The 72089-nt window shown below is 44.7% G+C and overlaps 1 protein-coding gene and 1 long non-coding RNA gene across 6 annotated transcripts; one reads left to right on the plus strand and one right to left on the minus strand.

Annotated features, from left to right (window-relative positions):
• Nucleotides 1-27495: 27495 nt before the first annotated feature.
• Nucleotides 27496-31653, plus strand: LOC124651414. 5 transcript variants are annotated; one of them, XR_006987399.1, is made up of 4 exons: nt 27496-27556; nt 28433-29566; nt 29711-31082; nt 31560-31653. It is a non-coding gene; the product is annotated as an uncharacterized LOC124651414 (long non-coding RNA). The 5 variants fall into 5 exon arrangements; XR_006987400.1 differs by having other exon boundaries at nt 29711-29770; nt 30937-31647; XR_006987397.1 differs by having other exon boundaries at nt 28433-28519; nt 28709-29566; nt 29711-31647.
• A 31969-nt stretch (nt 31654-63622) lies between these two features.
• Nucleotides 63623-68625, minus strand: LOC124652817 (T-complex protein 1 subunit eta). Its single transcript, XM_047191861.1, has 14 exons — nt 68540-68625; nt 68187-68444; nt 67257-67382; nt 66955-67158; nt 66640-66809; nt 66422-66557; nt 66226-66342; nt 65985-66104; nt 65797-65895; nt 65632-65721; nt 64610-64691; nt 64415-64503; nt 64244-64318; nt 63623-63733 (listed from the first exon to the last, which is right to left on the minus strand). Exons 1-14 carry the CDS (start codon nt 68552-68554, stop codon nt 63641-63643), a joined length of 1674 nt encoding a protein of 557 aa, XP_047047817.1. The 5' UTR covers nt 68555-68625; the 3' UTR covers nt 63623-63640.
• Nucleotides 68626-72089: the final 3464 nt, after the last annotated feature.

Below are 72089 nucleotides of genomic sequence, written 5' to 3' on the forward strand. Positions count from 1 at the left end.
TTACACAACACACATGTATTAATATTTCCGGTCAATACAATTATAGCATGGAGTGTAAATATATATCATGAACACTAAGATATAATAATAACTAATTTAATATTGCCTCTCGGGCATATCTCCAACAGTCTTCCACTTGCACTAGAGTCAATAATCTAGTTTACATTTGTAAAGATATAACACCTTGGCTTTCTGGTGCTTATCATGTTTTGCTCACGGGAGAGATTTCAGTCAACGAATCTGACACACTCAGAAACGTATGTATTTTGCAATTCATTTGCGTCATCACGCATCACTCATTTTCCAAATGAGTAGGCATTAAACATATATGTTCAGTCTTCTGGTGGAACCTTAATTCTGCGGTCTGAAATATGTCACTAATATTGTCACACACAATATAGCTTCAAAGTTCTGACACTATCGGAACTACACCAAGTTCTCAAAGAACTTCTCAACTTAACATCCTCAGTCATTGTCAAAACAATGACATACTCTGCTTTCGTTTATAGAATCCGTCACAATATTTAGAACTCATCTAAATCTAGCATAGACTTCTTCTAGCTCATTGTGCTACCTTTTAATCAACACTTAGCCTAATTGAGATTTTATATGTGACCAAACTAATATCGTTGCAACACCTTACATCGATTTGTTTGTCATTACCCCATATAAAACTATATATATCCTTGGTTCTTCTAAAGCACTCAGGGATATTCTTCATCGTTGTCCAATTATCATCACATGAATCATTCTGGTATATGCTCCTAACTCTTTAGAGCACAGGACATCTGATTTTGTACATATTATTCGTGATCTAAAATCACTCATGCGTTTTTACTCATCAAGTGTCAAATACACTCAAATCTTGTTAAACCTTCACATGGAAAAGAACACCATCTTAATATTTTTTATATTGAACTATTTCAATATTCATTCTATGTACTTTAACTTAAACTTATTATGTGTTTCAATCTATCTTCATAGATCTTGACACTAAATATGTTTCAGTTCATATCCTTTCATTTGAAGTTAATTCTCAATGAAACCTTTTTAATCAATTATATAATTACATTATTTATAATCAACGACATGTCATCTACATAAAGTATTACAAATATGTCTCAGCGCTCCCACTTAATTTCTTGCAAATGCAAGCCTCTTCATCGTTTCTGATGAAATCATAACTCTTTGATCATTTCATCCGGTGAAGATTCCAACTCCGTGATACTCACTTCATCCAGTGAAGTTTGTATACCTTTTTAGTATTCTACGGACTATCAAAACTCTCAGTTGTATCTTGTACAAGGTAGTCAGAATCCCAATCCTACTACCGGAATCCTACGATTTGACGATCTTACATCACCGTATCGATCCAAATCCCACTATGAATCCCAATCGCGTAGAATCCATGTTGAGTCCCGATCCGAATCATAAAATCCTTTAGAATAGTGTAGAATCTCGATCCCTTTTATGGATTTTTCCGGTTCTACTATCTCATTATTTTTCCCATCCGCAAAACCATACAAGGATACTACTTAAACATCCCAAGCCCTTTTCACTTGCTTTACTACCCTTTATTTACCTATAGAATCTCAAATGATCTATTGCTAGAACATTATTTCTAGAAAATTAATGTATTATAATTTTTCTCTCCATTATACTATTACACAAACTTTCTTTGTGATAAAAATATTTTCTCAGAGAAAGTATGGTAGGATCCCAGATTCTACGATTCGATAGTACGACTCGATTCTGCCTGACGAAAGTCGATCCGACTCCGAATCCCGACTCTGACTACCTTGATCTTGTATACAGCTTTTAATACACACTTCTGTTAAGTAATGTATTTTTCCATCCTACTAGCATATCTCATAAAAGAAATATGTAGCGATTACTAGAAAAATCCACATAGACTATAAGCATCGCTACGGAAGATCTAATCTTATCATAGTCAACTCTTTGAACTTTATCATAAACAACTTTTCGACAAGTCGAGCTTCTTCAAGCATATTCCATCCAAGTCCATCAAATTTATAGATCCATTTACTTTCAAAAAGTATTCACCTATCTTGGATTTCATGGCGCTTAGCCATTTTAACGGAGTCAGGGCCCATCATAACTTCTTTGTATGTAGTTGGTTTATCATTGTTCAAAATCAATCCTTTGTCCACAAATCATTTATTTGATCACAAAAGTAAACCATATCTACAAGATTCAATAGGTACTTTGATCTCCATGACTATAACACTTTGTAGACATGAGAGCCATGATCGTCGTGGCCGCTTCCGGAACCATTTCCGATGTTGCGCTACTTTGATCATCATGCTCAGGTTCATAAACCTTATCAAGTTCCATTGTCCTCCACTCAAATACTTCGCTAGAAACAATTTCTTGGAAATAAGTAAGAAACATCGACAAACACTTTTGTCTTTGTCTCCATAGTGGAAAGAATTCTCAATCAATTCTCTGAGATAAACAACAAAGACATTCATCCGATTTTGGTTGTAAACATATTTACATATGCTATGCATACCAAAATTTAAGAAAGGACTATTAGGGTTTATACCCATGCCATAACTCGTATGGTGTCATTTCAACGGATTATGATGATGCTCTATTTAGTGTAAAAGCGGTAGTCTCTAAAGCATAATCCACAAAAATATAATGGCGTTATATTATTAACCCAACAAGGTTTGGATACGTCTCTCGGATACTCCATCATCACTATGATACTCCAAGAAACGTGAGTTGTAGAACAATTTCATAACTCTCTTAGATGTTCGCTAAAACTCGTAATTCAAATATTTCCACCATGATCCAATCATAGATATTTGACTTTTCTATTACGATGATTTCTACTTCATGCTGAAATTTATTTGAATCCATTCAAATGTTTCAAACTTCTTCCATATCGAATAAATATATCCTTATATATACACTCAATTCATTGTTGGAAGTTTTCATGAAGTAGAAGAATCTCCCGCACACAACTATGCCCAGTGAACCACATCATGTATGTTTCCACTAAGTTAGTTTCCCATTCAACTCTTGGCCTATGAGCGGTATTTCAGTCATTCCCTTTAGAAGAGATTTGCAAGTGCCAAACGATTCAAAAATCAAATGACTCAAAAAATCCATTTGCATGGAGTTCCTTCATGCATTCCTTTCTAACATGACCTAAATGGCGGTTCCACTAATAAGTGGAATTCAAATCATTTGCCTTACGGCATATTAACATCAGTGTTATGTATGTGTGTTTCACCATTAAGATTTATAATAACTTATCCATCGTACATGGAGTAAGGTCATAATTTGAACAACTCATTGTTTTCATTTGACCAGAGCAAAATAACAATTATTAAGTTCTTTATTGTAAATCCTAAGGGCTAGGTAGAATTCCAATGACAAACATAATAACACTTTATTATGTTCCAGACGTGCATTATTACAATATTCCTTATCAGTCACTTAGGCCATTGTATTCTTGTATTGCGTTGTGTTGTATGACATCTCATACCAACCAATACGGTACGTATACCCAAGAATTTCATTATGTGACCAAACAAGGAATACATCCATAACATGTATATCATCTATATACACCTGAGCTAGACTTTCTAGTCTTTTCTTTCTTTCTGCTAAAATCTTTTGTAGTTTCTCTTTTAGCTTTCCTCATTCTCAGAAAACACTTCAACATCAATAAATTCTAGGTTTGTTGGTCAAACACCGATAACCTTGAGGTTCTTACCTTGAAGTTGATCATCACATGACAAGTGTTCCGGATTTCTTTATTAGTAACCTTTTAATGTGATGAAAAATTTCACTCATTATTTTTATCCATCAAATCATGACGACTTTCCGAGACCATGTCTGTACATGCTAGGCTCATAAAGTTTAACCTTAGTATTCGCATGTGCAAATCTGGCTTGCACCCGTTGTATGTACACGTAGAATCTATAACACCCGATCATCACGTGATGCTTCGAAACGACGAGTCTTAGCAACGGTGCATACTAAGGACGATCACTTCACGGATATGCGAATATCATTAGTGCCCAACTAGTTGGAGGATTGGGACGCCTAGCATCTTCAACCTTCATACATTCCCATAAAACTTATGAGTTTATGTAGTCTCACCAGATAATATTCTATCACCTTGCAATAAGGTCTTAGATATCACATATATCTCATACCTTGCTTATTTCTGAAAACAAAATTTCCAGCTCCTTACTTTTCAAACGGATTTGAACTTCAAGTTTCACGGAGACAAGATGATTTTAGGTACTAATTGAAACCATTGCTCTTTGAATCAGCAATATGAGGTTTACTAAAAGTTTACAATAGGATTTAATCATTTCTTGATTCTTTAACAATACGGTACCAGTCCGTAAAGTTGCTTATCAGACTTAACAATGTTTCTATCTCAATTACAAGACTAGTGCTTGGTAGATAACGGATGCCAATTGTACAAATTAATTCAAAATACTATTCAGACTATGTTCATGATAATTAGTTCATGTTTTAATCTAATTACTAATGAACTCCCACTTAATACAACATCCCTCATAGTTGTTTAGTGGTACACGATTCATATCCATTACACCAAAACCGATCATCGCGTGAGATGATGTAGCTTCAATGGTGAACATCAACATGTTGATCATATCATCCATATGACTCGTGTTCAACCTTTCGGTTTCCTGTGTTCCGAGGCCACGTCTGTACATGCTAGGCTCTTAAAGCAAATCCAAGTATTTCCGCGTGTGCAACATGGCTTACACCCGTTGTATGTGAACGTAGAATCTATCACATCCGATCATCACGAGATGCTTCAAAACAACGAACTGTAGCAACGTTGCATACGAGGGGAGAACGCTTTATTATCTTGATATTAATGTGAGGGATCATCTTATAATGCTACCGTCGCGATCTAAGCAAAATAAGATGCATAAAGGATTAACATCACATGCAATTCATATGTGATATCATATGGCCCTTTAGTCTTTGCGCCTTTGATCTTCATCTCCAAAGCACGGACATGATCTCCATCATCAACGGGCATGATCTCCATCATTGTCGGCATAGCGTCAAGGTCCATGGCGCCGTCTTCATGGTTGTTCACCACATGTAGCAACTATTACAACTACTTTGAAATAATACTACAACATGAAATATAAAGACAACCATAAGGCTCTCGCCGGTTGCCACAATACAATAATGATCATATCATACATATTCATCATCACATCATGGCCATATCACATCACCAAACCCTGCAAAAACAAGTTAGACGCCTCTAATTTGGTTTGCATATTTTACGTGGTTTAGGGTTTTCGAGAAGATCCAATCTACCTACGAACATGAACCACAACGGTGATACTAGTGTTGTCAATAGAAAGAGTAGATTGAATCTTCACTATGTTGAGAGAGACAGACATCCGCAAAGCCACTTATGCAATACTAGTTGCATGTTGAGCGTGGAGCAAGTCTCATGAACGCGGTCATATAAAGTTAGCCCGGGCCGCTTCATCCCACCATCCCGCAAGATGCAAAGTACACCAACTAAAAACAACAAAAGCATCAACTCCCACAAAACCATTGTGTTCTACTCGTGCAACCAATCTGTGCATAGACACGGCTCTGATACCACTAATGGGATTCGTAGCATAGAAAACAAAAAAAATTCCTACCGCAAGAACGAATAACAAGCCAAGATCCAATCTAGAAGATGGTAGCAACAAGAAGATCATGAGACTAACCCTCGAAGATTTCCAAAGCCTACGAGATTAGATCTCGCTGTTGCTGTAGTCGATCACTTGCCGCTTTCAAAAGAGCGTAGAAGATCTTGACGGTGCCACAGTTGGGCAGCACCTCCGTACTCGGTCACACGTTCGGTGTTGATGACTGATACGTCCAATTTGCATCACTATTTTATATTATAATTTGCTGTTATTCATTGATATATTTCACATTGGGACACAATACTTATGTTATTTCATCTATTTTGCATGTTTCATGATTATTTGGAGATTGAGCACCGGAGCCGAGATTCTGCCTGGAAAAAGCACCGTCGGGATGCGATATTTTGGAAGATCAAGCTGTGGAAGGAATTTTTACGGAAAATCCTATTTTTCCGGATGACGGAGGAAGCCGGAAGGGGGAGCCGGGTGGACCCAGGGGTGGGCCCACACCATAGGGTGGCGCGGCCCAAGACCCGGCCGCGCCACCATGTGGTGTGGGGCCCCCTCGGCCTCTTTCGCCTCCTTTTCTTCGCGAAACCCTTCGTCCCGAAGACCTAAGCCACGAGAGGAATCCTCACGAAGGGTTACGGCCGCCTCTGCGGGGCGGAGAACACCGGAGAGAAAAGAGCTCTCCGGCGGGCAGGAATCCGCCGGGGAAATTCCCTCCCGGAGGGGGAAATCGACGCCATCGTCACCGCCATCGAGCTGGACATCATCTCCATCACCATCATCATCATCATCTTCATCATCATCACCGCCATCTCCTCCGCAGCACCTCGTCACCGCTGTAGCAATTTGGGTTTGATCTTGATTGTTTGATAGGGGAAACTCTCCCGGTACTGATTTCTACTTGTTGTTTATGCTATTGAGTGAAACCATTGAACCAAGGTCTATGTTCAGATTGTTATTTATCATCATATCACCTCTGATCATGTTCCATATGATGTCTCGTGAGTAGATCGTTTAGTTCTTGAGGACATGGGTGAAGTCTAAATGTTAGTAGTGAACTATGGTTGAGTAATATTCAATGTTATGATATTTAAGTTGTGGTGTTATTCTTCTAGTGGTGTCGTGTGAACGTCGACTACACGACACTTCACCATTTATGGGCCTAGGGGAATGCATCTTGTACTCGTTTGCCAATTGCGGGGTTGCCGGAGTGACGAAACCTAAACCCCCGTTGGTATATCGATGCGAGGAGGGATCGCGAGGATCTCGAGTTTAAGGCTGTGGTTAGATTTATCTTAATTACTTTCTTGTAGTTGCGGATGCTTGCAAGGGGTATAATCACAAGTATGTATTAGTCCTAGGAAGGGCGGTACATTAGCACAGGTTCACCCACACAACACTTATCAAAACAATGAAGATTAATCAGCTGTATGTAGCGAAAGCACTAGACTAAAATCCCGTGAGTCCTCGAGAACGCTTGGTCATTATAAGTAAACAAACCGGCTTGTCCTTTGTGCTAAAAAGGATTGGGCCACTCGCTGCAATTATTTCTCTCGCATTTTACTTACTTGTACTTTATTCATCTGTTACATCAAAACCCCCTGAATACTTGTCTGTGAGCATTTACAGTGAAACCTTCATCGAAACTGCTTGTCAACACCTTCTACTCCTCGTTGGGATCGACATTCTTACTTATCGAAGATACTACGATACACCCCCTATACTTGTGGGTCATCAAGACTATTTTACGGCGCCGTTGCCGGGAGTGAAGCGCTATTGGTAAGTGGAATTGGTAAGGAAAACCTTTACTGTTTGTGCTGACTTTATTTCGCATGCTGCTATAAGTCATTATGGAGAGATCTTCTCTTCAATTTCTATTTGGGAAATCTACTACTACCGCAACGGTAGTGGATGAGGCGCCAGGTGAGGAAGTAATACCATATAAAATACCTACGAAAATTATTGAACATGTTATGGATAACCGCTATGAAGGGGATGGAACTGTCCATCCAGGTGATCATTTACTATTTTTTGCATGAATTATGCGGGTTATTCAAATGTGCAGGTATTGCTATGAATGAAGTTAGGAAGAAACTATTCTCTATATCGTCTGTCACGGTAAAGCGGCGCATTGGTATAAATTGTCGAAGAATGGTGATTCTCTTGATTGGGAGGACATTGTGCCTTTATTCTATTCCAAATTTTATCCTCCAAGTGAAATTCACAAAGATCGGAACCGCATATATAATTTCTGGCCTCATGATGGAGAGAGTATTGCCCAAGCTTGGGGAGATTGAAGTCTTTAATGCTCAAATGCCCCATTCATGAGCTTCCTGGTAATGTTATTATTGATAATTTCTATGCAAGACTTTCTTTTCAAGACAAGACCTTGTTGGATACTTCTTGTTCGGATCATTTACACGCAATAAAGAAGAGTTTAAAAGGGACCTTCTTGATCGGATCCAAGAAAATACCGAAGGTTGGGAGAACGACAAAGATAGAGAATCGGGTATAATTTATGATTATAAATGCATTGAAGCTTTTATGGATACTGATACATTTCGTAATATGAGTGCTACATATGGCCTTGATTCTCAAGTTGCTGCAAACCTTTATAAAGCTTTTGCTTCTCATTATGAATTGCCTAAGAAGAATTTTGATAAGTATCATGAACCGTACAAAGATAAAATTAATTCATCTATTAATAAGTGTGTTGTAATTGAAACTGCTGATCGTGTTATTCCTGAAGCTTATATTGAAAAAACTCCTTTTCCTGCTAAAATGAAAGAGTACTCGTTATAAATAGTGCGGTTCATAAAAGTGAAAAGAAACCCGGAGAACTCTGAAGAACAAATAAAAGTCGAACCTGCTGTTGCAATAGTTAAAGACCTTGTGACTGAAAATGTTGAGGATGGTCATATTATTTTCTGTGAAGATGCTTCTAATATTGTTTCACATCCTAATAAACCCAAACAAGCTAGTGTTCCTATGCTATCTGTTAAAATTGGTGATCATTGCTATTATGGTTTATGTGATATTGGTGCAAGTGTTAGTGCTATACCTTATGAGCTTTACACGGAGATTATGCACGAAATTGATTCTTGTGAACTTGAAGATATTGATGTGGTTATTCAGCTGGCTAATAGAGAAACTATTTCTCCAATTGGTATTGTTCGAGATGTCGAAGTTCTATGTGGTAAGATTAAATATCCTGCTGACTTTTTGGTACTTGGTTCTGCTGGCTAGTGATTATTGTCCTATCATTTTTGGTAGACCTTTTCTAAATACTTGTGGAGCTATTATAGATTGCAAGAAAGAGAAAATTTTGACTAAATTTGCTGGTGAATCTTATGAGTTTAACTTCTCTAAATTTACTAAAACTCCTTATAAAGCTGATTTGCCTAGTAATGATTTTAAAATGGAGCGAGTGTGCATCTATTGTTCTTGTTCCTAATAATCCTTTGCGAGCAACATTTGGAGGATAGCGAGAGTGAAATTTTTAGGAAAGAAAGAGAGGAGCTTGAGGAGATTTTTCTTCGCCAACCTATTCTCAAGCATGATTTACCGGTGGAAGACTTGGGTACAACACCGCCACCAAAGGAAGATCCTGTTTTTTATTTAAAGCCTTTGCTCGATAATCTTAAATATGCTCATATTGATGATAAGAAAATATATCCTGTTATTATTAGTTCTAAACTTTCGGAGTTTGAAGAAGAAAGATTATTGCAAATATTGAAGAAACACCGAGGTGCTATTGGCTATACTCTTGATGACTTGAAGGGGATTTCTCCCTCTATTTGCCAACACGCCATTAATATGGAAGATGATGCGAAGCCTTGTTGTTGAACCTCGGCGTCGTCTAATTTCCAAGATGAAGGATGTGGTAAGAAATGAGGTATTACGACTTCTTGAAGCTGGTATTATATATCCTATTGCTGATAGTAGATGGGTTAGTCCTGTGCATTGTGTTCCTAAGAAAGGAGGAATGATCGTTGTGCCTAATGATAATGATGAGCTCATACCTCAAAGAGTAGTTGTAGGGTATAGAATGTGCATTGATTATCGAAAAGTTAATAAAGTTACTAAGAAAGATCATTACCCTTTACCATTTATTGATCAAATGCTAGAAAGGTTATCTAAAAATACTCAGCTTTTGCTTTCTTGATGGTTATTCGGGTTTTCACAAATTGCTCGTTAAAGCTAAAGATCAAGAGAAAACCACTTTTACTTGTCCCTATGGAACTTATGCTTATAGGCGTATGCCTTTTGGTTTATGTAATGCTCCTGCTACTTTTCAAAGATGCATGTCTGCTATTTTTCATGGCTTTTGTGAGAGTATTGTGGAAGTATTCATGGATGATTTTTCCGTTTACGGGAATTCTTTTGATAGTTGCTTGCGAAACCTTGATAAAGTTTTGCAGAGATGTGAAGAAACTAACCTTGTTCTTAATTGGGAGAAATGCCACTTTATGGTTAATGAAGGAATTGTATTGGGACATAAAATTTCGAGAGAGGTATTGAAGTTGATAGAGCTAAAGTTGAAGCTATTGAGAAGATGCCCTATCCGAGGGATGTTAAAGGTATTCGTAGTGTTCTTGGTCATGCTTTGGGTTTTATAGGAGATTTATTAAAGATTTCTCCAAGATTTCAAAGCCTCTTACTAATCTTCTTCAAAAAGATGTACCTTTTGTTTTTGATGATGATTGTAAGGAAGCTTTTGAAACTCTAAAGAAAGCCTTAACAAGCTGCTCCTATAGTTGAACCTCCCGATTGGAATTTACCTTTTGAAATTATGTGTGATGCTAGTGATTTTGCTTGTAGGCGCTGTTCTTGGACAGCGAGTAGATAAAAAATTAAATGTTATTCATTATGCTAGCAAGACTCTTGATGCTGCTCAAAGAAATTATGCTACTACTGAAAAAGAATTGTTGGCTGTAGTCTTTGCTTGTGATAAATTTAGATCTTATATTGTTGATTCAAAAGTTACAATTCATATTGATCATGCTTGCAATTAGATACCTTATGACAAAGAAAGATGCTAAGCCGAGGCTTATTAGATGGGTACTTCTTTTGCAAGAATTTGATTTACATATTGTAGATAGGAAAGGTGCTGATAATCCTGTTGCTCGATAATTTGTCTAGATTGGAAAATATTGCCTATGATCCTGTTCTCGTTAATGATAGTTTTCCAAATGAACAATTGGCTGTAATAAAGGTGAGCTCGCGAGACAGGTCCTTGGTATGCTGATTATGCTAACTTTATTGTTTCCAAGTACTTGCCTCCAACCTTTTCAGCTCAGCGAGAGGAGGAAATTCTTTTATGACTTGAGGCATTATTTCGGGATGACCCATACTTATATAAAGAAGGAGTGGATGGTATTATGCGAAGGTGTGTTCCCGAATATGAACAACAAGAGATATTGAGTAAATGTCATGGCGAGTGCTTATGGAGGACATCACGCCGGAGATAGAACCGCGCAAAAGGTTCTACAATCAGGTTTTTATTGGCCAACTCTCTTCAAAGATGCAAGGAAGTTTATTTTATCTTGTGATGAATGTCAAAGGGTTGGTAATATCTCCAGACGCAATGAAATGCCTATGAATTATACTCTTGTTATTGAACCGTTTGATTGTTGGGGATTTGACTTCATGGGACCTTTTCCCTCTTCCAAAGGTAACACTCATATACTTGTTGCTGTTGATTACGTTACTAAATGGGTGGAAGCCATACCTACAAAAAGTGCTGATGGTGAGACCTCTTTAAAAATGCTTTTAGATATTATTTTTCCTAGATTTGGAGTACCTAGATATATTATGATTGATGGAGGTTCTCATTTTATTCATGGAGGTTTTAGAAAAACTCTTGCTAAGTATGGTATTAATCATAGAATTGCTTCCGCTTATCACCCTCAAAGTAGTGGTCAAGTAGAACTATCAAATAGAGAAATTAAATCTATCTTGCAGAAAACCGTTAGTAAATCTAGAAAGAATTGGGCTAGTAAATTGAAAGACGCACTATGGGCTTATAGAACTGCTTATAAAAACCCCATGGGAATGTCACCTTATAAAATGGTTTACGGAAAAGCTTGTCATTTACCTTTAGAACTAGAACACAAAGCTTATCGGGCTGTTAGAGAATTAAATAAAGATCCTAAAATTGCCGGTGATAAGAGGTTGCTACAATTAAGTTCTCTAGATGAATGGAGAAGTGAAGCTTATGAAAATGCTAAACTCTTTAAGGAAAAAGTTAAAAAATGGCATGATAGAAGGATCATCAAAAGAGAGTTTAATATTGGGGATAAAGTCCTATTGTATCGGTCTCGTCTCAGATTCTTTGCAGGGAAATTACTCTCGAAATGGGAAGGACCATATGTTGTTGAGGAGGTGTATCGTTCGGGAGCAATTAAAATTAGCTCTCTCCAAGGCAATGCTACGCAAGTGGTGAATGGACAAAGACTCAAGCATTATATCTCGGGTGATTCTTATAATGTTGATGTTGATATTATTCGAGTGGAAACACCGGAGGCTTTCATCAAGGGACAAATTGACAGTCCGCCAGAACTCGACTTTGAATAGGTAACATGATCGGTAATGAAAAGTTCGCGATTTACTTTCCGAACATTATTTTTGTTGTTTTTGGAAAATATGAAAAATTACGAGTTCGAAACGGAGTGGAAAGGACGAACGAGGGCGTGCCACCATAGGCCGGCGCGGCCCGACTCGGGCCCGCGCCGACCTATGGTCCAGCCGCCTCGTCGCCCCTTTCCGACTCCGGTTCGATCCGGTACTTTCCGTTTGTTCGAAAATTTTTACTATAAAATCCCCCGGACCCCCGGAGGTCCGTATATCGTTTTCTCGACGTGTTTTGTTTCAAGTCTGTTTCGCCGGGATCCGTTTTCGGTTTAGAGGCACCATGGTCTCCAAGAACAAGGGCAAGGGGCTTTCGGAGGAAGAAGTGAAGGAGGTGCCATCAAGACAAGATCGGCAAGCCGGAGGGAGCAAGCAAATCTTGGTGGGATCCGTTGACACTCAACGTTCTTTTTCTCATAACTTGCGGGGACCTCTACCACCCGCTCTTAGCCTCGACTCCTTCCCCATGATGGAAGAAGTTCTACGGATTATCGATGAGTTTTGTGATCAATATCGGGCTCTAAGAAGAGAGGTGGAGATACTCCAGGAGGAGAATTGCCGTCTCCGAAGAATGATTGAATACCACTCGATTCGCATCACAAGGTCGTCATCGCCAACCTCAGATAACAATGAATCTCTTCGAATCTTAGTGCAGAATTGTCAAGCTGAGAAACTGAAGTTGAAGGAGTTTATTAAGAAGCGCAGGAATTCATCACCACCATCGCCAAAGGAGTAATCCATCATCGGTATTGGCATCCCCTTGGTTTGTTCCAAGCTTGGGGGAGTGTCGCGGTATCACATTATCATTACCTTTTACTTTTTACTATCAAGTAGTGTCATATCATGAGTAGGGAAGTTATCGTATGAGATGGGTTGCAGTATGGAAGTATCTCTCCTTTAGTTTGTCTATGTATCCCTTGGTGTGAGTTATCGTTATGGAATATTAATGAGAAGTCTTATCATTTACATATTGCACATCTTATTTTAGTTTGCAATTTCTGCTATATGATTGATCTTGATTTTAGTATTGGTACCACTTTGGGAGCATTGAGTTAATATATTTGGTTTTGGCAAACTTAGCAATGGTCAATAGCAACAACACTTTGAGTTTTAGAAGAATAGAGGAAGTACATGTAGAAGATATTATTATCTTTCTTATCAGTTCTTAGCTTAGTATTCTAAAGTTAAAACTATTTGTGCTTACAAGTAAGATGCATGATTGTTTCTATCACATGTATATTTGTTTGTTTCACCTCAACTCTTATGCTTGCTAATTAACCTTGCTAGCCAAAGACCTGTACTGAGAGGGAATACTTCTCGTGCATCCAAACCTGAACCCAAACCTATGCCATTTGTGTCCACCATACCTACCTACTGCATGGTATTGTTTGCCATTCCAAGTAAATACTTCATGTGCTACCTTTAAACAATTCAAAACTTATTACTTCTTATTTGTGTCAATGTTTTATAGCTCATGAGGAAGTATGTGGTGTTTTATCTTTCGGTCTTGTTAGGCAGCCTCCACTAATGGACTAGTGGCTTCATCCACTTATCCTATAATTTTGCAATAAGAGTCGGCAACGGGGTTCCCGACCCCAATTAATCAACTTTCATTAATAATCCTCTTCACATGTTTTGCCCCGATTCATCGAGTAAGCAACTTAATTTTGCAATAGACACTCCTCCATGGTATGAGATTGTTGGAAGGCACCCGAGGATTCGGTTAGCCATGGCTTGTGTAAGCAAAGGTTGGGGGGAGTGTCACCCTTAAATAAACTAAAATACATGTGTAAACAAAAGAGAAGAGGGATGATCTACCTTGCTGGTAGAGATAACGTCCTTCATGGGAGCCGCTCTTTGGAGGTTTGTTTGGCAAGGGGGTTAGAGTACCCGCTACCGATCGTTGACAACAACAAACACCTCTCAAAACTTTACTTTTATTCTCTTTATATGATTTCAAAACTGAAAAAGCTCTAGCACATGATTTAATCTCTCGCTTCCCTCTGCGAAGGGCCTGTCTTTTACTTTATGTTGAGTCAGTAAACCTAATTCCCTCCATCTCAAGCAAGCATTTGAGTTGTTGTGATTAAACTATTATATTGTGATTTGCTTCATCATGTTTTTACTCTTTCTTGTTTAGTACAAGTTTTACCTGAGTGAATATAGCTTTGAAAGTCATCAATTATTAATATGATTGAGTATGCAAGTTTACCATAAGCTTTAATATGAGAGCACTGCTCAATAGATGAATATAATTTGTTAAATGTTCTCTGACCAAGAACAAAGTTTGCCATCACCAATTATGATTCCTTATGCACCTTTATTTGTGACTACCTTATACTTGTTTCAAGATTGAGTTATATGAGGAAGTTGTTTACTATAATGTCTTGTGTGAATGAATATGATGCTTCTTGTCCGTATTTTATTTATCGACTCTTCACTCCATAAACATGTGGACCTGTTACAGAGTTCAGTTTCGCTTGGGGACAAGCGAAGTCTAAGCTTGGGGGGGGGGGGGTTGATACGTCCAATTTGCATCACTATTTTATATCATAATTTGCTGTTATTCATTGATATATTTCACATTGGGACACAATACTTATGTTATTTCATCTATTTTGCATGTTTCATGATTATTTGGAGATTGAGCACCGGAGCCGAGATTCTGCTGGAAAAAGCACCGTCGGGATGCGATATTTCGGAAGATCAACTCGTGGAAGGAATTTTTACGAGAAAATCCTATTTTTCCGGATGACGGAGGAAGCCGAAGGGGGAGCCAGGTGGACCCGGGGTGGGCCCACACCATAGGGTGGCGCGGCCCAAGACTCCGGCCGCGCCACCATGTGGTGTGGGGCCCCCTCGGCCTCTTTCGCCTCCTTTTCTTCGCGAAACCCTTCGTCCCGAAGACCTAAGCCACGAGAGGAATCCTCACGAAGGGTTACGGCCCGCCTCGCGGGGCGGAGAACACCGAGAGAGAAAGAGCTCTCCGGCAGGCGGGAATCTGCCGGGGAAATTCCCTCCCGGAGGGGGAAATCGACGCCATCGTCACCGCCATCGAGCTGGACATCATCTCCATCACCATCATCATCATCTTCATCATCATCACCGCCATCTCCTCCGCAGCACCTCGTCACCGCTGTAGCAATTTGGGTTTGATCTTGATTGTTTGATAGGGGAAACTCTCCCGTACCGATTTCTACTTGTTGTTTATGCTATTGAGTGAAACCATTGAACCAAGGTCTATGTTCAGATTGTTATTTATCATCATATCACCTCCGATCATGTTCCATATGATGTCTCGTGAGTAGATCGTTTAGTTCTTGAGGACATGGGTGAAGTCTAAATGTTAGTAGTGAACTATGGTTGAGTAATATTCAATGTTATGATATTTAAGTTGTGGTGTTATTCTTCTAGTGGTGTCGTGTGAACGTCGACTACACGACACTTCACCATTTATGGGCCTAGGGGAATGCATCTTGTACTCGTTTGCCAATTGCGGGGTTGCCGGAGTGACAGAAACCTAAACCCCCGTTGGTATATCGATGCGGGAGGGATCGCAGGATCTCGCAGTTTAAGGCTGTGGTTAGATTTATCTTAATTACTTTCTTGTAGTTGCGGATGCTTGCAAGGGGTATAATCACAAGTATGTATTAGTCCTAGGAAGGGCGGTACATTAGCACAGGTTCACCCACACAACACTTATCAAAACAATGAAGATTAATCAGTCTGTATGTAGCGAAAGCACTAGACTAAAATCCCGTGAGTCCTCGAGAACGCTTGGTCATTATAAGTAAACAAACCGGCTTGTCCTTTGTGCTAAAAAGGATTGGGCCACTCGCTGCAATTATTTCTCTCGCATTTTACTTACTTGTACTTTATTCATCTGTTACATCAAAACCCCCTGAATACTTGTCTGTGAGCATTTACAGTGAAACCTTCATCGAAACTGCTTGTCAACACCTTCTGCTCCTTGTTGGGATCGACATTCTTACTTATCGAAGATACTACGATACACCCCCTATACTTGTGGGTCATCAATGACGACGTCCTTCTCCCCGTTCCAGCGGGCAGCGGAAGTAGTAGATCCTCCTCGGAATCCTGCCAGCACGACGGCGTGGTGATGGTGGTGGTGGAGATCTCCGGCAACGCTTCGCCGTAAGCACTGCGGGAGAAGGAGGAGGGAGCAGCTAGGATTTGGGAGAGAGGGAGGGCTATGGGGCGCTGGCCAGGGGGGGCCCTTTGGTGGTGTGGCCAAGGGTATATCCAGCCCCCTCCCTCTCCTCCTCTTTATATAGGTGGAATCCCTAGGGTTTGCCCAAAGTGTTCGAATAAGACCCCAATTCAAAAACTTTCATATGGACGAAACCTAGAGGGACAGGGGCTCTCCCTTTCCCCCCTTGCTTGGCCGGCCAAGGTGGTGGAGTCCACCATGGACTCCACTCTCCCACTTGGTTGGCTGGTTAGGGTTGGTGGAGTCCAACCAAGACTCCACCTTCCACGGTGATTTCTTCCGGAAGGTTCTAGAACATTATAGCGCCTTCCATAAATGCACCGGATCATTTCCAAACTTGGAAAGTGACTTCCTATATATGAATCTTATTCTCCGGGCCATTTCGGACCTCCTCGTGATGTCCTGGATCCCATCCGAGGCTCCGAACAAAATTCGAACTCCATTCCATATTCCATATCTGACATAGGCATACCCAATGGGCCTGCCGAAGAAGGTACCCGGGGTTTACTGAAGGCCCATCACCCGAAGAATAAGAAGATTCAGAAGCCCAAGATACTATTAAGGAAAACTAGAGTTATAATGGGAGTCATTGTTTGTAATCTTGCGGGATGGGTTGGAAACCCTCCCGGACTCTGTAAACGTGTGTATTACGAATCCCTCGGCTCCGCCTCCTATATAAGGGGCAGTCGAGGGACAAAGAGAGAATCGAAATTACTGTCAACACAACCCTAGTTTCATATTCGTCGAGTACTTTTCGGCTGAAACCTTCGAGATCTACTTGCCCTCTACATCTAACTAAACCCTAGTCTACAATCCGTAGGCATTGACAAGTTAATCCCTTGTCAATATCTACTTAAAACGACATCAAACCTTAAGTGTGTCACCCTACGGTTCGTGAACTATGTAGACATGGTCGAGACTCCTCTCTGACCAATAACCAATAGCGGGATCTGGAGATCCATAATGGCTCCCACATATTCAACGATAACTTAGTGATCGATTGAACCATTTACATACGATACTGATTCCCTTTGTCACATGATATTTTCCTTGTCCGAGGTTCGATCATCGGTATCTCCATACCTTGTTCAACCTTGTTACCGACAAGTACTCTTTACTCGTACCGTGGTATGTCATCCCTTGTGACCTAGTCACATGCTTGCAAGCTAATCAGACGTCATTCTATCGAGAGGGTCCAGAGTATATCTATCCGTCATCGGGATGGACAAATCCCACTCTTGATCCATATGCCTCAACTCACACTTTCCGAATACTTAATCCCATCTTTATAACCACCCATTTACGCAGTGGCGTTTGATGTAATCAAAGTACCCTTTCGGCATAAGTGATTTACATGATCCCATGGTCGAAGGACTAGGTAACTATGTATCGAAAGCTTATAGCAATTTGAACTTAATGACTTGATCTTATGCTACGCTTACTATGGGTGTGTCCATCACATCATTCACCTAATGATATGATCTTGTTATTAATAACATCCTATGTTCATGATTAGGAAACCATGATCATCTATTAATCAACAAGCTAGTTAAATGAGAGGCTTACTAGGGACTCTGGTTGTTTACACAACACACATGTATTAATGTTTCCGGTCAATACAATTATAGCATGGAGTGTAAACATATATCATGAACACTAAGATATAACAATAACTAATTTATTATTGCCTCTCGGGCATATCTCCAACAATTTTGTGCCCGGCGTCCCTGGTAGAGACTTTGTGGATGCATGCATGCAGCCCCTAGTCCCCACATGCCATTCTCTTTTTTCCCACACTTTCTCTCACCTAATTTTTCCACATGGGGTGGTCCCCTCTATTAAAAGGCATGCATTCGGACGCTGTTTAAGGGACACGGCTGGGAAAGGTCTCTTTTTTGTACATATTTTTTGTCTCCTTTTGTCCGACGTTGTCCCTAAATGCGTCCCAAATCATCGTGCCGGACGTTTTTTTAGGGACGTGACTGAAGATGCTCTAAGGGCATCACCAGCGGGCCGACCCATCCAGTCCAGGTGTGTCCGATTTAGTCCGCGCGAATGGATGGATAGCCTGCGCACGCTTCAGCGGGGCGACGCAAACTGACCGACTCAGACGGACTGACCCATTCGTGCCCCAAATCTAGGTCACTGATGCGTCGGGCCGGAGAGCAAGCGCGTCCTCTCTTATCCTCCCTTTGTCCTACCCGGTCCCTCCTGCCAGTGGGACGAATCCAACTTTTCATGTGCCCCAAACCCTTGCCCGCCTTCTTCGCCGCCACCCCAGGCAGCGCCGTCGTCTACGCTTTCGGTTGACGCTGGCGTCAGCGGTTCCCAGCGGACATGGTGGCTGCGGTTGCCCATGGTAGCTGGCGGTTGCCAGGCAGACTATGCCGCCGACGCATCTTGTCTGGCAGGCAGCTGATGGCGTGTATTTCACACGTTCGTTGGGAACCCCAAGAGGAAGGTATGATGCGCACAGCAGCAAGTTTTCCCTCAGAAAGAAACCAAGGTTTATCGAACCAGGAGGAGCCAAGAAGCACGTTGAAGGTTGATGGCGGCGGGATGTAGTGCGGCGCAACACCGGGGATTCCGGCGCCAACGTGGAACCCGCACAACACAACCAAAGTACTTTGCCCCAACGAAACAAAGTGAGGTTGTCAATCTCACCGGCTTGCTGTAACAAAGGATTAACCGTATTGTGTGGAAGATGATTGTTTGCGAGAGAAAACAAGAAAACAAGTATTGCAACAGATTTGTATTTCAAGTATTAAAGAATGGACCGGGGTCCACAGTTCACTAGAGGTGTCTCTCCCATAAGATAAAAGCATGTTGGGTGAACAAATTACAGTCGGGCAATTGACAAATAGAGAGGGCATAACAATGCACATACATGTCATGATAAGTATAGTGAGATTTAATTGGGCATTACGACAAAGTACATAGACCGCCATCCAACCGCATCTATGCCTAAAAAGTCCACCTTCGGGTTATCGTCCGAACCCCTTCCAGTATTAAGTTGCTAAACAACAGACAATTGCATTAAGTATGGTGCGTAATGTAATCAATAACTACATCCTCGGACATAGCATCAATGTTTTATCCCTAGTGGCAACAGCACAACACAACCTTAGGGGTTTCTGTCACTCCCCGTGTGTCAATGCGAGCATGAACCCACTATCGAGCATAAATACTCCCTCTTGGAGTTACTAGCATCAACTTGGCTAGAGCCTCTACTAATAACGGAGAGCATGCAAGATCATAAACAACACATAGGTAATAACTTGATAATTAACATAACATGGTATTCTATATCCATCGGATCCCGACAAACACAACATATAGCATTACAGATAGATGATCTTGATCATGTTAGGCAGCTCACAAGATCCAACAATGAAGCACAATGAGGAGAAGACAACCATCTAGCTACTGCTATGGACCCATAGTCCAGGGGTGAACTACTCACTCATCACTCCGGAGGCGACCATGGCGGTGTAGAGTCCTCCCAGGAGATGAATCCCCTCTCCGGCAGGGTGCCGGATGAGATCTCCGGAATCCCCCGAGATGGGATTGGCGGCGGCGGCGTCTCCGGAAGGTTTTCCGTATCGTGGTTTTTCGCATCGTGGGTTTCGTGACGGAGGCTTTAAGTAGGCGGAAGGGCGAGTCGGAGGGCCGACGAGGGGCCCACACCACAGGGCGGCGCGGGCCCCTCCTTGGCCGCGCCGCCTTGTGGTGTCGCCACCTCGTGGCCCCACTTCGTATGCTCTTCGGTCTTCCGGAAGGTTCGTGGAAAAATAGGCCCTCGGGTCTTGATTTCGTCCAATTCCGAGAATATTTCGTTACTAGGATTTCTGAAACCAAAAACAGCGTAAAACAAAGAATCGGCACTTCGGCATCTTGTTAATAGGTTAGTTCCGTAAAATGCACGAATATGACATAAAGTGTGCATAAAACATGTAGGTATCATCAATAATATGGCATGGAACATAAGAAATTATCGATACGTCGGAGACGTATCAAGCATCCCCAAGCTTAGTTCTGCTCGTCCCGAGCAGGTAAAACGATAACAAAGATAATTTCTGAAGTGACATGCCATCATAACCTTGATCATACTATTTGTAAACATATGTAATGAATGCAGCGATCATAACAATGGTAATGACATGAGTAAACAACTGAATCATAAAGCAAAGACTTTTCATGAATAGTACTTCAAGACAAGCATCAATAAGTCTTGCATAAGAGTTAACTCATAAAGCAATAAATCAAAGTAAAGGTATTGAAGCAACACAAAGGAAGATTAAGTTTCAGCGGTTGCTTTCAACTTGTAACATGTATATCTCATGGATAATTGTCAACATAGAGTAATATAACAAGTACAATATGCAAGTATGTAGGAATCAATGCATAGTTCACACAAGTGTTTGCTTCATGAGGTGGAGAGAGATAGGTGAACTGACTCAACATAAAAGTAAAAAGAGTGGTCCTTCAAAGAGGAAAGCATCGATTGCTATATTTGTGCTAGAGCTTTTATTTTGAAAACATGAAACAATTTTGTCAACGGTAGTAATAAAGCATATGAGTTATGAAAATTATATCTTACAAGTTGCAAGCCTCATGCATAGTATACTAATAGTGCCCGCACCTTGTCCTAATTAGCTTGGACTACCGGATCATCGCAATACACATGTTTTAACCAAGTGTCACAACGGGGTACCTCCATGCCGCCTGTACAAAGGTCTAAGGAGAAAGCTCGCATTTTGGATTTCTCGCTTTTGATTATTCTCAACTTAAACATCCATACCGGGACAACATGGACAACAGATAATGGACTCCTCTTTAATTCATAAGCATGTGGCAACAATTAGTGTTCTCATATGAGATTGAGGATATATGTCCAAAACTGAAACTTCCACCATGATTCATGGCTTTAGTTAGCGGCCCAATGTTCTTCTCTAACAATATGTATGCTCCAACCATTAAGGTGGTAGATCTCTCTTACTTCGGACAAGACGGACATGCATAGCAACTCACATGATATTCAACAAAGAATAGTTGATGGCGTCCCCGTAAGCATGATTATCGCACAACAAGCAACTTAATAAGAGATAAAGTGCATAAGTACATATTCAATACCACAATAGTTTTTAAGCTATTTGTCCCATGAGCTATATATTGCAAAGGTGAATGATGGAATTTTAAAGGTAGCACTCAAGCAATTTACTTTGGAATGGCGGATAAATACCATGTAGTAGGTAGGTATGGTGGACACAAATGGCATAGTGGTTGGCTCAAGGATTTTGGATGCATGAGAAGTATTCCCTCTCGATACAAGGTTTAGGCTAGCAAGGTTATTTGAAACAAACACAAGGATGAACGGTGCAGCAAAGCTCACATAAAAGACATATTGTAAACATTATAAGACTCTACACCGTCTTCCTTGTTGTTCAAAACTCAATACTAGATATTATCTAGACTCTAGAGAAACCAAATATGCAAACCAAATTAGCAAGCTCTAAGTGTTTCTTCATTAATGGGTGCAAAGTATATGATGCAAGAGCTTAAACATGAGCACAACAATTGCCAAGTATCAAATTATCCAAGACATTTTAGAATTACTACATGTAGCATTTTCCAATTCCAACCATATAATAATTTAACGAAGAAGAAACTTCGCCATGAATACTATGAGTAGAGCCTAAGGACATACTTGTCCATATGCTACAGCGGAGCGTGTCTCTCTCCCATAAAGTGAATGCTAAGATCCATTTTATTCAAACAAAACAAAAACAAAAACAAACCGACGCTCCAAGCAAAGTGCATAAGATGTGACGGAATAAAAATATAGTTTTAGGGGAGGAACCTGATAATGTTGTCGATGAAGAAGGGGATGCCTTGGGCATCCCCAAGCTTAGATGCTTGAGTCTTCTTAGAATATGCAGGGGTGAACCACCGGGGCATCCCCAAGCTTAGAGCTTTCACTCTCCTTGATCATATTGCATCATACTCCTCTCTTGATCCTTGAAAACTTCCTCCACACCAAACTCGAAACAACTCATTAGAGGGTTAGTGCACAATAAAAATTAACATGTTCAGAGGTGACACAATCATTCTTAACACTTCTGGACATTGCATAAAGCTACTGGACATTAATGGATCAAAGAAATTCATCCAACATAGCGAAAGAGGCAATGCGAAATAAAAGGCAGAATCTGTCAAAACAGAACAGTCCGTAAAGATGGATTTTATTAGGCCACCAGACTTGCTCAAATGAAAATTCTCAAATTGAATGAAAGTTGCGTACATATCTGAGGATCATGCACGTAAATTGGCTTAATTTTCTGGGCTACCTACAGGGAGGTAGACCCAGATTCGTGACAGCAAAGAAATCTGGAACTGCGCAGTAATCCAAATCAAGTACTTACTTTACTATCAAAGACTTTACTTGGCACAACAAAACTCAAAACTAAGATAAGGAGAGGTTGCTACAGTAGTAAACAACTTCCAAGACTCAAATATAAAACAAAAATACTGTAGTAAAAACATGGGTTGTCTCCCATAAGCGCTTTTCTTTAACGCCTTTCGGCTAGGCGCAGAAAGTGTATATCAAGTAACATCAAGAGATGAAGCATCAACATCATAATTTGTTCTAATAATAGAATCATAAGGTAACTTCATTCTCTTTCTACGGAAGTGTTCCATACCTTTCTTGAGAGGAAATTGATATTTAATATTACCTTCCTTCATATCAATAGTAGCACCAACGGTTCGAAGAAAAGGTCTTCCCAATATAATGGGGCAAGATGCATTGCATTCAATATCCAAGACAACAAAATCAACGAGGACAAGGTTATTGTTAACCATAATATGAACATTATCAATTCTCCCCAAAGGTTTCTTTTTAGCATTATCAGCGAGATTAACATCCAAATAACAATTTTTCAATGGTGGCAAGTCAAGCATATCATAGACTTTCTTAGGCATAACAGAAATACTTGCACCAAGATCACATAAAGCATTACAATCAAGGCCAACAAGAACCGAGCTCTTGTTTGCCGCTGCAAGCATGGCGCATGACCATTTTCTGTTGACGAAGCGTAGAGGTGGGTCGTCGGTGAAGCGCAAGGCCAACAAGAACCGAGATCGAGTCGGTGGACACATCGGCCTTATTCGAGACTATTTCCATCATACCAATCCGATTTACTCGCTGGTATCGGATGTCCAGGAAGTTGTTTCTGGATATTCTTCATTGCGTGAGGACATATGATGATTACTTCAGTGCCAAACTCGATTGCACCGGTAAGGTTTGCTTTTCCTCGTACCAAAAATGTTCGGCAGTCATTCGCCAGCTTGCATATGGAGTACCTGGTGAACCTGTTAACGAGTACTTGTGCATGAGCGGGTCCATATGCATTGAGGCCATGTACAGGTTTTGCAGCGATGTTATTGCGTTGTTTGACAAAGTTTATCTGAGAGAGCAGACCACCGAAGACACCGCTCGCCTCTTGTCTATCAACGAAAAGAGGGGGTTTACTGGTATGTTGGGAAGCATAGATTGCATGCATTGGAAGTGGAAGAACTGTCCTTTGGTTGGCATGGAATGTTCAAAGGGCATAAAGAGGGGTACAAGGTAATATTGGAGGCAGTTGCGTTGTAAGATCTCTAGATTTAGCACTTCTTCTTTGGCATGCATGGCAGGGTCCAACAATGATATCAACGTCCTACAGCGCTCCTCGGTGTTTGCTAGGCTTGCAGAAGGCAATGCTTCTCAAATTTACTATGAGATCAATTGTCGTTCTTATGACAATGGTTATTATCTAGCTGATGGCGTTAAACCTTCGTGGACAACCTTAGTGAAGAAAATCCATAACTCTGAAGATGAAAAATACAAGAGGTTTGCAAAGGAGCAAGAGACGGCCCGCAAGGATGTAGAGCGGGCATTTAGCGTGCTACAATCACGTTGGGGAATTGTTTGAAACCATGTCATGTGTCATCATGCACAACATGATCGTTGAGAATGAGCAGGATTACAGCATCTATGATGGTGACTGGGAATTCCAGGGTGAGTTGGTTGAGCCACATGCAGGGGCAGCTTCTTAGGAATACTTGTTGCATATGCATAATTCATTCCGGGATCGAACCACCCATGATCGCCTTCAAACTGATTTGATTGAGCACATGTGGACTCTTGTGGGAAACCAACCTAGATAGTCTGTTTCAATATTAAACGAGGCCTGACTGAAGCTGAGCATTAATAAGTTGTTAACTAACATTGAATAGTGCGAAGTTTAGAAAATTAGATTAACTGAAACACAAATTTTGTTTATTTATTCTCACCTATAGCCTGCTTGAAATTTGATCAACAACTCCACAACAAAAACTGCAAAATTGCACAAATAGAACTTATGCAAGATCAAGTGGAAATAGTCTGTGTTACTGATGGTGTGACCTGAAGAATACCCACCACCGGTAGGGCAAGGGAGCCCTAGCATGACCTGTGTGTCAAGCACGATGGAGCAGGGGGCTCGGTGATGGGAGTTGCTGCAGGGCGGCGACCAACTCGGGAAGCACAATGGCGAAGCGTGCGTTCCGGACCATGCTCACCGGGGTAGGGAGGCGTAGCGGTAGGGGCGAGCGGCCGGGTCGGCTTCCGCGTAGATTTGCGGAGGCGCGTGAGGAAGAGCGAGGAGGATGGGGTGGCCATCGATCTGGTAGCGTGGGAGGATGCGGTGGCCAGTGGCCGGTGAAGTCGCCGTCCCTGGAGAGGTGAGCGCGCCAGAGGGGTGGAGGCGTGGAGCTACGAAGCGGCCGCGTCTGCCCGAGACTCCGAGGCGCACGGGGAGGCAGTGACGTGCTGGAGTAGGGGCCCTAGCCGCCCTACTGTGGTATGTATCTTGTACAAACGCCGACACAATCAACCAAAATACTATCTGTAACATGACCGTATCCTTCCCTGCTGTGGGGCCGCGAAAGGGATGGGCAGATCAACCGGGAGTGCTCCCAATCCTGGGAGCTTAGAGCTCTTAGGGATTTGGGTTGTCTTATTTGTAAAACTATGTGGTGTGATTGTGAATTATTCTTATTTGAACAATATTTACTTTTCTACAATTTGAATTGCCTTGTTATTTGGAAGGCAATGGCCAACTGACCAGTCCTGGGCAAAGCCAGCGCGAACCAAATGGGCCGCGCGCTGCACGCAGTGTCCGGGCTGGTTGGACCCCGCGACACATCCAGTCCGCGGGCCGACGCAAACGGACAGAAACGAACCATTTGGATTGCTGATATGGGTCGGCCCGCTGTAGATACCCTAGTTAAGCTTGGACTCGAATAAAACCTTGTATTTGGAATTCATTGTGAATATGTAATCGAACCTTAGAGAGTACCTCACATGTTCTAACACCACCTGCTATAATTTCATTCTTGGAGAAATCACGCTTGATTTCACGGACAAGTAGGAGGATAGAGGAACTTAATTGACTTGAAGGTGGGCCACAAGATCAGCCTTCGTGCCATTGATAACCTATCGAATTATGTGCACTCGCCTCAAGCGGACGATGGTTGCCTGGCCCACGCGATGGCGTTGTTGGTAGACATGATATGCGAAACGAATAGGTTTAAGCCCATATATGAAGCCATAAAGGCCAACTGGGAAATGGGCATCTTCGTCGATGGGCAGGGTCGGTCCCCAAATTTTAGTAGCCCTCAGGGGAGGGGGGGCACGGCCCCCCTACTCCAAAAAAATCCTTAAAGATATCTCTAATATTTGTTCTAAACTTTTATGTATACTTAAATTTTAAGCATGATTGATGTTCTTGGACCTTTCAGCAATCGCTATCAAGCTCTGCACTTGGTCACAGGGAAAATACTTGGGACCAGCACCCGGCCCTAATATGTGCGCATAAACTGGCTACCTGCGCAATGGTATTTCAAAATTTTCTTCTTTCAAATGAACTTGTCTCTACATCTGCACTAGATATCCTGATCATCTCACCCAGCATGTATTTATCTTCGGATCAATGGTTCCCTGAATCGTAGGGCTATCAACAACGACCTTATGGCGAGGGGACTCAAAAGGATGGCATGTGAGTTCATTCTAGCCAGCATGGACGCAAATATTTTAGTTGTCCTAGGATGGCATGTCCGTTTTATAGGCCAATATATTAAGATCTTAATGTTATGTTGAAGTTTGTTTTAAGCGAAGCACTTTCTGTGTGTTCCCGTCATGCACAAATGCGAGTAATGTTGAATGCTTTCAAGTTCTTGGTACAATTTTAACATGTTCTTAAGAGTGCAGCGTATGTACCTTATATCATGATGAGGTTATGTTGGAATTTGATGATGTACGTATTCCTGATATTCTTTCGTAATCCTTTGTTCCTAATATATCGATATTACAAGATTATTACTCTCTCTGATCCATAATAAGTGCAAGTTCCCAAATAATAACAATAAATTACTGACCACAAGCTCAACAACGATTTTCCTGTTCAGCCATCCCTGTGTGCCAAGCAAGCCCAGTTATGGAAGAGAGGCAGGGAACTAGTTCCTTTCCGCCATATTAGTTAACAGTATAATGGAACCACCAGGATCTCTCCACAGCGATTAGACAACCCTGTCCGTCGGATCGCGCGATCTAAGGGTCCAAAATCTTCTTAGCCTTCCCGAACAGCCATCGTAGCGACTTATCCCGTTAAAAAGGCCTTGTTCGTTCTACAGGCCCGTTTTTATTCTAGGGCGGCTACTCCCAAAGTTGTGTTAGGCCGTACCATATTAGTTGGGCCCCGAAACAGTCTAAAATCTGAAGGCCTATGTGGTGTTTTGGGCTTCAAAACAGATATCTTCCCGAACCAGTAGCACGGAAAAAAAAAACTTCGATCTCTTCCTTCTGATTAGCGTGCGCCGCCTATTCTCCTCCGCCCGCCGATCCTCCGCCTGCGCCGCCATTCTTCCTCAGCCTGCGACGCTGACTCCCACTCCCGGGTCAACAAGGGTTCCGTCAACAAGGAAGGTTGGTTACGAATTCCCCGATCTTTTTTAGTTCTATTTCGGCCGGATTTGTAGAGTAGCGTCGACCAAACTTGATTCTTCTCTGGCTACGGCGCCGGTGAAGTTCAGATCCCGTGCAGTCCGTGGAGTGGGATCCTATCAACGAATCGTAAGAATGGTTTTCCTTCCGTTCGAAGAAGACCATGCTCATCATCTGAATCGGAAGAACGGTTCTCCTCCTAGGCAAGTTAACTGTAACTGCTGACACCCATCGTCTCTTTGCCACGTTGGTCAGGCACTGCCTTTTTGAACATAGACATCTGATAGGGTCTGGTTGGTCCAACTGCTGCAACCCCTGCAAGGTCAAGGGGACCGATGTACCAGATCCGATCAAGTTCTTGAGTTCATAGCTGGATGCCACAGCTCCCTGTAATAGTGGTAGCATATTGTTGAGCAAGGCAAGTAAGCGACTTATGGAAGCAACAAAGCAAGGAACATAATAGTCACCTCGTCCTCACTATCACCTTATCCTCTCTTTCTCCCAACCTAAATATTTCCAAAGGTGCTTATCAGTATCAAGTCGACGACAGAAATGGACCCTCTTAAGTAAAATTTATCAAATTCAAGAAACACTCAAGATCGTGGATTGATGATGGTGGTAATTTTGACACATCCATCATTCATGTGATTATACTCCGTCATGTGATTATGACAATTAAGCCGAGTGTTACTCAGTTTTCCCTTGTTGATATAAATATGTGGACACAGCCCTTGTCTTTACTTGGAGATGTTCGTTGCTTACATTTGTCTTTCTTCTTAGCTGCAGTCATGTTTTTCATCTCTGATTACATTCTCGTGAAAATTAGGTTGCGAAATAACATATTATTACTTGTTCCAGGCAATGTCATCTCCGTTTCTTCCAGATTCTTATCCACGGATTCCTTAGAGCAACTATGTGACCTTCATTATTTTGGCTGCTAGACAGGTACACTTGCTGAATCATTGGATTGTACCACTCTTTTTAGATTATTTGTAATTTATGTGTCCATTTAAACTAACTTTATACTGCGTGGTACTCTTTATTTTTCAAGTTTTAGCAAATATTTGCATCTAACTACATCCTTCTATGTACCTGACCTACCTTTCCTTCTCTTTATTACCGTGTATATCACAGGATGTACCTATAAAGAAAAAATGAAAAAGCGTTCTCGAGTAGGAACCCAAGTTAACGATGCCTGCCAACCATGTTTTTTTCGGGCTCGAGTAGTTCTGTGCCCGAGAGTAAGAGGGTAAGGATTAATGAACCAATTGCTATGTCCAATCCCATTTTTCAAAGAAAAAGAAGTATGTTCGCTCAACCCTACATACGCCGCTTTAAGAGATTTTGTTTTTGTTATCTTGCTCTTCATGGTTCCATTGCTGGTTTTGTGTTTATAAAACATAGAAGATGTTTTCTTCAGTACACTCTGTCCAACATGCAAAAGGAAACCCCGCTGATCGTATTAGACTGAAGAAGCAAAAAAGTTATGGTCTTAGCAGGACCACCACTTGATCCCAGTGGAGAACCCGAATTACCCCTCACTGTTGAATTCGTTGAAGCCCTAGAAGGCGCAGGCAACTTAATATGATGTACAAAAAATATATTTAATGTACTCACTTAAAATTTTATTCTACCTGCTACCTTTTTTATTCCAGCTACATTCTGTGGCCGATCAAATTTGGAAGGCCCCAAAAGGATTATAGCTGGCTAAAGACTAAAGAGGCGTGTTGAATTTAATCGGTGTTGCAGCGGTGGCCGTGTTCATATTGAGCCCTTCCAGGCACCTCCCCCGGTGCTTGCACGGTTGATGCGGTTCAATGGTGGTCAAGAGAGGCATTTCCATTAGAATATTGTCTCCACAATCTGATTCGAAGGGGAAAATTTATGCATCGGCATTTAAAAGCAGTTTGTTTTGTCCATTTTTGTGTCTTCCCTTTTCAGGAATATAAGTGGATTACTTAACTATTGCCAGAATATCTGTGGGCCTGATAGGTACAATACACATGTTTTGATGAAACAAATTGGTCTCTCAAACTGATAATACGAATATATTGTATTTAATGATAATATCAATCTATTCAGTGTCATTATTCCCCCCCCCCCCCCAAGTCTTAATAAATGATACTTCCATTGCAGAGTTTGTGAGCAAAATAGGCAGATTCTTTTCAACATTCTCACACCAGAGACACATGCAAGGTATATGTTCTTCATTTACGTTCTTAGCTTATACTCCCTCCGTTCCTTTCTATAATGCCTATTGTTTTTCCGCTTTTGTTTTAGAATATAAGAGTAAAGCTATGTTTTTTTCAAAGAACCCCTTCCACCGATCTGTTCCCGTCTAGAAAATCTGGAAACGAATATGTTCCCGTCGAGAAAATCTGGAAACCAATCTGTTCCCGTCGAGAAAATCTGGAAACCAATCTGATTATGGAAAGAATAGCGGGAGAGAGGGAGTACATGACGCGATCTGTTATGGAAACAGGATTATTTTCTGAGATCTGATTTCAGTTTCCTATTTTATCTCTAAGATCGCTAGGGGGTTTTGTGTAAAAAAATAGCTTGCGCTAATTTCCGTGCCAAAATACAATAGGCACTATAGAAAGGAACGGAGGGAGTATAATTTTCAAGATAAATACAAAACTATACTTCCTGGGTTTGAAGTATATATCATTACATGTATCTTCTTCTTTTGAGTGCACTTTCAGATATCTTTGTATCACTGTTAAACTAATATTCTTCTGAAAATGTAGTGGAAACTATCCATGTCTATTTTTGCTGCTTTCCATTAATGTTATATGGTGATAATTACGTACAATGGAAAGCAATTATGTGAATATATATCGCACTATAATTCTGACTGGATCAGGTATGGCTTAAAATAAATATGCTCTGGCAGTTAGATTAGTGCACTTGAACATGCCATTTTGTCTGCAGTTATTTGTTCAGGAATGTAATTTGTACCATTCAAATCTTTATTAAGTATTTGAACCGGCCAAGTCTTTTAAACATTTATATCACCGAGGCTGGTTCCCCATCTGACCATGTGAACTTACGACCTCTGCACTGTCAAGCCAGGCATATGAAACCTATGTTCAAAGGACCTAGATATTTGTCCAGTTTTGCTATGGTAATACTTTCTGCTGGATGAATTCGCTGAAGAAGATGGGTTAAACTTGTACCATGTGCAAGGAACACTCAAAGAGTGGGTTGCAAGAGATCAAATCCATTGCTCGTTGCTAAGAAATGGTTTTGGGTCATGTTTCTCTGCTTTTCCATTATTCTACGTGAAAGAAGGCCACATCATAGTGATCTATAAAAATTATATTGGTTGCTTATTTGATTTTATTTGCATATTTTTGCAGCTAATTAGCACCTGCTTGGTGATGCTCAATCAATGCTACAAGTCATGGAAGATTTTGGAAACAGTAGTATTTTTTATCTCCCCAAGAATTATAGAGATGTCCTAAAAATGATGTCTTAATAACCAACCTTCACGTCTTTTATACGAGTAATGATCCTTCATCTCATTAATCAAATACGAAATTTCAGTGAAGGCCATATGTTCCTTAACAGTTATCTTTTAGCACCCAGATTGTATTATGTGCTTATATTCTGTCACTATTCATTAAAATTCATCTGGCCACTGATTCAAATCGGGTGTTTATTACTCCGATCAGATGTGTTCACTTGGGCAAGTGAGGGTTGGATCTTGCCCTCTGCAATTTCTTTTGTAGTGAGGCTCTGTTCTTGCTCTTGAATACCGATGAAAAGTACTGGTTAGTGCCAATATTGAGCAAGCAAATAACCTAAAACAATGACAATGGAATATATATTATATCTTTCTGTCGCATATGATACTGGTTTGTATCTCACTCTTTCATAAAGATGGGATAGAACAAGCAATATTTTTATCAGTTCCTTTTAGGAGTACCGAATTGACTGTTATGTAGGTATGTTGACTGACAAGTATGTATTACTCAACTAGAAAAGAAGCTTTGGGTGTTGGGTTCACGGCAGCAGTTCAAAAGTATCCAGTATGACAAGAACTTGAGGGATATGCACTGGTTCTGGCTGACAGGCACGAATAAACACGCTTTAATATTTCTTTATAACCATTCTACTTTCTGTAGTATTTTGCACTAATCTCTTCTCTTTCTTACTGTTCAAGGGTAAGTATTGCAGGCATGAACCAACAAAGCATCAGCCTGTTATAGTGTAGCCTTTGATGTACCGCTTCATGTTATAAGTTTGTAACTTATATCACTTCAGAACAGTGGAAGAGTTTCTAGAAAAAGATGTTGGATTCAGGTTAGGAACTATGACATATGACAGTTTGAAGAGAGTTATCGCACAACTCTTGGGTTGCAAGTTCTGATCCTTCTTGTTACTCATGGCAGATTGGCAGATATCATGTTTTCGTAAATTTCCGGCACGGATTTGTGCTAGCATAGCTGGCCACAGTTGTTTGATGGGTGTATTGGATACATGCTAGGTGTGGAAACCCATGCCTGCATATGTACTAAGTTGTTGTATGATTTTTTTTCTTCCTTTGTTGCTTTTTGTATGCAAATCTGCTTGAATTTAGACTGGACGTGATTGTGTCAGTGGTGTTTGCTGAAAGTAGATGGTCTGTGATCGATATAGAGGATCTTGGAGAAGCCTACTGTTATGTTATTTACACTTAATCAATCTACACTTTATGCAAGCATTAATCCTTATATTTTGGTATTACTGTGAAGATGTTTCTACAAGTTTAGACTACTTGGAGCACACAAATATTTTGTCCTACATTGCCAAATGCAATATCTTATTACATTTCAAAAAATGCAATATCTTACTAATCACGAAGCATATTTTAAGATACTATCACCTTTCCACTGAGTTTCAAATAACTAGATCTATAAAATCAGCTAAGGGTCAACAAAATCCAGCCAAATGTTCTCAAATCATGTATATACTTCCATCATATATGGACGGGCGCGGCAACGCGCGCAACCATGGTCTAGTAGTACGCAAAACTAGTTACCTAGCAGAGGAGGCCATCGGATCTTTTTTTTGAGGGAAACAGCAGGACTCTGTTGTGAGATTTATTAATAATCAAATAATAGTTACTGGTAGGAGCTCCGTCGAAGGTGGCGAAGTCGAGCTTGGCGAAGCGGGGCGGTGTCGGTGCAGCGACGCCCTGGACGTATGGCGCGGCGCGGCCGGCGGAGGGTTCCGCGTACCCTGCGGCGGCGGCGGCCGGAAGTGTGGGCATTGGCGGGTCCCCGGCCACGGAGTAGACCGGCGAGGGCGATGACGACGCGGTGATCCACGCCGGCAGCGGTGATGGCGACGGGGGAAAGCGAACCTGCTGGATAGGGACGCCGCTCGCGGAGGTGGGGGCCGGCCCGGTGGGTAGGGGGGGCGGCCACGCCGGCCAGGGAAGTGCCGGAGGCGGGGGCGGCAGCATCGTCACGCCGGGGAGCGCGGGCAGCCAGGGTGCGGGCGCTGCGGTGGTGGCGGTGGGCGGCTGCATCGGCGCTGGCTGCCCCTGGGAGCCGATCAGGTACAGCTGGATCCCCTGGATGGCGGTGACGAGGTCGTTGATGACCCCGCTCATCTGCTCGGGAGTGTAGGCGACGGGAGTCGGTGGCGGGGCGGACGGCGACGTGACGGTGGCGACGGAGGTGGTGGCGGTCGTGGAAGCGGCCAGCTGGCCGGCCGGCGAAGTAGACGCGGGCGGTGGCGACGACATGATCGAACAAGAGCTATCTGATACCAAGTTGGTAGGAGCTCGGATCCTGCCGTGTCTAGGGCGTAGATTGTAGGGGAAGGAGGGAGGCTGTCGCGGCCGTGGAAGAGGGCGGCGGCGGCAGGGAGCCGTGGCGGCGGCCAAGGGCGGCGCGGCGGCTAGGGTTTGGAGAGACCGACTCCTTTGGGAGTCGGCAATAATATTCTGATTATTGCTTAATCCTTCACGTACGATTACAACTAGTATTTATGAGCTGAAAAAGAGATAAACTAAATGGGCTAAGCCCCTAATTGGGTCCAGGGTTGGACCCCCTCCTGGAATACGTCAGGCCGGTCATAACAGTTACATCATCTATGAATAAAGCTATGATAAAATCCGGCGGTTCATCTACCCAAACAGTTGGTAGTGATCCCGTCTCTCTCGATAAACGATCAGCAACTCCATTAGCCTCCCTATTACAAAAACTAAACTCACACTTAGAAAAGGTAGAAGCTTGCACATAAATATCCTCAAACAAAGCCGCCGCGGCTGTAGACGAGCAACATCCGGACTGCAGCGTTTTAATGACCTGCAAGCAATCAGATTCAATGATAATATGAGTGCACTCGATTTCATTTGCAAGAGCTAATCCTCTACTTATTGCACAAGTTTCAAGAGTATGTGCATCTACGGCATAGTGAATAGAATCACTACATGCTGCAATAAACCTTCCAGACTCACCTCTTATAATAGCTCCAATTCCTCCAGTGAAATTCTCTGGAAAGAAACTTGCATCAACATTGATAAGAACTAAATTCTCCTTTGGTTTATTCCAGGAGCTCTTCCTCTTAACTGAAATTTTCCTCAACACTCTTATGTTGTTTTTAGTTATAACCAGGATGGACATGACAGACTGTTGGAGGAGGTACATTCTCATCGTGAACACCCTGCCTTCTCATCAACCAAATATAGCAAGCCGTCATGAGGATCAGTTCTTTCACGTTCCCATCATAATTTCTCACCAAGAGCTCTTCCAGAATAGCACTTCTTCTGTCAACATGCAAAACGTCATGGATTGTTTTTAACAGCCCAATTTTCCTCCAGACCTCTACTGCATGTTCACATTTAAAAAGGACATGTTTAATATCTTCACAGTGCTGACCTGATATAGGGACATGTCTGTTTTCTAAAACTCCATAACAAGGTAAAATACCATGTAAACTTTTCCACGCAAAAATTTTGATTTTTGATGCAACCGAGCTCTTCCACAATGAGTCCCAGACTCCATTAACCATGGACTGACCCGGGGCTTGTAAGCTTCTCTCTTTTTCTCCAAATTGATGCTTCCATTCCCCATGATACGCTGATCTAACAGGAGAAAGATTGTTATTATTATGTCTCCATGCAACAAAATCATCCATACCGTATGATGATATAGGTATTGAAAGAATTCTGTTTGCATCGATTGGGAAGAAAATCCCTCTTACTAATCCCTCATCCCAAGATCCTGTAACAGGGCTAATCAGGTCCTCCACCATATTATACACAGTATTTTCTGTAGGTGTTATAATCTTGCCATCTGCACTGTTTGGTATCCATGGGTCATCCCATATATCAATTTGAGAACCATCTCCCACTCGCCAAATACATCCTCTATTGAAACATTGAATTCCAGCCAGTATCTTAGCCTTCAACAATTTGCCATCAGGATAGTATTTTGCTCGAAGGACCCTTGCACATAGTGATTCAGGCTCACATAATAACCTCCACACCTGTTTTGCTAACATAGCCAAATTGAAACAATGTGGGTCAAGAAAACCAAGTCCAGCCCTCTCTTTTGGAATAAACAATTTCCACCATGTAAACCAATGTATCTTCTTTGCATTGGCATCATCACCCCACCAGAACTGCGAGATAGCATCCATGATTCATTTACATATGCTTTTCGGAATTTTAAATACAAACATCGCAAAGACTGACATTGCTTGTGCCACTGCTTTAAGAAGAACTTCCTTTCCTGCCATGGACAATTTTTTATTCTTCCAACCATTGATTAGTTTCAGAATTCTTTCAACCAAGTACTTGAAACAATGGACAACCATTCAATAAGATCTCATCGGGAGATACATGCAAAAAGTCAACTCTGTGTGACCTAGGGCTGGCGACCTCATGGCCGACTCTGCCCTCCCGCCACCGCCACCGTCGTACGAGAGTCCCTCGGATCGCCGCAAGGCGGAGAGAGAGTCAGCGCGTCTCACACGTCGAGCGGGAAAGGAAGGAAGAAGAGGAAACCGGGCCGGCCACGAGTTGGAAGAGGCGGCGGTAGCCGCCATAAAACTCAAACCACCAGGTAACCCAGATTGCAATCTGATCAAACCTCAACCAGAAATTTCTTTTCGTGGAGGCATTGGCGAGATGCAATCGAAGGCAGGAAGATCGATCTCCGGTGTAGATTGTCGCCAGGAGATGCCTCGGGGCGGAAGGGCGGAGGAGCTGCAGGGGAGGCGTGGCAGGAGGGCAGGCGGTGGATCACGCGAAGGAAGTGCTCGCGAGGCGCCGAAGCCAGCGGGGCTGCTGATGGCGCCGCCGAGGGGTGGGGGCGAACAAGGGGGTCTCGTTGAGAGACCTACCCGCCCGAAGCCTGTCGGGGGTGCTGGAACGGCCTCGCTGCTCCGCCAGCGGGCGCTTCTGGATGCAGACAGAGAGGTTGCTGATGCTGGGAATTGGGATGAGGGGGAAGCAGGGGATGAAGCTGGATTCGCACAGGGTTCTGAAGCACAAATTGGAGGCATGATGGACACTGAGGACGACGTGTATCTTGAATTCAAGGACGAAGATGAACCTGTGAAGCAGGAGGAGGCAGCACCGGCTACATGGCAGCTTATAGCAAGGTATATGGCAAATTTCAGGCCCAATACCAAGGCGATGTTTACTCGATTCACAGAGGAGGTTTGGCACCTGCGATCGCGCATTGATTATGCTGAGAAGGGGAAGAACTACTATATGATAACTCTGCACTCAAAAGGGGACTATGATTTTGTGAAGAAGGGAGGGCCCTGGATTTTCAAGAAGCACGCTCTGATCATTAAGGATTTCGATAAATCTATGCAGCCATCCGATATTAAGCTTGATAAGGTGCCGGTGTGGGTTAGGATATATAATGTGCCTTTTGAGAAGCAAAACGAGGTCTGGGGCAGAAGGTATGGTGATGGATTGGGAGAGACGATTGAAGTCGATGTGCCTGAATCTGAGCTAAAGAAACATGAATTTCTGAGGGTAAGGGTGAACTTGCCTTACAATAAGAGGCTGCAAACACAGATTACTATAGGCATAAAAGGCAAACCATGGACGGTGAAGGTGTTCAAGCTGAAGTATGAAAGAGTTCCTTATTATTGTTCTCACTGTGGGTTCTGGGGCATAAAACAGATGTGTGCGAAAAGAAGAAGCCTGGTGTGCCATCGATGGGCTATGATCTTATAGAGCTGAGATGCAGTCCATATAAACAAGTGGAGCAGCGCAGCTATACGATCCCTCCTAAGGATTACCTGATAGCAAGACGTGGACTTAGCTTCTCAAGCTTTGGCAGTGCAGAATCACGCAAGGTGTTTGACCAGGAATATGGAGAGGTCGGTAGGAAGGGGAGTGGTAACGGGACACAAGTTCACCAAGAATCAGAATCTAATGACAATGAGATGCCGCCACTGGCAGATGATATCGTTCCTGGAGTTATTGATGCATATGGGAACAAGGTAGGCTACGGTAAAACAGAGCAGGAGGAGGAAGTTCGGCTGGCTGCGCAGGTTGCGGCCATGCAGATGGACACACACGAGCAGGTGACATCGGTGGAGAGGCTTGGAGGTCGAGAAATTGTACAGGTGAATAGAGAAGGCAAGGGGGTGGTGGAACCCATCATCCAGTTTCCGGAGGAAGATGAGACACAGGCTGGGGAACAGAACTGTCATATCCAAGTGACGATGACCGAGGATATGCTTGCAAAGTTGCAGCAAGCAAATGATCAAGTACGCCAGCAGACAAAAATATCCCAAGCCAGTCAGAGTCGGGGGCCTCGGCCAAGCGACATGATCCCTGCTCTTCAAGGACTCTCTAGTCTGCAGGTGTCTTTTGGTTCTGTCAACGATATCACCATGCAGCCGGCTGATTCTGTGCTAGGGAAGAGGAATGCAGATGATCAAGAGGAGCAATGTGAGCAGCTGGACTTGTCTTTGGGGCTAGCTCATGGACAGAAGAAAACGGGTGGAACACCTAAAAAGGGAAGGATGCAAGCGCAGGGCAAGGAGCAGAGTGGACAAGGTGGTGTGGACGTTGTCTACACACGGAAGAATCTCGCCTCCACCGGTCATAAGCCAACCGGCAACCTGACGAGACCAAATGTGTTGTCTCGTCAGGCGCAATGAGTTGTATCTGCTAGAATTGTCGAGGGGCTGGAGGGACCTCGAAAATTCATGAATTAGTGTCCCTCACGCAGTCTGTGCGTCCTAGCTTAGTTTTTTTTATGTGAAACAGACAGAATAAAGATAAGGTCCGTCGCCTTAGGAATCGTTTAGGTCTTCGAGGTTTTGATGGAGTCAATAGTGTCGGTCTTAGTGGGGGGCTTGCCCTCTTTTGGCATGAGAGTATGATAGTTGATATAAAAGATATGAATAAGAATTATATTGATGCTTACATCCGTATGTCACCTAATGAACCTGAATGGCATTTAACTTGCATCTATGGTGAGCCTAGAGTTGAAAATCGACACCTTGTGTGGTCCCAGCTCCAGAATTTGAGGAGCTCTGCGTTACCTTGGCTTGTAGTGGGTGATTTTAATGAGGCGCTATGGCAATTTGAACATCTATCTCATACACCAAGGAATGAAAATCAAATGGCTGCATTTCGGAACACTCTCCAAATTTGCGGTTTGGTTGATCTTGGCTTCATGGGTGTGCCTTTTACCTATGATAACAAGAGACAGGGGAATAGAAACGTGAAAGTGAGATTAGACAGGGCTGTTGCGGATAATAATTGGAGGAACCTGTATTCTGATTATGAGGTCAAACATATTGTAACCCCTTGTTCTGACCATGTTGTTATTGTTGTTAATATGAAACAGGAGCAAAGGCTACCAAGACGGAAACCATGTAAACAATATGAAATTTTCTGGGAGAGGGCCGGAGAATTAAATGAAGTCATTCAGCAGGCTTGGCAGGAGAACAATCAGCAACATGACTTAATAGGTATTATGATGAAACTCAAGGAGGTAATGTCCCGGTTGCAAGGCTGGAGCAAAAGAAAGTTTGGAAATGTTCTCAGGGACTTAGATAAAAGTAGGAAGAAATTAGAACAACTTCTGTTGATTGGGGCTGACAGAGATGAGACTCGGCTGATATCAGACCATATAGATGAACTCTTATACAGAGAGGAAATGCTTTGGCTTCAGCGGTCTAGGATCTCATGGTTAAAGGAAGGTGATCGCAACACTAGGTTCTTCCATCAAAAGGCAGTTTGGCGTGCTAGGAAGAACAAAGTGAAAGGCTTAAAAGATGCTAATGGAGTTTGGAAAGAGAACCCGTCTGAAATGGAACACATGACCACAAGTTTCTTTAAAGAATTGTTTACACGGGACCCTTCTTTGAATGATGATGCAGTTGGCCAGTTAATCGAGCAAAAGGTCACAGAGGATATGAATGAGAATCTCACGAAGGAATTTACCGAGAAGGAAATATCTGATGCATTATTTCAAATTGGACCGCTCAAGGCGCCTGGGCCAGATGGTTTTCCTGCACGTTTTTACCAGCGCAATTGGGGAACTCTCAAAGCACAAGTAGTTGAGGCAGTGCGAAAGTTTTTTGAAACTGGGAAGATGCCGGATGAGGTAAATGATGCAATAATAGTTCTAATTCCGAAAGTGGATCATCCTTTAGAATTAAAAGAATTTCGCCCAATTAGCTTATGCACGGTGTTGTACAAGATTGTGGCAAAATGCTTAGTGAACAGAGTGAGGCCGTATCTGGGTGAACTTGTAACTCCAAATCAGAGTGCGTTTGTGCCTGGGCGACTAATTACTGATAATGCTCTGATAGCATTTGAATGCTTGCATTTTATAGAGCAAAATAAGGATGATGACAAAAACTTATGTGCTTATAAGCTGGACTTATCAAAAGCCTATGATAGGGTTGATTGGGGGTATATAAGAAGATCGATGGAAAGGATGGGTTTCTCTCACAAGTGGATCAACTGGATAATGGAATGTGTGACCACAGTGAGATATTCTGTGAAATTAAATGGAACTGTCCTGGAATCTTTCTTGCCTTCTCGTGGCTTACGACAAGGTGATCCCCTATCCCCCTTTCTGTTTTTGTTTATCGCTGATGGGCTATCTATGTTATTGAACAAGGAAGTGCAGGAAAATAGATTATCGCCAGTAAAGATTTGTCGACGAGCGCCAGGGATCTCCCACCTCCTCTTTGCGGACGATAGCTTACTTTTTTTCAAGGCTGACCCTGTAGAAGCTAGACGTGTGGTGCATGTGTTGAGACAATATGGGCAAAGTACAGGCCAGCTTATCAACCCAAATAAATGCTATTTTCTTTGGTGCGAGGTGTGCTGATGGGATAAAGGAAGAGGTGAAGAGCACTCTACAGGTGGTGGTGGAAAATTTTGAAACAAAATATCTGGGGCTTCCAACACCTGAAGGGCGAATGTCAAAAGGGAAATTCCAGAGTCTGCAAGGGAAGCTCGCCAAGCGAATCATGCAAATTGAGCATCAGATGGCGCAAGGGGGCAAAGAGGTGTTCATCAAAGTTGTGGCCCAATCCCTAACCACTTATGTGATGGGCGTCTATAAATTACCGCTTGGGCTCTGTGATGATCTAACAAGGCTGATAAGAGATTTCTGGTGGGGAGTGGAAAATGGGAAACGGAAGATGCACTGGGTCTCCTGGGACATTATGCTCAGGCCAAAAAATAAAGGCGGAATAGGATTTAAGGATATGAGAATCACTAGTAGGAAAACCCTTATAGGCGAAGCTTAGTTCTGTGGCGCCCCGTTTTGAGTGCGCCACAGAAACTTATTTTGTGGCGCACAAAGCTCGGTGCGCCACAGAAATAGCTTAATTTTGTGGCGCACTACTAAACCGTGCGCCACAAAAACTTGGTGGGCCCCACACCCTGTCACCCCCAATCATTGGTTTTACAATTTCTATGGCGCACAAACCTCGGTGCGCCACGTAAATTACTTCTTCCGTGGCGCACAGCAACAGGTGCGCCACAAAAATAAGGTATTCCGTGGCGCACTCGTTTTGTGTGCGCCACGAAATAAGGTATTCCGTGGCGCATCGCGCTCGGTGCGCCACAGAAATAAGCTATTCCGTGGCGCACTCGTGGTTGGTGCGCCACGTGATTAGCGAACCGGATCTACAAAAGTGAGCCAACCTCCCACCTACCACACTACACAAGCCATTCTTCTTCCTCCATCTAGCTCGTCCCCCCTTCTCTCTCATACCATTTTGACTCCACTTTTCACTTGCTTGGGTATTTATTGCACTTACTTTGGTTGATACTTAATTGGAGTCGAGGAGAAGGCTCTCCATACTCTCTCCTCCTCTCGAAGTCATCGATCGCGGTCTCGTCTCGGTATCGAATCTAGAAGGTGAGTAGTTGGAGGAGACATACATATGCTTGGAGGAGACATGCATATGCTTGTAGATCTTGTGTGGCCGTCGTGTGTATGGATGCTTGTTGCAGGTGAAGCGCATGTGTGTGTGCCGGTGTGGTGCATGGATGTTTGCCGAAATGTTGATTCATTTCCGTTTCGGCAAGTTTTGCACTACCCATATGTCCTACTTTGAGGAGAGGTCATGCCGAATTTTTCCACTCCATGTAATACCTTGAGGAGAGGTACGGCCCATGCATGTGTGTGCATTTGGTGCGGTTCTAATTTCCTGTTCTATGTATACCATTTGCGGGCAAGCATGGTCCTCTCGATGAGTTCCGCTCGAATCTCTAGATACAAGATAGACGCGAAGGAGGACATGATTCGGAACAATAGGCGCCAGATAAGATGTCCGTGTCGATCATGCAAACTCGAGCGACTGGATCAACCCCGATTCCGGACAACCGGAGGAGCACTCGCTGAGGCGCGGTTTCATGCAAGACAACCAGGCGCGGCCGGCCCCATCAAATGGTGCGCATGAAGACCATGTCGAGCGAGATGACTATCATCATGAAGAAGACTATCATCATGCCGACGGGGACTATCATCATGAAGAAGAAGTCGACGGAGAAGATCATCATGAAGAAGAAGATGCCGGCGGAGAACATCATCATGATGAAGAAGAAGATTCCAGCGCGACCCCGCTAATTTCGGCCTTGCGGGACTCTCATGTTCAAGATCTTCTCCTCCAGGAGACGAGCAACGATAGAGTTGCAGCTAGAGAGAGAGCCAAGCTGTCGCAAATGGAGAAAGACGGGATGACTCCGATCTTTCCCGGGTGTCGTCCGCGAGGATACGCGCTTGCATGTAACGCTTGATTACCCGCGGATGAAGACGCGGAACAAGTGGACCGATTCCAGCTTCAAGCAAGAGCTTAAAATTCTGGCACGATCGTCTCCCGGAGGGGAACACATTGCCAAGTAGTACCGAGGAGGCCAAGAAAGTCGTGTGTCCCCTTGACCTACCGCACGAAAAATACCACGCCTGCATTAATGATTGTGTGATTTACAGGTGCGAGTACAAGGGCAGAACCACATGTCCGGTGTGTGGCCACGGACGGTACAAGGCTGGGAACAAGAAGGTACCTCGAAAGGTGGTATGGTACTTTCCTATCACTCCCCGTCTGCAGCGGTATTTCGTGGACCCTAAGGAAGCAAAGCTCATGCAATGGCACGAGGAAAGGCAGAAGCCCGAAGAAGATCCGGAGATGGGCTATATGCTCGACACACCCTTCGACGCCGGACGGTGGCAAACATTGGACATCGCCTTCCCTAGGTTCGGGGGCTACGCAAGGAACATCGAGCTGGGTATGAGCACCGATGGACTCAATCCGTTCGGCAACCGGAGTAGCACGCATAGCACCTGGCCTCGTGTTTGTATGGCCTTACAACCTACCCCCGTGGCTGTGCACCAAGCAAAGGTACATACACCTGAGTATTCTCATTCAGGGGCCGAAACAACCAGGTGTCGACATGCATTTGTATCTCGGGCTGCTGAAAGAGGAGTTAGACACGTTGTGGAAGACGCCACCCCGTACGTGGGACGCCTACACTAGAACTTATTTCGATATGAGAGCCGCGTTGATCACGACGGTCACGGACTATCCTGGTTACGCATATGTATCTCGCCAGGTGGGCCACGGATTCAACGGCTGTGTGAAGTGCATGGACGATACCCCGCATCTACAACTACCAAGGGATCCCGGGTCCTCGAAAACCGTCTACCTAGGTGCTCGAAGGTGGCTTCGCTTGGATCACCCGTGGAGAAAACGCGGTGATCCGTTCAATGGTAAAGATGAGCCCGATGGACCCCCACGCCCGAGGAGCGGCGCAGAAATCAATGATCTTCCGAAAAATTGGAAGGAGTGCCCAGCGCCGGAAAGAAGCGACCGAAGCCGTAGCCGTTGCTCGGTGTATGGAAAGCGAGGTCTGTTTTCCACGACTTGGAGTACTTGGAAGGTCCTCCACACGCCCCACAGCCTCGATGTCATGCACATTACGAAGAACGTTACCGAGAGTCTGCTTGGCACTCTTTGCAACTCAGAAAAGTCCAAGGATGGACCGAAAGCAAGATACGATCTTAAACATTTTGGCATCAGGAAAGATCTTCAAGCCCCCGATACTGACGATAATGATGATGATGATGATGATGATGATGATCAGACGGAAGGGACTCAACGTCTCCGTAAAAGGGCTAAGAAGAACGCGGTGCAGCTTCCCGCTGCCTGCTTCACAACGAGTCCGGAGGAGCTCGAGCGATTTTTCAGGTGCCTCCTAGGAGTGAAAGTTCCTCACGGTTACTCGGGGAATATAAGCAGATATCAGGACGTAGCGAAGAAGAGGTTCACCGGGATGAAGTCTCACGATTGCCACGTGCTAATGACGCAGATACTTCCCGTTGCGATCCGAGGCATAATGGACGAGCACGTCCGTGATACGCTGTTTGGCCTATGCAACTTTTTTGACGTTATCACCGGGAAGTCGATCGGCGTGAGGCAGCTCAAGATGCTACAGGATGAGATCGTGGTGATACTATGTGAGCTCGAGATTTACTTCCCGCCCGCATTCCGTGATATATGCGTCCATCTCCTTCTCCATGTCGTTGAAGACATCAAGCAGCTCGGCCCAACGTTCCTCCACAACATGATGCCTTTCGAAAGGCGTAACGGTGTCATGAAAGGATACGTTCGCAATAGGGCCCGTCCGTACGCAAGCATGGCCAAGGGGTTTCTAACCTACGAGTGCATCTCCTTCGCCGGAATTATCTAAGCACCGAGGACGACGAGGATCATGTTGGTCTACCCCCGAGACGCACCTCGGGAGGCTCGGCTGGAGTCGGTCACCGCGAGGGCTACCGCTCGGTCCATGTCGGCATTGAAAATCGACGCGACGACTTTGACAGGGCTCACCGGGTCACGCTACAACACTTAAAACTGACCGAACCTTTCGTGCAAGAGCACAAAAGCATGGTCGAGCAGAATTACATCGATATGGGCCGGCCGAGGAAGATGGGAGACGTAACCAAAAAGCACAACTCCAGCTTCACGCGTTGGTTCAAGCAAACTCAAGCTGGTTGAAGCACGGAGAAATACGCCTTCTACCGAAGATGAAAAACTCATATACACCTTATCACGGGGACCCGCGCATAACGTAAGGACCTATCGGGGTACGACATCAACGGTTACGGATTCTACACCGAGGAAAAGGACAGAAATAGTGAAAATCAAAACTCGGGAGTAACTATGTTTGTCATACGCCGATGACGAGACTAATGTCAAGGAAAGATTTTTTGGAAGGATCGAGGAGATATGGGAGCTCAATTACTGTGGAGAGACGGTGCCAATGTTTCGTGTGAGATGGGCCAAGAAGGTCGAAAAAGAAGGCTGATATTTCACAACCATGGTTATACCCGATGCAAAATCGAAGAACGCATCCGCGAAAAATGAGCCATGGGTACTCGGTAGCCAAGTTGACCAATGCTTCTTCATCACCGATCCGTCGAGGCCTAGCCGTGTTGTCGTGAGGAGGGGCAAGAGGAGCATCATAGGAATGCAAGGAGACGCCAACGAGGAAGACTTGGACAAGAACGGTGACCCGAAGATGGAGGAGGAATTCGACGGGCACTTCGACATGCCTACTACTAGTAAAGTAAGAAGGAAGACCTCCCTACCCTCTAAAGGTTGTCCGTTCACGCGAAGAAATCTCAAGGTGGCCGGCATAAAGTATTCAACCGCCAACAACCGAAAGGGCAAGAAGATTGCGAAGAGACGCTAGAGCTCGTTGCCGGGACGAAGAAGATCTTTTTGGTCTATCACATGTGTGTGAGTGTGTGTGTTAGACAAGTACATGCATGTGTGTGTGAGAGAAACAAGAACATGTTTGTATGAGACAAGTAATTTATAATTCTCTCTACTAATTACTAAATAATGTTGTGTTATTTATTGAAATGTAACTAAAATATGAAAAAAGGAAGAAAAATTGTGTGGCAGCCGGGGTTCGAACCTCGGCTACTAATGGCCTAACATTGGCCTTAACCACTAGACTAGTACTATGTATCCGTCGGGACACGACGATAACCCGTTTTGTTTTGCTAAGTGTCTAAATTCTGTGGCGCATGCCTCTTTAGGTGCGCCACAGAATTAAGAAATTCTGTGGCGCATGAAAGAGCTGATGCACCACGGAATGCTTAATTCTGTGGCGCACTTAGAGTGGTGCGCCACGGAATTAAGACACTTGGTGAAATAACTTGAACCTTTCTTCCCCACTCCCCACACTAGCGGTTTCTTCCCCGACAACGAGCCAACCCTAGCGCAACCACCCCGCCGCCAAGCGCCGCCACCAGCGCGCCGCCGCCGAGGAGGAGGAGGAAGGGGACCGCCACGCCGCCGCCGAGCAGGACGCCCAACCCCGAGCCGCCGCCGCAGATCAAGGAGGAGGACCGCCACGCCGCCGCCGAGGACGTACCCGAGAAGGAGGCCGCCGCACATCGAGGAGGAGGAGGCCGCTGCACCTCGAGGAGGAAGAGGAGAGGCCACCGTCGTCGCTACCGTCACCATCGGTGAGCTTCCCTCTCTCCTTCCCTCCACCTTCCCCCTCCCCTCTTCCCTCCCCCCTCCCCTTCCCCCCCCCCTCCCCCCCCCCCGCTAGGGTTCCCGCTAGTTAGGGTTCATTGGGGTTCATAGTCTCTGTTTGCAAATTGAAATGCTTTTGGGTTCCTGCTAGTTAGGGCGGATTCTCATGCTCATGCTCATGCTCATGCTCACTAGAGATTTTAAAATGCTACTCGGTTGCAAATAAAGATTTTGAAATAAAGATTCTGCAATATTGTGGTCAAATGGAACGAAACAAGGGACAAAGCAACATGATTGATCCATCTATCAAATGCCTAATGCAAATGCAAATGAAAATGCCTAATGCTACTTGCAAATGAAGTAGGTACTGGTTGATATAGCAATAAGTAGTATTTTTTAAATGAACAACCATATTGCAATTACCAAGTGCATGATTATGCCAATACTATTTAGTGTGTTATAGTAATTAAACCAGTGCATGCTTGCCATAAACTCACTACGCTTATTGGTGCTGCTGTGGGCATGTCTGATGCTCATAACAATAATGAAATGAAAAAATGCTTGCTCATGCTCATGCTTGCCATAAATTGCTACTCGGTTCAAATTGCTTGTGATAGCAGCTTTTGTTTTCTTTATTCATTGCTTGCTCGTTTGATTTTTGGTTGAGCTGGATGCTCGCTTTATGAGTGACTAGTAATAAGTAAATGACTTATGTTGCTCATGTTGCTCTCTGGTTAATAAAATGAAATTGCATCATGTCTGCTCTCCGGTTTGAAACTAATTTTTGGTTGAAAATGAATGCGATAGGAAATGCAAAATGAAATGGTAAGCAATTTATATAGTTGGTTTAGTTGGTTTAGATGAAATGCAAAATGCAAGTAGCTAGCTAGGTTCATTTAGTTGATTTATGTTGGTTTAGATGAAATGGAAAATGCAGTAGCTTGGTTCATATATAGTTGATGCTATATTAACTTTACTTCGCTTCCTTTTGGTCAAATGCATGCTACTGATCCAGGGTACATAAAAAAATTGGAATGCTATTTAATTATATCTGGAATAATAGCATTTTCATTTGAAGTCACATGTTGGCGTAGCTACTTGGTTGGCTTGCTCTATAAGCTTGTATGCTTGTTTATGCTCTATAATGGTACTAGTACATGAAATGCTACTACTATTTGAATTCATTTAATGTACTCTGGTTTTTGTAGTGCTCCGGGTTGTGTAGTGCTCCGGATTTGTAGTGCTCCGGTGGTAGTGCTCCGGTGGTAGTGCTCCAGATTTGTAGTGCTCCGGTGGTAGTCATTGTTGTTGTACTTGCTCCAGCAGGTTTATGTTGGCTTTTGTTTGATGTATTGTAGATGGGCAAGTTTGTATGGTCGATATATGGTGGATATTTTTGCGGGGATTTCATTGAGTTGCCCATTTCTCCCGAAGCGTTGATTAACTTCCGTTTCGGTTGAGAAATGGGCACTCCTACGTAGAAAAATTAGCAAAAGTCATGCCGAATTTTCTGGTTGACTTTTGTACTAACTTGTTGCCTCTTTTTAATGAAGTGCAAATAAACATGTCGGGCAACACTTCTAAGCCCGGGAGCCGGAACGAAGAAGCGAGAGAGGCCAACAAGGACTTCGGGAGGGCTACGAGCAGCCCCGGAAGGCCGCCGCCGAGTCGCCCGACGATGAGGAAGAGGGCCGGGACGCCGCCTCCGAGGGAGAGGGCCGGGACACCGCCTCCGAGGGAGAGGGCCGGGGGCCGCCGCCGACACCGGCGACGATGACGATACCCGGGACGACGCCGCCCAGACCGGTGAAGATACGGCCGGTGAAGAGAACGCGGCCAACCGCACGGAAGGTGATAGCGGCGGCAACCCTCAGGAGGGTAAGAAGAAGAGGACGGCGAGGAGGCCAAGGAGGGATCGGAGGCCGCAAGTGCTCGCCAACGTCACCGATCATTTCACGGTAGTCTCCGAAAGTGGCCTACCCTTGGAGCCTTCGTGGGTTGCCAAAGGGTACGGCATGCAACTAGGGTGCATCGTCCGTGAAACCGTGCCGATCCTAACTCAGGACCTCGAAGCAAGGAGAACGAGGCTATCGCCCAATCCCTCCTCCGAAGCTTCACCAACGATACACGTTCCCGGAGCCGTTAAATAAGAAGGTGGACTCTTTAGCTCTCACGAAGATGAGCACCGCCTTGAGCAGCTGGAAGAACCGGCCGAAGGGAAAGATCGAGGCCGGTGAAAGCTGGGAGAGGATAAGTAGCAAAGACCCGTCGCTCTCCTTAGAAGACTTTAATGCATTCAAGTCTTACTTACGGAGTGACGTCGTTAAAAAATGGACCGCCCGGGGAAGAAAATGCGGGATTTGAACTTAGGGACCCACCATTGCGGAAGCGGCGGTTACCGAGGAAAACAGCCCACTTGGGACAAGGAGGATGCCGAGATGGTACGTCCGGGGAAAGAAAACCCCCGGCACAAAATCCAGGATGAACAAGGCTAGGAACTTTGTCCTGGTCCCGCTACTACTTAGACTGGAAGACGGGGGAATTTATTACGGATCACGAAGACGTGAGGGATTTCGAGAAGTACCCGGTAAGGATAGTTCTATATTATTTCGCTCATATTATTAGGCAATGAAGCCAAATGGGCTAACCTTAAGTTCCTTTGTCTAAAGGATGAAGAGTTGACGAAGGCTGGCCCGTCGTCCCAGGGGTCGACGGAACCGTGGGACACGCCTTTCAACAGGGCGATAAACAAGTACAAGGAGAGGGAGCCAGACAAGCCACCGACGTCGGGTGGCCGTGTGTCCGGCTTTGGCACAAGTATGAAGCTATCCGAGTACTACGGATCGGATGCCAAGACGAGAAAGCTGGAGAGGAGGTCATCGGCTAAGGATAAATCCGAGGTTCGGGAGCTTAAGAAGAAGGTGGAGTCACTAGAGAAGCTGGTGGCCGAAAAGCCCGTGGAGAACACGGAGATGATGAACAAGTTATTGGACGAGAAGATCCGGCGGATCATCCCCCCGGGTTGATGGAGGGGTTAGCTGCTTGGAATGCGGGAGGTCAAGTGGGGCCGATACATGTGCCCAGCATTAGCGGCAGCAACTCAAGCTTCCACGTGTCGCCGACGGTGCCGCTCCACCCGACGCCGGCGTCGGGGCTCCACCAGACGCCGCCGCAGCTCCAACCGCCGCCGCAGCTCCAACTGGTCGCATCGACGCCCCCAACCGCCGCCCTTGTATCGACAGTAGCCGAGATCGACGCCATCAAGGAGGTAAACTCATTAGTTACTCCTTCGCGTCATCTTCTTTAACTATATATGCCTTTCGTGACTGCCATCTCACGATGCCCAACATGGCGCCCCTGACTCGGGATGAACAATGCATACTTCTGCAAACGGTGGAGCCCGGCGGCAAGTTGGTGGAAGTTGCTAGCGGCTATGTCATGGCTTCCCGCGTTATGCACGGCGCTACATTGACGGAAGACGTGGCGAAGGTCAAGTTGGTAATGGTAGTGCCGGAGTACCGCTACGCCATCCCCCTTTCAACCTCCGGGCACGGAAGAAGGCGACGTTTTGCCCCTTGGGGATTGCACCTCATGGCTTATGAAATGGCCGAAGAACCAGATTCATCCGGGGGGGGTCTTCCGAGTTGTAAGAGAAGCACCGGCGCCACCTCCCCTATCATCCGGCCCAAGATCGCCAACGCCGACGACACCCTTAAGGAAACGGCGGTCGCCGCCCCCACTACCTCGAAGGAACCGGTGGTCGCCGCCGCCACCCGGAAGGAACCGACGATCGCCGTCACCACCGGACGCCACAAACAGCTTGTTGGGAGCGCTACCGCAACGACCGTCTACTAGACGCACGGACGCCAAGCGGCGGCATCGCAACCGCCACCACCTAAGGTCCAGGACATGGCGCCACTTGATGGCAACGATGTAGATGATGATGATGACATCGATGCCTACATCAACACTGGCGCCTGCAGCCAAGATATGTACATGCCTCCTATGGATGAACAAGCCTTCCGCACACACGGCGATCAACTTAGTCGTCCCCCTACAGTCACGGCAGCGCCCGGTCTTCACGGGTCTTTCTCAAGACACTCCTCCGGAGGCCGGCAATCCAGCTCAAGTCAAGCCTCGCTACCGTTTTCAGCCCTAACACGCTGCGTAAGACGATCATCGGGGAGCCACCCAAATCAACCCCCAGCAACCTCAGAAGCACCACCAGCACCCGAAGCACCACCATCAGCACCACAAGCACCCCCAGTAGGTCAAGTGAAGAAGGGAAGGAAGAGAGGAGCCAAGAAGGGCGCATCTTCGAACCAGCCTGCTCCTAAGAGGATCCGGGCCGACGACATGGTACCACCTACACCGGATGGCTTGCCCCGGTGTCATGAAGCTGGTAAACCTATACCGCCTCCGGACATGGAACACCTCGCAAGTGGACAAATGCTCCCTTTGCAGCACTCTATTCATTATCAAGAGAGCGTCCTTCTTAAAGAAAAGGATCCAAATTACCCGGTGTTCTCGGTCAAGGTGCCGTCCAACCAGAACTTCGTCAATGAAGACCCCGCGGATATCTTCTTCATAGCGTTCGAGGACGTCTTCAATCTATTTCACTCGAAACGGCTCGACTATAACTTGGTCCGCCTATACGCGATCAATCTTCAGATGAAGATCAACAGAGAGAGACCCCGCCACATCGCGGTAGCGGATCCCTACTACATGCGCGATAGCCAGCTCCAGGACGGCTCAAGGACACGGACCAAGGCGGTGCGGTACCTCCGTAACTTCATGCTCATGCACAAAGAGAGCAACACCATTCTTCTGCCTATCTTTCCCGAGTAAGTACACATCCGCTCACGGCCGTCGTAACTTATGCTTTCTTATATATTTATTCCATTGCCGATCATTTCCAACATTCCATTTCAATTGCATGTGTTGAGCAGGGACAAATACTGCACACTCATCATCCTAGATCCAAAGTGGTCACTAGCCCAAGTATTTCGACTCGTCGAGTACGACGACGAAGAAAGACTACACGAGAATAAGGGGTGTTCTCGATGAGGCTATCCTTGGCTACTCCAAAAGTGGAGGCACCTTCGACAAGAATGGGCAATATATCAGGCCGGACACTAAAAAGATCGGGTTCAAGCACGTGATCAACTTCCCTTGTATCAAGCAGCCAGCTGGCAGCATTAAGGAGGCCTTCTATGTCCTCCATCACCTTAAAGGGTTTGTCGAGGATGCGAGAGATGATGTCTCTGCCACCTAGTAAGCGAGACCCCATTAAAATGTCGAGGGAAATCAGTGATGATGATCTTAGAGAAGACTTCCATCGCATCCAAGTAAAGCTCTCGGAAATTATCTTACAAGATGTATCCAACGGATCGGGGCTCTTACACGTAGCCAGAGCGTTGCCTAAGAGGGATATCGAAGAACGCCTACATGAGCAGGGGTGATGGAAGGACGTGGACGACGAAGGACTTGTACAAGCCGTTCCCGGAGCCGCTCAAGAAGACGTCTCGTTGACCGAGGCCGGTGTGCCTAGCATTACTTTGAATCGATAGACAATTTGCACCGTGTTGTAAACTAAACTTGCTTAATTTGCTCGAAACGGTGGTCGTCGTTGTTGGACTTCAATTACTATTGTAGTCGTTATCGTTGAACCATATTACTTATGTGATACCGATGCTATATTTCTTTTAGGTTTATTATTATTTCCTTGCTTTAATTCTTGTGAATATGTATGCATGTGAACCCTCTAACTCTTTCCATTGCGTTATATACTAATATGCCTTGTGTCCATAGAGATGACGTACTACGTCGTGTTCGAGTGGCGGGTTCCGAGGAGTGTACGAGGAGTGGGAGGAGTGCAAGAAACAGGTGCACAAGTTCAGCGGCAACTCGCTACAAAGGGTACCCGACTAGACACGAGGCGGTTGCCAAGTGAAGGGCGCACCAAGCGAACAAGAGCAAGATGAAGACCTTCCTTGTGCTCTCGCTCTTGCTCACCATCGTCGCGGCGGTACTCTATTTCATCCTAGTGTAGGCGGCGGCCGGTGTCACTTCGTTTGTATCTAGAGATGATGAGAACTTTCTTAATTTGCATGGATTATGAGTTGTATGGAGCTATATGTATAACTCGATCGGGCTCTAAGTAATGTGATGATGATGTGATGATTATATATGTCCATATTATATCTCGTCTATATTATATCAGTATATAACCTGTATACGGTGTATAAAACCAGTATAAAACCCGTATAATACACCAGGGAGCACAAAATCGAGTATACCCGTACATAGTTCCGTGGCGCACCAAAAAATAATTCCGTGGCGCACCTGTTTCGTGGCGCAGCTACATCACATGCGCCACGTAACTACTTATTTCGTGGCGCACCTGGCCCGTGCGCCACGTAAACCTTATTTCTGTGGCGCACGACCAGGTGCGCCACAGAAAGCTTATTTTTGTGGCGACGTTTCTGTGGCGCACCACCCGTGCGCCACAGAATCAAATTTTCGTGCGCCACTGATGAGGCTTTTCCTACTAGTGAATGTTCAACCAGGCACTGTTGGCCAGACAAGCATGGCGGCTGCTACAACAGCCAGAGTCTCTCTCTGCTCACGTACTGAAAGCAAAGTATTACCCACATGGAAATCTCGCTGACACTGTGTTCTCTGGGAATGCCTCCTCCACATGGCAGGCCATTGAATATGGATTAGAACTTCTTAAAAAAGGTGTAATCTGGAGAATTGGAAATGGTGCATCGGTTCGCATATGGAGAGACCCTTGGATACATAGAAATGACTATTTCAAAGCCATAACACCCAAAAGAAGATGTCGCCTCAAATGGGTGTCTGAACTACTGAACCCTGACGGCACTTGGAATGAACAATTGCTACATCAGCATTTTTACCCTATTGATATTGAAGCAATTCTGAGAATTAGAACTTCAAGACGGAATGATGCTGATTTTCTGGCTTGGCAACCGGACCAGAAGGGACAATTCTCTATTAAGAGTGCATATGCCATGGCGATGGAGCACAAAGAGAGAGAGAGATGAATATGCAAGCCACAAGTGTAAGACCGGAGGGGATCAACAAAGAATGGGAACTGATATGGAAAAGCTCGGTGCCACCAAAGGTTAAAACATTTACCTGGAAGCTGGCCAGGAATGGTTTGCCAACTCAACAGAATTTCAGGAAACGGAAAATGGACACCCTGGGCATATGCACGATCTGTGGTACAGAGGAGGAGGACACATTCCATGCACTGATCAATTGCCCACCGGCCAGAAATTTGTGGAATAAGATGCGAGAGTGCTGGGACCTGCCAAATGAAAAGTTATTAGAGCATACTGGCCGTGATTGGGTTTTACCTTTGCTGGCAAAGCTCAATAATATTCAGAGACTGATGGTTATGATGGTTCTTGGGAGAATATGGCATGTCCATAATGAATTGACCCACAACAAACCTGCACCTCCAACTGAAGTGTCAAAGCGCTTCTTATGCAGTTATGTGGACACACTGTTGTTCCTGAAACAGCACCCACATGCGGATCCTTGCAAAGGAAAGCAAGTTGTCTCATACTCTGGAAGATACCTGAGGGAACCACTGAAAAAGGAAAAAGTGGAGGTGAAACAATGGGTCAGACCGCCAAGGGGCCGGCTCAAACTGAATGTCGATGGGAGCTATGTCATGCAAACTGGAGAAGGTGGAGTAGGCATGATCCTTCGGGACGAAGAGGGAGCTGTCGTCTTTGCTGCGTGCCGATACATGCCATCTTGTACCTCGTCGCTAGAAGCTGAATTGGCTGCTTGTGATGAGGGCATGAGACTTGCACTTTGCTGGGCTAACAAACCGTTTGATTTGGAGACGGACTGTTTAACTGCGGTCAATGAGATTCGGGAACCAGGACAAAGTGGCTCTATCTTTGTGCATCTGGTTAGAAGTATACATGAAGCCGCAGCGGAAAGAAAGGTTGATGTCCGGCACATTGACAGGAGTCAGAATGTAGCCAGCCACACCCTCGCAAAGATTGGCAGGGAATCAAAACGGACTCAGCTATGGCTCAGCAGCCTGCCTGAAGAAGTTGAGAAAATCATCCGTATGGATTGTAATGTTACTCTTAGTTAGCAGTTTACTTTCCTTCGCAAAAAAAAAGTACTTGAAACAATCACTCCGATCTGCCCCCACAATGGATGGTAGGCCCAAATACTTATCTAAGATCGCCTCCGGCATAATATTCAAGATAGTACAAATTTCAGCTCTTAATTCCACCATTGTGTTAGGACTAAAAAACGCACTTGATTTTGCAACACTTGCCAACTGTCCCGAGGATTCACAGTAAGAGTTCAGAATATCACGAAGGCCCTTTGCATTATCTTCATCCGCCTTCATCAGAAATAGTGAGTCATCTGCGAACAGGAGGTGCGAGACGGATGGAGCGTCTCGGCAGACTTTCACTCCCGTAATAACGCCAGCCTCCTCCGCACGTGATAACAGGCAGATCAAGAAGAGGTACGGAGATAATGGATCCCCCTGACTGAGACCCCTCATAGGTGTAAACTAATCAGTTTCATGTGAATTAAACAGTACCCGATAGCGCACTGACGAAACACACTCCATCATCAGGTTGATCCATCGAATATCAAATCCCAGCTTCACCATCATCTCCTTCAGAAACTTTCACTCTACTATATCATATGTCTTATGCATATCCAGTTTTACTACACAAAGTCCTTGTTTCCCTGTTTTCCTTTTAATAGTATGGACACGTTCATGTGCAGTAAGAATATTATCAGTAACGATCCTACCGGGAACAACCGCTGATTGTTGTTCCCCAATGATCTCTGGCAGAACTCCCTTCAGCCGGGTTGCCAACAGCTTACTTATCACTTTATAGATAACATTACAAAAGCTAATTGGTCGATATTCCGTTACCTCTTTTGGATCATCATTCTTCGGTATTAGCACAATAACCGTATCATTCCAACCCTCGGGAATTTTTCTCGAATTAAGTGCTTGTAAAACCTCTGCTACAAGATCCTCCTCCACATTGGCCAGAACCGCTTGTAGAAAACAGCATGTAGTCCATCAGGTCCGGGCGCGTTCAGATCGCCTATACTGAATAAAGCTTTCTTAACTTCATCCGCCGTAAACGGAGCCAAGAGCTCTTCATTCATCTCCTTTGTCACTTTGTGTTTCACTTTATCTAGCACAGACTGTGCCGGATCTCCAGTGTCCGACGTGAACAACTCTCCAAAATAGCCACCAATGAAATTTGATAGATCGTTTATTCCTCCACGATATCGCCATTTTCTGTATGGAGCGATTTAATCATATTCTTTTTCTTTCTCTCCGAAGCAAAGTGGTGAAAGAAATTTGTATTTCTATCACCCCACCGAAGCCAATTTGCATGCCCACGATGTAACCACATAACTTCCTCTTGCTCAAACAGATTTTCAACAACACTAGAATTTCTTGTTGTCGTAACAGGGTCTCATCAGTCATTGACCCTCGTCGCAAATCTTCCGGTTCATTTTTCAATCGATCAATCCTTTTCTTCGGTCCTTTCAAGACCTTGCGGTCCCATTCATGTAAGTCCGGATGCATATCAGCTAGAGTGTTGATCAGTCGTTGATTAGATTCTTTCGCTCTTTCCCACGCTCCTTTCACAATCTCATCAACTGATGGCTCATTCAGCCACCTAGCCTCAAACCTTTTACCAGATTTCGGGTTGGGAGCTTCTACCCCTTCACAGAAAGTCGTATCAATAAGAACAGGTCTATGATCCGACTTTATCATTTCTGAATTAATCGAACCCGAGAGAGGGAACAAAAGATTCCACTATCTATTACATAATGAACAATCTAGCCGTTCCCTTATCCTTCCCCGCCTCCAAGTAAACTGGACCCCTATATAGGGCATATCTTCCAGTTGACAATCCTCCAAAGCATCACGGAAATTTTGCATATACCTTTGTGGCCTTGGAAGACCTCCTTCCTTCTCACTGGCAAATAAGATTTCATTGAAGTCTCCTACTAACACCCATGGCATTGAGTTATTACTGAGAAACAAACTTCTCATATCTATCCAGGTTCACTCCTTATATCTCCAATCAGGTTTTCCATAAACCCTAGTAAAACGCCAAACTGATCCCGAATCTATTGTGACATCAATATGTCGGTTAGCCACACTCCTTTCTATAACTTTCACTTCTTTTTTCCACATCATCAGCAACCCTCCACTTCTTCCATCACTCTCATGAATAAGCATGTGATGAAAGCCCATTTTTTGCATCAATTTTTCTGCCCTAACTTTATTCAGATGGGTCTCGGACAGAAAGACTACATCTGGATCAGATTGCTTCTGGATAACCAGAAGCGCACGAACTGCCAAGCGACTTTTCATCCCCTGGCAGTTCATCCTTTGAGTTCCATTGCTCCCGGCGATCCTCCAGCGTGGAGGTCGCTGATTCCATATCAATGAGAATTTCCACTCCATCAACCACTCTTTTATGCCTCTTTGGCGCTTGTACCTTCTGTGGGGTAGTAATCACTCCTTCATTAGTGTTATTTGTTTGGCCATTCTCCAATAGAAGCACTTGGTGAGCCACTGATCCAGACGGAGGGGCTCCCTTATTTCCATTAACTTGACCATCACTTGAATTTTGCCTTTTCCTAGCACCACTGGGCCCATTGTTTAGGTCCTCAGCACCCCATTCCATATCCTCTGTTTCCTGATCATTTGGCAATCCTGCCTGTCTACCTCTGCCTCTTCCCCTCCCTCCAAGACCACCACGATTTCCACCTCCCCGACCAGCGCTAGGGGGTAGATTCACCTCAAAGTTCACTAAGAGCCAATCGCCCCATTAGCACTTATCTTCCTCATGCACACCATCTCCACACTCTCTGACATCATGTCCAGTTATCCCACAGAACTTACAAAAATCTGGTAGCTTCTCATATTGTATTGGGTATTTTTTTCCTTTCCTTGAGGTTTATTGGCACAAACCGAACCAGTGATTTACTCAGATCTAGATGAACTCTAGTATGAAGATATTGTGAAGGATTTATTCGTCCCTCATTCACAATTACCTTGAAGGGTGGTTCTCCGACCTTCTTCGCCACTTTCTCAGCTAGATCCTTCTTCTTCATCAGTCCTTGAGGTAGACCCTGAATTCTTGCCCAAACAGGTACCTTATCAAGCTTATAATCTTGGACATTAGAAAAACCATCATATTCTGCAAGCACCACTGCTGCTCCACAAAATAGCCATGGTCCTCCTTCCATCACTCTGTTCCGATCTCCCAAGCATTGAAACTGAACTAGAAATAGATTAGGCCCCATTGTTTTGAAACTAACATCTTGTGCAAATGCGCAGGCATTCCTCATCTATTTAAACATAGCAGCATGACTAAACAACTTAGGAGTATGAACCCTAAACAGCACCAGCCAACGAACCTCACCAATAAGGTCCTCAATTTCCTCCGAGAAATCTAGATCTATCTCCTCCTCTCCACACAGATTCAATCCTTCAAACCTACCCGCTAAATCTCTATCAAGGTCAGATGTACCTGAGCCACCCCCTTGATCTTCCATTACCAATTTAGGTGTGCTTTCTCTGAATCTGGCGGCGCCGACGGGGTCCAATCCGCAGCCGCCTCCTTCATCTTGCAGGTATCCTTCTCCGCCATGCAACTCCACCAGGGAACGCAGGGGCACAATCAGAACAGACCAGATTCTAAAACGCGGTGAATGACGTTCGTCCTTGCATCGGTCGGATTAGAAATCCAGCCGAAAAGAGGAACTCTCATGATCGCCACGAGAGGAAAATGGGAACCCTAGAACCCTAGGGGAAAAAGATTTCACCATCGGATCTTGCTTGTTTTTGTCAAGGCTAGGATACTAGGCAGGACGTTTTTACTTGTTTTTGACAGATGCTATGATACTGGGCAGAACGTTTTATATTAGTGCAAATTTTATGACGATCTCCACCACTCCCTCATTGTTTTGAAACTAACATCTTGTGCAAATGCCCAGGCATTCCTCATCTGTTTAAACATAGCAGCATGACTAAATAGCTTAGGAGTATGAACTCTAAACAGCGCCAGCCAACAAACCTCACCAATAAGGTCCTCAATTTCCTCCGAGAAATCTAGATCTATCTCCTCCTCTCCACACAGATTCAATCCTTCAAACCTATCCGCTGCATCTCTATCAAGGTCAGATGTACCTGAGCCACCCATTGATCTTCCATTACCAATTTAGGTGCTTTCTCTGAATCTGGTGGTGCCGACGGGATCCAATCCGCAGCCGCCTCCTTCATCTTGCATGTATCTTTCTCCGCCAGGCAACTCCACCAGGGAACACAGGGGCACAATCAGAACAGACCAGATTCTAAAACGCGGTGAATGACTTTCGTTTCCTTTCATCGATCGGATTAGAAATCCAGCCGAAAAGAGAAACTCTCATGATCGCCACGAGAGAAAAATGGGAACCCTAAAAACCTAGGGGAAAAAAGATTTCCCCATGGATCTCAGTTGTTTTTGTCAAGGCTAGGATACTGAGCAGGACGTTTTTACTTGTTTTTGTCAAGGCTAGGATCTGCGTGTGATGTTAACAATTGGTATCTAGAGCCTACCCACCACTCGAATCCGCCGAATTTTTTCTTCCCCTCTCACAAGCAACGGATCGCGCTGGAGACTCGAGCTCGCCGCGCCGCAGATCTCGCTCGGCAACAGATCATGGAGTCGCTGACCCCGGAAGGCCGCGCGATCTACGACACGCTCACCGCGGCCTCAGCGGTGCAGCAGGAGCAGCGGAAGAAGGACATCGACGACTTGATCACCAAGGCCGTCAACACCGCCGTGGAATCGGCCGTGCGTTCCTCCATCGACAAGGCAGTGAGCAACATGCAGCTATACGCCGATGGAGTCGAGAACACGCTTCAGCAGCACATCTCTGAGCTCCGGGAGCAAGTGGGTCTCTCCGCCAACCAGGACGATTCGGATCAGGCCATCAGGACGCTTGGGGGCGACGCGGAGACCGGCCCGGAGGGGTGCCGCGTGACATCAGCGACACGGAGGTCGGTTGTTGGGGCTGCTGGCCCTTACATACCACCTCCGGCAAGAGGTATCCACCCGCATCGCAATCCCGATCATGCTCCTCGTTCATTCGATCTCAAAGATGAGCGTGTTGATTCACCACCGCGGGGGCGCGTTCCTCGCGTGGATTTTCCTAAATTCGATGGGGAAAATCCACAGCTGTGGCAGATTCGTTGTGAGGATTACTTTGATCTGTTCGACACTTCTTCACACCTCTGGGTCAAGCTTTCTTCCATGCAGTTCACTGGCCCAGCTGCTCGTTGGCTAAACTCCATTAAAACATCCATTAGAAAATTTACTTGGTCAGAATTTTGCCAGGAAGTTCTTCTACGTTTTGGTAGGAATCAACACCAGTCTCTGATTAGACGCTTGTATAAGCTAGTTCAGACAGGAACCGTAGAAGAGTATGTTAACCAATTTGCTGAATTAGTTGATCAACTTGCTGCTTATGAAAATCAACCTGATCCGCTCCACTATGTCACACGCTTCTTAGAGGGCCTTAAACCTGCAGTTCGCTTGTTAGTAGCAATTCAGCTTCCTCGAGACTTGGATACTGCGTATACTATTGCTTTGGTGCAGGAGGAAGTTGGTGATGGCATGACCGCGTTGAATTCTTCAGTCATGTCCACAGCTCGAAGAAACCCTGCTAATGCTTCTGCTTATAGCCGTCCTCTGGATGATCGTCCTCAAACTCGATCCACAGAAATGTCCAGGACAACGGACGACAAGATTGCAGCTCTCAGAAATTATCGCCGTGCTAAGAATCTGTGCTTTACATGTGGCGAAAAATACTCACGTGAGCACAAATGTCAGTCTACTGTTCAGTTACATGTGGTGCAGGAAATGGTGGAATTTTTCCAGCATCCGGATTCTTATCAATGGGAGGGTGTCGATTCAGTAACAGATATGGAATTGATGCAGTTAGCAGATGTGTCCTTTACTGATGAACCTCCTGAGCAGTCTATTGTGCTCCACTGCACTGTTCAAGGACATCCTGCTGTGTTTCTGTTGGATTCTGGTAGCAACAATTCCTTTGTGAATGCATCTCTGGCTGCCAAACTGACTGGACATGTTCCATTACCTACTCCTCGTCGAGTTAAGGTTGCTGGTGGTGGTATCCTTACTTGCAATACATATATTCCTCAGTGTGAATGGGCTTGTGACAAGCTATCTTTTACTTCTTGTTTCAAAATATTGCCACTCAAGAGTTATGATGGAATTGTGGGCATGGACTGGCTTTCTTCTCACAGTCCTCAGCTTATTGATTGGCAGCAGAAATGGATTGCATTTCAGCACAAGGGGGCTTGGGTGTGTTTGCAAGGAAATCCAGCTGATACCTTTGCTTGTACTGTGATAGAACTACATTTCGTACAAGCTGCTGACAGTGTCAAGCCTGTTGTGCCTCCTGAAGTTCAATCTATCCTTGATACATTTGCTTCCATATTTGCTGAACCTGAAGGGCTTCCACCACACAGGGCAGTATCTCATTCTATTCCCTTGATAGAAGGAGCTAGGCCTGTCCAAATCAGACCCTACCGCTTGGCCCCTGAACTGAAGAATGAAGTGGAAAAACAGATTGCAGAAATGTTGCAGTCGGGAGTCATTCGTCCTAGTGCTTGTATTGATTTTCTCCACTTGAATGCTTTAACAGTTAAGAGCAAATATCCTTTACATGTCATCGATGAGCTCTTGGATGAATTGCATGGAGCTTGTTGGTTCTCCAAGTTGGACCTGCGCGCTGGCTATCACCAGATTAGACTGACAGAAGGAGATGAACATAAAACAGCATTTCATACACATCATGGCCATTATGAGTTTACTGTTATGGCCTTCGGGTTAACTGGTGCACCAGCAACTTTTCAAGCAGAGGACACTAGCTTCAGTACTTCGCAAATATGCTGTCGTTTTCTTCGATGATATCCTGGTATACAGTAATAATTATCAGGAGCATCTACAGCACCTCCAGTCTGTACTTCAGCTACTGCAGGATAACCAATGGAAGGTCAAACTATAAAAGTGCTCATTCGCACAGCCAAGTATACATTATCTGGGACATGTGATCTCGGTTTCTGGTGTGGACACCGACGAAGCAAAAATTGAAACAGTCAAAGAATGGCCTACACCTTTGGATGTCAAGCAGCTTCGTAGCTTCTTAGGCCTGGCTGGCTATTATCGAAAGTTTGTGCAAGGTTATGGATCTATTAGCCAGCCATTGACAGCTTTACTCAGGAAAAATGTTCCCTTCATATGGACGACTGAAACTGAACTAGCATTTCAGTCACTGAAGAAAGCTCTCATTGCAGCTCCTGTCTTGGCATTGCCTGATTTCTCTGATGTGTTTGTTGTGGAGACTGACGCCTGCGATACTGGCATTGGAGCTGTTCTTATGCAGAAGGATCATCCTCTAGCCTTCGTCAGTAAAGCTTTAGGTCCTCGCTCCAAAGGATTGTCCACGTACGAAAAAGAATATATGGCCATATTACTAGCAGTTCAACAGTGGAGAGCATACTTGCAGCATAAGGAGTTCATCATTCGAACTGACCATGCTAGCCTTACTCACCTCACTGACCAGTGATTGCATACACCTTGGCAGCATAAGGTTTTGTCCAAGTTAATGGGCATGCAGTACAGAATTGTGTATAAAAAAGGACTGGAAAACAGAGTTGCAGATGCCTTATCACGAAGGCCACACCCTAAACTTGAAGTGCATGTCATTTCTTGCAGTCAACCAGCTTGGATTATGGCAGTTCTCGATGCTTACCAACAGGATGCTCAAGCTAAATCTCTCCTACAACGATTGTCGACCGCTAAGGAACCAGACGATCAGTTTTCCTTGCATGGAGGTATTATCAGGAAACAAGGGAGAATATGGTTGCCTTCTGATTCAGCAATGCAAGAACAGCTAATTCGGGAATTTCATGCGAGCCCTATGGGAGGTCACTCTGGCATTCCAGTTACCCTAAGGCGATTGAAACAGTTATTTGTGTGGAAAGGGATGGCAGCGTCAGTACATCAATTTGTGAAGACCTGTTATGTCTGCCAGCAAGCAAAAGCTGATCGTTCCAAGTACCCAGGCCTCTTACAACCTTTACCAGTGCCTGACTCTGCATTCCAGGTAGTTTCCATGGATTTCATTGAAGGACTGCCTCGATCGGGTCGTTTGAACTGCATTATGGTCGTGGTTGATAAGTTCAGTCGTTTTGCTCACTTCATCCCTTTAGCACACCCCTTTTCGGCTGCCACTGTTGCCTCTGCGTTCATGGATAATATTTACAAGTTGCATAGTGCTCCAGAGCAAATCATTTCTGACAGAGACAAAATTTTCACCAGTGCTTTTTGGCAACAGCTGTTTGCTCTGACTGGAACTACATTAGCAATGATTTCATCGTATCACCCTGAAACTGATGGCCAAACTGAGAGAGTTAATCAGTGTCTGGAAGCATATCTTCGTTGCTTCACACATGCTTGTCCTACCAAGTGGGTCCAGTGGTTAACCTTAGCGGAATTCTGGTATAACACTAGCCCACACTCTGCTTTGGGGAGATCTCCTTTCGAAGTACTGTATGGTCGCTCTCCTCGCCATTTGGGCATTGTGCCGCAACATTTGTGTGCTGTTCCAGATTTGCAGACATGGCTAGATGAGCGTCAGTTAATGCAAGATCTTCTCAAGCAGCACCTGGAGCGGGCACGCATGCGCATGAAGCATCAGGCAGATAAGAACAGAACTGAAAGAACATTTGCTGTTGGAGATAGTGTTTATCTGAAATTACAACCCTATGTTCAATCGTCTGTCGCGCCGAGAGCACATCATAAGTTGTTGTTTAAGTACTATGGACCATATTCAGTTCTTGAGAGAGTGGGCGAAGTTGCTTATCGATTGGCCTTACCAGCAACCAGCCGCATCCATCCGGTGATTCACGTCTCTCAACTCAAAAAGGCTATTGGACCTTAGGTTCAGGTACAAAAACAACTTCCTTCTCCCCTGGATCAGTTGTTGGTTCCAGCTCGCGTGTTGCAGCGGCGCCTTCGTCAACAAGGACCTGTTGCAGTAGCTCAAGTTTTGGTGCAATGGTCTGGTCAACCGGAGTCGTTGGCTACCTGGGAAGATCATGCTGATCTGAAGCGTCGTTTTCCCAAGGCACCGGCTTGGGGACAAGCCGGCCATCAAGGGAGGGAGAATGTTAACACTGACCCTGAGGACATGGAGCCGCACCAAGTGGCACAACGCGAACGGCGTGCACGCAAGGAGAGCTCCCGATTCCCTGCGAAGGACTGGGCCCGCTGATGACTTGGCGAACAAGGATTGGTCGCCAATATAAGACCCATGTCGACGGACGGATAGGATAGGAAAGTTGTGATTGGCTTCGGCCCAGCCAATTGGCTTTTATCACTCTCTCTCTCCTTCGCTGTTCCTCCAGGAATTCGAATTCAAACCTCTGTGTAAACTCGGCCACACAATCCTGTGAATCTAGTGAGAAATCTGCGTGTGATGTTAACACTATGATACTGGGCAGAACGTTTTTTATTAGTGCAAATTTTATGAGATATCCACCACTCCCCCCCCACCCCACCCCACCCCACCCCCACCAACGCCAGCAATATTGAACGTAACGGAAGTTATAATATTTTGCCTGGCGATCTAAATTTAATCATGCAGCAATCGACAGCACCATCAGTGTCCGCACATCACATAAATTAAAGAACCCGTTTCAAAAGACCGATCGCCAAGAAAGAAAAAGTATAGGTAGATCGTGCTATAATACCACAACCTGGTAAAAGCTACATAGAGAGAAAAAACAGCCAAAAAAAACATAGCACATTTTCAACACTAGAAATTCTCGACTAGACATACAAATTCCACAAAACCTGGATGCAGGTAATGAGGACCGATGGCCCATACAAAGGAACTCAAAACCTGACCCGGCAGGGCAACAACATTACAGGACACACTTGACTAGAATCACCGCCTGCGCATGCCCCTACCACCTCGTCCTCGCATTCCACCACCACCACGCCCGCCCATCGCAGCAGCATCACCTTGTGCGCTCTCCGACTAAAATTAGCATACCAAAGAAGTGACAGTTAGATTGTAATGAATGACTACTGATGTATGCACATAACCTAGTGCAAGAGCTCAACAAAAAATGATACCAGAAGATCAAAACAACAGGAATTCCAGGACCAATAAATTATTGCAAGGCCACCATGATCATTAGTTGTACCATATAAAGACCAATAATATATAACCTTACTGCAATTTACCAATCTTAACTGACTTGATAGTATCACTAAACGGTAAATGGAGGTTTAGATATTAAATTATTCAATCCTTAAGTTGAATGTATTTTTAATATCTTATTTTTTGTCCTTCTGGCTAAAAGATTCTCCGTGCGGCAGCACTAAAGGGAATTTACTTCACAAGATGCCCATGCTGGGCGGGGCATACAGACGGACCATTATCAAAGTACATTAGCAAAAGATAATAACAGATGCAACTCCAAAAACAACAGAAAAGGAACTTTTGGGTTTCTTTAGTGTACAAGACATTTGATACTATTCTTACCTTTGGGTTTTTCACTGTTTCGTCAACACTCAGAATAAGGCAGGCAGCTTCCGTCGCAGCATTAATCGCATTAATCTGAACAAAAAAAAAAAACATTGTTACCAATGACAAGTCAATACAACAATATGATGATAGATAAATGCTTAAGGACCAGAAGGAAAGCACAATTACCTTAACAACAGCAGGTTCCCACACAAAATTAGCGAAAGAATCCGCAATTCCACCAGTGTTGATATCAACACCATAATTAGCACCATCACCTGGTACAGCATAATTACACATTAGGCAACAGACAGTTTGCTGACTGACAACTTCATATAAGAACTGTCCGACCAACTCATCACCATAAAGCTAAAGAGAACAAACCAGATGCATGCTTCTGCCTAAGCTTATTGAGGACATCAGTTGCGTCAAATCCAGCATTATCACAAAGTTGCCTCGGAATAACCTGCACAGAAATCCAGCGGAAATATTATAAAGTCAAAGCTTGCAAAAACATATGATCGAACACAAATAAGTAGATACAACCATGGTTTTAAAGGCGTCGCCTAAGCGTAGGCGACGCCTAAGCGTCCAAGCGCTCCCCCTCCGCCTTACAAAAACGCCCGCCTTAGGCGCCTAGGCGCCAAAGCGTCCGCCTAGGAGTCGCCTAAGCGTCGGAGCACTCCCCCTTCGCCTTAGGACGCCTTTTGGCGCCTTTAAAACCATGGATACAACTAAATCTAAGGTTCAAAGTTGTAGCTACGAAACTTGCTAACAATACCAAAGGGAATAATCAGAATTGGAGCATGACAGACAAATCAAACTTAAAAGGCTTTTTCTCGTAGTTCCAGAGAAAGTTACACAAACAACAGCTCATGGGAAGTTCTTTTAAGAAAAACACAAAGCACAGCCATTTCCCTCAGATATATTTTAATAATACACATAGAGGCAGGGCCTACGGAGGGGGTGGCTTGAACTTCTAATTTAAGTTATCTTTTTTGTGAGGAACTAGATGGAAAACAGACCCTAAGTACAAACATGAACCACTTCTTGGCTTGGGTGTGATCGATTGGGCTTCACCACTTCACCTCGCATTAGAAGCAAAACCTATATCCTAGGATGAGGTGCTCCCTCAAACCAACAACAATGCTATTTACTACAATATCTCCTGCAATTTATTATGATATCTTCACAGCAAACTGACTTTTGGTCAAATTTACATGTGAAATAACCTACTATATCACACAATCTTTCAAGATCTGGCAATGAAAATGTCAACATATAGAGCAATATGGGCAACAGAAACCAAAAGAGGGCCGATTTAAACTAAATCGTTATCCCTACAACACAAACAGGGAAGCACAATTCAGGTAAAATAAAACAGAAAAGGAGCCCTGAAAATGTACCTCGAGAGCTTTAGCAAATGAATTCACAAAAAACTGAGACTTTCCAGCTATTGTCCGTGCATGCTGTCGGAGATACTTGCTTATCTCCATCTACATGAAATATACAGAATCAGATTAAAACTGTATGACAGGTTAAATCATTTTAGCTTGACTAAAGTGACATACATCAATGGCACCACCACCAGGCACAACTGTGGAATTCTTAACAGCTCTCCTCACAATCATGATGGCATCATGAAGACTTCGTTCAGCTTCCTCTATGAACTAGCACGACATTAAAAATAGCTTAGCTATGGTTATTTTCAGTTTATGAATTTGATTAAAGAGAGATAATATGATATATCGTGGAATACCTGGTCAGCTCCACCACGTAGAACAATAGTTGCAGTCTGACCAGATGGGCAGCCACTAAATATGTTGAACCTTTCATTGCCTACTTGTTTTTCCTCAAAAACCTCACATGTGCCAAGGACCTTTCAACAAAAAGAGTAATGACAAGCTTAATCAGCTGATGCTCAGTGCCAAGCAACTGATGTAATTACCACATGCTGAATATCCAACAGGCACAAAACCAATTCATAAATAGGCATGTACCTCATCAATGACATTGTTAACAGAGGTCTGAACAGTTCCGCCTGAAGCAGAGCTTACGCGTTGCAAATCCTCTTCTGTGACACGACCAGCGCAGAAAATGTCTCGGTCTGCAAAATACTGTAAAAAGGAAAATGAACTGAGTTAGGCTACAAAAATGTAGCATAATAGCTGAAAAAACCAAGAAAGATGAAGATACCTGTGTTGCAAGATCACCAATAGCTAGCCGCGACAGAACTATTTTTGCCCCACTCTGAACACACTTGTCCAACTTGTCGTAAATAATGTTCCATTCAGCATCAACAATTGATTGGTACTGGAGAGGGTCTGACAATCTGCACCGAGTAGGATGTTGTGACATAAGCAAAGATGGAGAATGTAGACACTAGAAGTGCTTGACATGACAGAGTTAAGTACCTGATCTCTGCATTTTCTTTCTCAGACTTCAATTCTAGCTCAATGTTCAACAACAGAATCTTTGGATTCAGGAATTTCTTTGGTTGCTGCTCAAATCCAGCATACGAAAATGTCTTCTTGAAAGCAACACCATTGACAAGGAAGGAATCTCTCATGGTACCTCCAGGAACCTAATGCAATCAATGTATCATAATGGCAAGCTTTAATATTGTAGCAAGAAAAACCATCTCATCCCTAGCATGTTGAAAGACTTAGGTTTGAATGAGTAGAATAAAAGCTCAATATCCTAGAGGAGTCGCCATTGAAGGAAATTACCTTCTTAATTCCAATAAGGTTAAGCCTATCATCATGTCCGATGGCAAGGACAGCATCCACTACCATAGAAGCGAAGAATTCTTTCTCCCCGCCTATCAGTTTAGACGAGAGTGTTGTGGCAGCACACTTGGCTAACAACGATTTCTTCTCTTCCAGGCTTTTCCCCTCTATGCTGACTGCCAGTTCCTTGACCCTTTGGATCGCCTGAAACAAATTTCAGGTAACGGAATCAGCTACTGTGATTTATATAGAATTGTAAGTTCAGCCATTCAAAAGAAAGAAAAGTAATGGCGGTCACGAACCATGTTGCCGGCAATCCTATAACTACGGATTAGACTATGCGGGTGCACTCCATCCTCAACATAAGGTTTTGCTTCCTTCATGAATTCCGAAGCAAGAAGCACCACAGTAGTTGTCCCATCGCCAACCTGAAGTAAAAAAAAAAAGGCAATAAAAGTCTGTGTTATCCTCACGTCTCAGTTTCATTTGCATCAAAAGCAGCATGAAAGGTTGATGTTACCAAAACAGCCCAATAAGAAAATAAAGGCTAAAAGTAATAGGTCACTCAGATAGTGTTGTAGCAGAAATAACATCAGCTGTTAAACACAACTGATAATAAAGTCCTAACATTTTTGCTTCTTACTATACCAAGTGGTATAAAGCACCAGTTCAACGAATGCAATCAGTCAAGACTAACTTGGAAGGAAATGGTTTCTCCTGGTGGGAGTGTCACAGAACCAATTAATTTACAGTTCAATTAGAAGCAAGGAACTTGTGGAACATATGAGAGGACAAAAAATCAAAACGAAGTACAGCGAGTGGAACATACAATCTTCCATGTGGAACTCTGTTGTTTCTGACGCCGCAGTAAGGGAAAATGCGGCAACCCAATTAGAAAAAAAAAGAGCGAAATAATACTTTCTATGAATTTTTTTGACGGAATAAAAGCTAAAATTCCCTTTTGTGAAAACCTGGATTGAAAAAATGGACAAATTTGAGTTCAAAAAGGCATATACCAGTACATCACAGAATGGCAGTCTCAGATGCCCCTAATCGACAGCCTGGTTCAGCTATTTCACATCTTCCAGGTCAAGATCCATGGACTAATCTAAGATGCTCATAAGTCTGTCCCAAGATCAGACAGGGTAGGTCATTGCATTTAACGAATCTACTGAGACCGGATTAATAGCTAGCGGTAACAGTTACGCAGCATCGAGGCGGCGAAAGGGTACCTCGGAGTCCTGCGACTTTGCGATGTCGACGAGGACCTTGGCGGCGGGGTGAATGATGTCGAGGAGGCGCATGATGGTGGCGCCGTCGTTGGAGATGGTGGTGCCCTTGTCGTCGTGGATGAGCTTGTCCATGCCGCGGGGGCCGAGCGTGGTGCGCACCGTGTCCGCGACCGCCGTGCAGGCGCTGATGTTGCTGAGCATCTGGCCGCGGCCCTGCGAGGTGTCCGTGCCCTCCTTGAGGAGGATGATCTGCGGTTGCTGCGGGAAACGAGAACCCCACGGAAACGAGTAGTCAGAATCATCGGCGCTGCGGGGAAGGGATGGATCGGGGTTTCCGGGGGAGCGGTGCTTACCATCATCGACGACATGGCGCGCGGCGGAGGGAGGGGATCTGGCGGCGCGGTGAGGATTGAGGAGGAGGGTTTGGAGTGAGGGTCTGGCGGCGCGATGAGGAAGTGAGGGGGGAGAGAAGAGGGTAAAGGGAAACTGAGCGCGCTACGGAGCCATCGTTTGGCTTAAGGCTGTTTGGTCGTGGGCTTGGCCCATTAACGCGGTCACTTTGTTTCGTTCGGTTTTGCTCTGTTCGTTCCGTTCCCTTCTCCCTCGCTCTGTTCGTTTCGTTTCGTTCCGTTCTTTTAATTGTAGAATCTCCATCCATCTATTCACAAAAAAAAAAAAGATTCTCCATCCATCTAATAACTGAATCTCCAATCTCTGTGAAACATGTTTGCGTTCCACTGTATTAATATAGCAACCACACGACACAATCACCGAGTCTCGAAACGAAAGAAATGGTAGACAACAGCAAATACACGACCCAAAAGAATGGAGACATAGGCGGATCGACTAAACAAATGTGACACACAACCGCTGCGCCCTCTGAAGAAGTACCACCACACTCCAAGCATCGGATCGTAACGTACCAAGCAGCACGTTTAAGAAGGAATGCGACTGCTGCTGCCCGAACCAGATGGTTCTAGCTAGGGTCTATCTCGCACTCAAAGGGAATTGGAAGAAGGGTAGCCACGACGTCGTCCAAGAAGGAATGGCGCCACTATGGTCACGAAACCTCCACAATCGTCTCACCGCGGCACGAGGCCTGCAAGGTAGAGGCAAAAAGTAGCTCGAGTCGGGGCTAGCGGTAACACGGCCACGCATGAGGGAACTACCTCCACCACCAAGGCAGTAATCGACCGAATGCAGCCATTGTCACACCAGTCCTAGTTCGTTCCGGCCAAGCCCAAGAAGCCCGTAAAGCCAACCCTAGAGGCAAACCAGTCCCAATAGAACCCGATCATGCCCAGATCGAGTTCGCAGAGACTGTCGCCACGCTGCAACGGCCGTAGGAGCCGCAAACCCCGTCACCAGCCACTTCACAGGTAGATGGCAAAAGAAAAGAGCATGATGATGGTGTTGCAAAGAAGGCAGAAGAAAATTTTGTCAAAAGGAAGGCAAAAGGAGAAAGAGATTTGGCACCACAAACATATGCAAACAATGTGGAGAGCTGGGGCATAGGAAAACAACATGTCTAGAAAATGAACTTAAATACAGGTAACATTTGTATTGTTTTATCGGTATCACATTTATATTTTCCTCTGATTTCTAATGTGTTGTACTGAAACAGAAAAAAATACGGAATAATAATAAGTTTATAAAGGTAAGATTAATATTTTCTACGGATGTGATTGAGCAAGGGGGTACTTCAGCTGCTGTTAGGCTGGTGCAAATGCACCACACCACTATAGCCTGCCACGTCAGCTTTTTTCCTCACTCTCATCCCACTCTCACCCCACTCTCACCCCACGGTGCCAGTGCACGGGCTATAGTGCCAGCTCTCACTTCTCTCTCCTCCACATCAGCTTTTCTCTCTCCTCGACATCAGCATTTCTTTTTCAGATTACAATATTAAAAATAATGCAAGGAAATTATTTTATTGAACTAAAATTGTTACCGATTACATCATAAAAAATTACATAAAAATTTGAAAAGATTACATAAAAATTTGAAAAAATTACATAATCTAGGCATTAGCCCACACATGCTCAATCAAATCATGTTGGAGCTGTGTATACATCGGTGAGTCCCTCATTTCGTTGTCCATCTGAATCCTGGCTGCTAGGCTTGGTGGTGCATGGTTGTGTATTGCAGGGCCGACATTGGACTCAACTGTCTCATAGTTGAGCATCTCCTCCTCATACTCCGCCTGGAATGCAGCGATCATATCACCCTCCATTCTGTCGCTCGAACTGCTGCTAGACGAAGACATGGCGTTAAGAGAAGTGGAAATGGAGAGTGGAGGAGATGAAGTGAGGTGTGGAATGAGTGAAACCATATGGGGGTATTTATAGAGGGTGGGGATGAAATTTTGGGGTTTTTGGCATTTTTTCGAATTTTTTGAGCCAGCAACGGCTACCCCAACGGCTAGCTAAGGTGGACGAATCAGATCGAGCCACCTCAGCTAGCCGTTACCCCTCCCTCTCGCCCCGACCTGCCATCGCTGCCGCCCCGCTCTCGCCCCCCTCTCGCCCCCCTATCGCCCCCAGCGCGGGCGGCAGCCGGGCGGTAGCGGGCGGTACCGCCGGGCTCCCGCGCCACCGCCCCGCGCTCTCGTCTCGCCGCCCTCTCTCCCGCCTCTCGCCCCGACGCCGGCGCTATCGCCCCCGCTCTCGCCCGCAATGGCACCAGCCTTAGGACACCGAAAGGAGCTACAGTCACACCGAAAATGCAAAAGTGCTTTCCCCCATGCGATTGAGCACAAAAGTGGAATCACAGTTTAACATGTTAGACATATGGTCTGTATCACGTTGTATGGTATGGAGTAGTACTCCACCCGTATATACGTCCTATGTATTGCCACGGTAGAGGTTCTTTTCTACCCTATATAAACACAGAACACGAGCCAGGGAGAGACATCGTTTCAGCCAAACTAACATGGTATCAGAGCTACCTCTTCCAACCCTAGCCGCCGAACACGATCCCTAGACAAAAAAAATATTCGCCGTCGCCGCCGCCCACGATCCGCCGCCTCCGTGCCTTGCACCGCCGCCGCCTGCCGCTGCCTAGTCCCATCTACGGCCGCCGCCACGACTCCAAAACCTACGATCTACCCACGATCCACGTCTACGACCCACCGCCGCCCTATGATCTACGACCTAGCCGCCGCCCTTGCTCCGTCTTCGGCCGCTGCTCCTCCGTTCCGATGGCGTCCTCCTCCATGGCCTCCATCGGCTTCACGCTCGGCGCTCCGCCGACTACCAAGCTCACCCGCTCGAACTTCCTCTTCTGGAAGACGCTGGTGTTTCCCGCCATCCGCGGTGCCAAGGTCATGGGCCTCCTCGACGGCACCGACCGCGCCCCCGCCAAGACGGTGTCATCCGGGACGCCGATGGCAACACGGTCTCCATCACCAACCCTGCCTACGCTGCATGGATTGCGCGCGATCAGGCTGTTGCTAGCTATTTGCTCAACTCCCTGTCGCTTGAGCTCCTCCCTCACGTCTTCGGCCTGGAGACCACCGAGGCCATCTGGTCTGCCATTACCAGGATGTTCTCCACTGCCTCGCCATCCAAGGTCAACGCCCTTCGTGGTGCCCTGAATACCACCACGAAAAACTCCCTCACCATGGCGCAATACTTTGCCAAGATGAAGGGTTTTGGCGCCGAGCTCATTGCGCTTGGCAAGACCATCGACGAGAGCGAGCTCGTCAACTACATCCTCAATGGCCTTGATGGCTCCTACAATGACGTTGTGGCCTCCGCCAATGGCCAGCCCGGCCTCACCACCGATGGCCTCTATGACCAGCTGCTCGCCCATGATCAGCGCAACAGCATGTTGCAAGACACCGGTGATACTTTCACCTCCTCCGTGAACATTGCTCGTCGTGGACGTGGTGATTCTCGCCCC

This window comes from Lolium rigidum, chromosome 5, assembly GCF_022539505.1.
Source record: "Lolium rigidum isolate FL_2022 chromosome 5, APGP_CSIRO_Lrig_0.1, whole genome shotgun sequence".
Lineage (NCBI taxonomy): Eukaryota > Viridiplantae > Streptophyta > Magnoliopsida > Poales > Poaceae > Lolium > Lolium rigidum.

Excerpts from the sequence above, each read along its gene's own strand:
- LOC124652817 (XM_047191861.1), bottom strand. Across the intron at positions 67,383-68,186 it reads CAAAGTCGCAGGACTCCGAG|GTTGGCGATGGGACAACTAC; the intron begins GTACCCTTTCGC and ends TTTTTACTTCAG. Across the intron at positions 64,319-64,414 it reads GGGAACCTGCTGTTGTTAAG|ATTAATGCGATTAATGCTGC; the intron begins GTAATTGTGCTT and ends TTTTTTGTTCAG.